Genomic DNA, 72,089 nt, shown 5'->3' on the forward strand with positions numbered 1-72,089 from the left:
GCAAGCCTCCTGCCCCAGAGCTGATGTCCAGTAGTCCTCCCTGCTTTTGGGGTAATTCAGCCCTGGCTGAAGGTGAAACCATGCCCATAATATGGTATAGCGGGGGGGAGGGCTGGTATTTTTTTAAAAGATCTTTGAGGTAAAGGGTTTGTCAATTTACAGTTATCTAATAGAATTGGTTGTGTGATTAGACCTTTTAACATCAAGCATCTTGATAAGTCTTGACATTCCTTTGAAATGCTTTAAATCCATTATAAAAGATTGCTTCTCTTTTTTATAGCATTTATCTACAATAAAAACTAGAAAATGGACCCCTGTAATTGAGTGCAAGAAATTATTAAAAAAAAAAGACAAAAACTAGTCCTACTACATGATATGTATCATGTGTATTTACTAGATGAAACTATTCCCTCTCCTTTGTAGTCTCATCACATCCACTGGTAGTTTTCAGAAAAGGAATTTAAAAGCAAAGCTATATGTCACAGTTTTGGTTAATATGAGGGTTCTGAAACCGTAACTGCAGCAGTTGGGGCCCAATTTTATTTATTTGCCCCTCAACAATTTTAATGAATTCATGTGTAAATTTAGAAATTCAGTATCTTATATTAAAATTTATCAGAATGTTACTTTCCCTCAACTGTGAAAATCAACTCACTTCAATGGAAAATACAAGTATAAGATTCTTGTTTTCCTTGTAGATGGCCAAATCAGAACCTCGGGAAAGAAACTATGATAACATGGTAAAGATGGTGGAGGACCTGAACAGGGACTTGGAAAAACTTCTGGAGGAAATGGAAAAACTATCAGGTATTGCTTTTTGCTGAGAATGATCGGATTTGTCTACTGGAGGGTGAAGACACTGGAGCTTTATTAGGTATATTTATTACCGTAAACATCCCTGTGTGATAGAAATGTAAATGGAAAAAATTGCAGTCAGCTAATATCTTAATGTTCTCAAGTGAGTGTACAAATAATCTAGAAGTTTTAAGTGTCTCAGAATTGAAAATTAACAGGATGCTCAGTTCAGAGTGATGGCTGAGAACAGAAATAATATTAAGGCATTTAATTTACAGTGATTAAAATGTAGTATATAAAACGAGATTTACTTTGGAAAAATGGTGGGATGCATTTTCAGGTCAGTGCTTGACATAATTAATTATTCAATTAGAATAAAGACTCCCCTGCAAATTTACCCTTAGTCCTTTATGTATAGAGAGCTGCACCAATTCTCTCAGAAATTGTGTGCAATTACCAAGAATAGACTGAAATTAATAAATAAACTATGTGTAATTAACTACAATTTATGAGTGCATTTGAGAAAACTACTCAATTTATGTAAGATTTTATGTCAATTTGTAGTAGAACAAAAGAGGAAAATATGAAATAATTGCTAAAATTACTTGCCCTGCTTTGTCAGATAACTCATTTTTTCAGACTCAATCTCATGATTTAGTTTGTTCTTTAAACCATCCATCACCTTGCTGTGGCCTTCTGGTTTTCCTTTCCTTACCTAACACTAGTATCCTGACTGTTACAGGTCTTGAAAGAGAATTCTTTTATTTGGTTCATTTATTTAAAAACAGTCTGTTGCACCTTTCTTTTTGATTGCCTGTTTTGTTGTAAATTTTATGTAACAGTGTCTGTCTCCTGTTTCTATCAGTAATAAATATATTTCATTCTGAAGCATTTTGAGACATTTATAAAAAAAGTAATAATAAACATCCATTTTTTTAAATCTTGAATATTATTGTGGGCAGCGTCCACTAGTTAATGAACATAATGATAACCAGGCCTGCAATACAATATGTTCATCATTATTATCATATTATTGAACTGATTATCATTAATGTCCTTTTAACTTTTATTGAATCTGCCATTGCTTTTTTTATGGCAACATTGCTGGCTTGGTAATATCTGTTGTTTTCTTTGTAGTGCAGGCAACCTGGATGGCTTATGACATGGTAGTAACGCGTACAAACCCAGACCTGGCCAACTCCATGAGGCAACTGGAAAATGCCTTCCTGAATTGCAAAGAAGAGATGGAGAAGAAATGGCAAGAGGTGCTAAGGGAATCTAACAGTGAAGAGCAAAAAAATGAATAAATTGGTTTCAATCATGTTGGCAGAATTACAGCCCTTGGAAAATCATTCCAGTTTTTTTGTTTTCTGGTCCTGAAGGATTCACAAACACCATGGAAAATGGATTGACTTTCATCTTTTTGAGAACTGCATATGTGGCTGTATCTATGGTTTTATTTTGATGAGTAGACATATATATATATATATAGTTGAAACTGAAAGATAACAATGTGGCTATTTTCATTATGTTCATTAGTAGTCCTTGGAGCATTTGTGCATACACAACTTACATGTATTCTGTGTCATTGTTCCTGAAAGATCACATTCACTTTCTAGTATATATGTGTACATGAAATTCTTTGTCCCCTGTACAAATGTAAGATTTTTTTGGTGCAGTGGACCATTGCAGTTGTATTACACCAGCACATGTCCTTCAAGGAAAACTGAAGAACAACTGTTTTTCCAAGTGAGAAACAGCTGAAATTCTAGATTTGCACGTTGATCTGGGTTACTTTGATGGGGGATTGCCTACTAGATGCTCAGTTACAGAATTTGATTATTTAGATAACGTATCTATAGTTGTTTCATTTTGTTTCCTTGGATTTTAACCGTTTCTTTGGATTGTTTTTCCCAGAAAGATTGCTCCATCTCACTTTGAAGATAATGCGTCTAGACTGTTTGCAATCACAGACTATACAGTGGTGTACAATACAATCACCACAACAATACTATCACTACTGAAACCACAGCAATGTAGTCTGTGGTACTGCTGCAGAAACCAAGCTAACTATATTCTAAAACAATTTTCTCAGTACGTTCCTACTGTTCAGGGAGTACTACAAGAGGAAGAACAGAAGTGACTTTTGTCAAGATATGGATTAAGAGCACCACTTTGTGGCCTGCAGGTATGGCATAAATGAGTGTTCTATCTGAGATGGACGTCTACTAAGTTTTGAGGAAAGGGAACTCCCCTTTCATTAAAATCAGTCTCTTTAACAAGCTGATTTCTAGTAAGCATCATGTAGCAAGTGATGACATCCCAATCTTCTTTGAAGGGCATTTCATGATTTAAATCACATCTAAATGATCTGTCAAAAGTTTGCTCAATTGTTAGATTAAGTACTTTCTTGAGACTGGTTGATCTCAATTCACAGGAAAAAGTGTTTTTATTTTATGAAGTGAGAAACAAGTAACTAATTTCACCATTTTTGTTTGCAATACTACCAAGTGTTTCCAGAGACACAAAGGGTAAAGAACATTGATTTTGATCTCTACCTTTGACTTTCCTACTAGCAGGTAGGTCTTCATTCCTGCCAGAGTTAGGGCATAATGGTGGAGCAGCATGAGGAAACTTGCACTTTGATTATTCTCTGGAGGATTTTAATGGCATATTGTCACTTTGGTACCTTTTCACAACACTGCATTGTCTTCATTCTTTAATTCTGTATTAAAAACTAAATGCCTTTGAAGAAGCACTGTCTTCAGCAGCTGGTGTAGGGATGTACTAAATTGTGTGATTTTGTGTGACCTTTGACCATTAAGTGCTAAGTACTCAACATTGACTACAGATTTTCAAAGTAGCTCAGTTTCTATTTGGGGATTTAAATGAAGTGGCCAGTGTTAAAAAAAAGATTTTTTGCATCCAGCAGTCCTGTTGAGAATAGAGAATACTGCTTGAAAACAATACTTCTAAAAACATCTCTTAACTTATTAAGGACTCCTGTTGTGATATTCAGTGAAGTTCTATCTGTAGGCCTCCTCTGAACTTTCATTATGTTAAGTTGAATCCAATTTCCTGTGACTGGAAGGTTACATTGAATTAATCTTTCAGAATACAGTATTTATCCAGAGTGAAAGGCCACAAATTAGAGAATGTAATTGTAGGGAAAGGAGGTATCTGGTAACATTTTTTTTCAGTCCTCAAGTCTCAGTACTTTACAACTCTTCCTTTCCAAATTTTGGAAAACAAGTCTTTTTTTGGTATAACCACTGAGGCAGAAGGGTACCTTAAATTTCCTCCTCATCAAGCAGCAGATAAGCAGTAGGCTACTAACCACAGGCCACCAATTTATCTTCTAGGACAGGTACTGAAACCGACATTCTAGGTCCACCCTTTGTGAAGGAACAGAATGAGTTCAGAGAAGGAGTGTTGGGGATACCTGCAAAAATTTTTTGTCTGTGCCAGCCTTTTTCTTACTCCTGAAAGTTCTTACTCTAGCAACCACATGAAGAATGTTAACACTTAATTGTGATGAACAGCAGTGACAGAGGTTGGGAAGAAAGAACCAAAGTCTGCAGTTGGGACTACAGCATGTGCTTTGCCTGGATGCTCTGGCTGGCTGAGCAGACTGGGTCTGTCTTTCTCCCCAAGCTTTCCTTCTCAGCTATATAATGTCAACTGGAGAAGAATTAGGGATGCACCAGGGTAGGAGTAGTGTATATTCCTTGAAATACTGTATGGCAAGATGATTATACTTTTCTTTATATTTTATCTTTATACTTTTCTTTTTCTTTATTCTTTTCTTTTCTAAAAATAATCTGAGCTTATTTGGGGAGTGGGGTATTACATTGAGAATCAGCTTGTGGGGACCGTGTTTTGTTTCCATACATCTCACTATCTATTAAACTTCAGCCCAGCTAGGTGCTTTAGACTTACAACAGAAATCAGATAGCCCACATTAAAATACATCGACTTCCTGTCGCAGGGGTGTGTAAAAGTTTTTCAATAAAAATTATGTAGAGCAACAGCCCCATCTAGTGCTCACATAACCTAAAACTGTAATAACAGATGTCAACCCAGCAATCCTGATTGTTGATCACCCATCATGGCAGATTTTTATAATAAGCAGTTTATAATATTTTTATAATAAGCAGTTTAGTTTTATGTTCACTCTTAATGAACTCCAGTTTTGTGATTTGGGCCTGTTCTCCTGTTATCTGCAGATGCTTCCTGTACTGTATTTAAGGGAAAGCATGCTTCTGCACAACAGCTACAAAAGCAAGAGAAGTTGGCATTGGTGCACTGCCACTCTGAATGCCCAAATACAGCAGTAAGGGATTCTGTTTCTTTAGTTACTCATTCCTTAACCTCTTATGGTAAGACTTAAAAAGCAAGTCACACATCAATTGTTCGTTTTTCTTTATACAGAAAGCTGGACAGATACTAGAATCTGTATTCACTAGTTCATTTTGCATGGATAAATAGGTTAAATCTTTTATTTCCACAGTTGGACATTAGCTTTAATCAAAAAGTGTGTAAAGCTCAGCAATGAGTTCGTGGACTGGATCCTTAAACACCTAATAAGGATAGTAGATGCTCTGATGTTTAACATTGCAACTTTTACAGTCCTTGTAACAGCAAAATTCACAGATCTTAATTATACTTAAGCTGTCTGCAAGGTGAGAGTTGGATGCCTAAGAATGGAATCCCCAAGAGCCAGCAAACTGAGCCATAGATTGTCTGACCCAAAAAGCCTGCACTGGTGTAGCTCAAATCACATTCCTGTTCTGAACTTAAACAGCTTTCTTTTCTACAAAAGAGTTGTGCAAGGTATCCTGTGACTCTCCAAGTATTTGGGGATAGTACTTTGATTTAGTGACCCTCTAAAGCTCTCATGCTACATTTGAGATACAGTCCCAAGGTTATGAAATTGCTGGGCTCTCACATAGAGCTTGTTATATATGATAATAGCACTGCACTATGAAGAATATTTGAAGGAAGATTTATGAGATTTAGAGGTCATTAAAAACTGGTAACACAGAACTCTAAGTCATGGGCAAAATTATATAAGTGAAAGTAACACATGCTTTTAACACACAATTTGCTGGACCAACACAGTGTACAGTAAGCACAGAACACAGACCTTTTAACCTCTGGAAACAAAACATAAGGCTACTATAGGTACACTGCACAAACTGGTTTTTGACTCTTACCAGCTGACTTAGGTTACTTAACATGTTAAAACAGCAGTGAAGTTAGAAGTTTGACTAGCTTGGGTTACGGCTCAAACTGAGTGTCAGGTTACCTGACACACTAATACAAGCTGCTTATCTGAGCTAAGACTGTATTTGCTGTATCTCAAAACTTTTAACTTACACTTACAAGAATTTATTGAGAACAGATCTCTTTCTGTACTACAAACACATACTTTATGGCCACTCTCCTTTAGGAATACACTGTAAAAACTGATTAATTCTGAAGACCTAATCAATCCCATGAAAGTCACAATTTACAAGTCAAAAGTCCAGATTGATAGCCGAGTAATTTTTGAGGGATGATACATTTCAACAGTAGTCAGGAAATGTGAAGCTCTATGAAGTAGGCAAACTACTCCATAGTAGTAGTAAGCTACTCTGTAGGTCTTTCTCATAAGATTTTAAAACCTTAAGATACTAATGCTACTAGCTGATGAGATGAATAATCACTTTTAAAATCATCAGGATCAGTTTTCTGCACAGTGCATCATTCTCTGCCTCTAAGTCTTAAATAGAGTCACAGCTGCACTTCTTCACTATTTTAAATAGCATAAAATGAAGAGTTCGAGCTGCCACCTCTTTGACAGCTTCAAAAACCTTCCTATCTCCCTTGCTCTTTAGAGGGACACAAACATCCCACCCACTGCTTGGCTGGTCTTTATGCAGTGAGGCTTCCCTCCCCCGCCACCCCAAGTATGTATGAGCATCTCAAAGCAGATGATACTTTCTTACCACACACTCATAATGATGCTGAAGGCTAGAAACCAGCCCTCCATCAAGCCAAACTAGCAGAAAGGATAACAACTTCAATGGCTGTAGTAGTAGACTTTCTTAAAAAAAACAAAACAACCCCACACACCCACACCCTGCAACAAGTAACTGAAATTGAACTTAAAGAGTCTTTCATCTTCATCAGAAATTTCCCGGGATCTGCAAATTAAGGGTTTGAAGAGCACTATTCTAGGGCTATTAGGGTCATTACAACTCTTACTATCCAGATCACATGCAAGTTCATTCTAGTATTCCACTACAGAGTCTCAAGTATGTGCCCCCAATCTGCAAATAAGCATGAAATAATCATGCATATGGCTTGCCCTGCAGACTGTGAATTCAAATTCTGTGTAATAGACACTATTTCCAGAGGTTTTGGATCTACAGTCAAAGTCTGTGTCACTTCCAAGGCATTTGTTACATCTGTGTACAATCATCCCATGGAAATGGGTGCGAAAGGATACACATGAATCCAGTATTGAACAATGTAGGAATTTACAGGATAAATATTTCTCTGTATCTGTATCTTGTGATCACAAGATAATTAGAAGCATCAGTGCATACAGGTGAGGGCCTACAGAACTTTTTCCCCTTCTTTATCCTCCCAAAAGATCATAAATGCCAGCAAATGTTTTTGTGGCTGAGTAACAGTGAACTGCATTCACAAGCAGAAAGCCTAGATACAGTCAGGTAGGAAGAATATTACAGAAATACACTGTAAAATAATTACACAGCCACTATAAGTGCCTATAAAAGGAAAAGGATGCTTGAATAAGAGAATGAACATATCACAGAAACGAAGGATCTGAGTAGATATAAAAAACATACTAATTACTTTGAAAATTCAAAATCCTTTGAGAAAGGCTTATAAAAAAACAAAACTAAGCACTCATCCCAAGTATTGCTTGAGATAAGTAATAGCATTCTAGGTACACAAGCACCACAGTTGTTAAATAGCTGACTCAGTAATGAGCACCAATGTCTTTCCTTCAGCCAAAGTTCAGCTTGTAGAAGAGAGCAAGTAGCTTAATAAAGAACAACCGATCTTTGTGCCCAGCTCGAGTCATCTAAGGACTAGTTTTAGTAACTACTTTGGCCTTATAAAAGTTGGGCCTAAATTTTCATAAGTAGGAATTTAGGTGGAGGGAGGATTATCTCAACTGTGGGCTTCTGCTCTATGCAAAGATTCCTTTTCTATTATCACAAAGTTAGGACTGAGTTACTGGAAAAAAAACTAGACATTAGGAAACTATTTACATATCTCCTCCAATTTCTCCTTTCATGAAATGAAGATAACTAGTTAGGTGCTTTTGTTAAACACTGAATCAATTTGATCAATTGCATTTTTGCAGGGAATAACAAAATGACAGGGGAGGAAGAAAATGACCAACAATCAAGTAAGGAAGTGGTGGACTGAGTCTGGGGTGATGGAAACAGAAGAGACACCCTAATCAACAAAGCAGGGCTAAAGTGGAAATACCCTAAGCATATGCACATAAATAAGGAAGTGCCTATAGGACCACATTATGGGGAAAGCACTCATGTCCCTTCTATGAAGTCAGCACACCAGGGTGTCTCTCTGAAGTGCCTGTACACTAATGCATGCAGCATGGGAAGCAAACAGGAAGAATTAGAAGGTTGCGTGCAATTACAGGACTACAATTTCACTGGGATCATGGAGATGTGGTAGGACAGCTCACACAATTGACTATCACATTATCTCCACATCTTCCCAAATCTACACCAGATCTGCTAGGATGTAGAAACTTACTAGTTTCACAACAGTCCATACAAAAGTGCACTTTCAGAACTGCTGGGTAAGTGATCCAGTGCAGCAATAGCAGGTTATGTTACATGGGCTAGTGTCACAGTGAATTCAGAAGTATACATACCAGAGAGTCAGAAGTGTTCTTCTTGAAGAGAACCCTGTAGTTTTCATTTCACATCTTGAAATTTCCTAATTCATTTCCAAAGCAAGCAGGAACCCCCTGATATAGCCAGCTGTAGGCAGTGCAACTCATGCATCACTATGCTCCCTGCCCAGGAGCTAACAAAGACAACAGGGTGCAAGGGAATAGAAAAACACCATTCCTTACCTTCCCAGAAGCTGGAAGGAAATGCTTTGGAGCCCACCTGACACTCTGCCTCTCCTTCCCCCACTTAATATTTCTTGAGTAATGAGTGTGGTGTCCAGAGAACCCGATAAGATTTTTGATTATTAAGCTGTCTCCACAGTAGTGTGCAAGAACAGGGAAACCAGAAGATACAGGGACAGCAATTACCCTCCATGAATCTCCCTACTCTCATATTTAGTCCTATGTATTTAGTCATACAGTGCCACTCCATACCAAGATGGCTTATATGAAGGCTTATTCAGTAAAGGTTGGGTAAAGATGAGATAGCTAAAAACAGGAAGAAGTGTTTTAGGGAAACTAATAAATATAAAATCTAAGATCTGGATAACAGCAACTGCAAGAGAGGAATGTGAGAAACAGTGGACTAGAGAAAAAAGCATACAAGAGAGCTGAAGAAAAGCACCCACATTCAGCAGCTGGGGGGGAAGACCTCCAAGCTTGGGGGAAGACCATTAAAAAACAAGTACACATTAAGATGGTTAAAAGCTTGACACTCATCAGCACAAGACAGCACAGGTACAAAGATATTACTGGTTTCAAATAAGGAAAAGTGGAGGGGCTAGTAAAATCTACTCCCTGCATTTGGAACTGAAGCTTGAATAAAGTGACAATTAAGCCTGCTGTCTTTTTCAATGGTGAGGAACCCCAAAGCTTGGACTCTAATGTTTACATAACACAAAGCCTAGCAAAACAGGGAAAGCAACATCCCAATAACCCACTTGGAGTCTCCTGACTCCTGCTGCAAGATAACAGAAAAAACAACCATTAATGAATCACAGAAGCAGAGAGGGGTGTGGATTATTGCTGTTTTGCATAATTTCTCTATAGTGGATCTACTTCAAGACAAAGCAGTTTCTAATCTAGCCATATCCTTGTACAGGTAGTATCCAGCATGGCTTTAGGCAAAATATGCCAACACATATTAAGAAGGCAGGTTTAATTTTGATATATGTGCTGAAGCAGCAAAATACAATCATTCACAATTTTAAATGTAAACATGAACAAACATGTCAATAGGTAATTTGCTTTTTTTGTAGCTGAAATCACTTTTATTTGTGAGAAACATCACCCATGCTGCACAGTTTCAAATAGATCTTACCAAGGAAAGCGGAAATTTCTCCTCCCCATGTCCTGCAGTGAACAGGACTGGCACAGAAAAAACCTCATCACACCTGGGAGGTTTAGCACCAGCATCTAATAAAAAAGCATTTGATTTCAATTTCAGTTCTTTGGTTGTTTTTTTCCCCTTTTCATTTTGATACCAAAAGAAAAATTGAAAAATTCAATGCTAGTGAAACAGTGAAATTCTTAAAAAAACCCAAATCAAAAAACCCACAGTTGCTGTTGAAACTGGGCAGGTTGCTCTTTCTGAATCTCACTCTCTTTCTTCACGCATTTATCTTGCGGGCGTTTCCTGGATCTCTGCAGCTGGTAAGTTTTCTCTCTCTCAAGTTCCAATAGTTTGAATCTTTGCTTTCTCATCATTGTTGACAATTTATTGCTTGAATGTTTCTTTGGTGTTATGTTTTTAGTTGCATTTTAGGACACCTGTAGAAGAGCCAAATTACAACATGCAATTTACTTGGTTTCATTTCTACTGGGAAATAGAAATGTAAGAAACACTGGACTAGAAAACAAAGCTGTCTATTGGGTGGGATTTCAGATGAAGACCAAGTTGTGACTGTAACTTACAGGATAAGCCAAGTCATGCTTATTCATCTACAAGTTAAGAGTACAGCATCTTCCTATAGGAGTACAGTATCTTCCTGAAGTGAAACAGCACCAGCTCATCAACAGATGCCAGTATTATATACCAGTTAGGAGCACCCCCTTAAAACAAATCACACAGATGAAGCAGAATCTTTTACAGAAGTTTACTTTGTGATGAATACAAAGAGGCAGGAAAGAAAAAAGCAGAACAGAAGAAAGTTCCTTGGGTTGTCTATATAAGACTCAAAAGCTATTGCAACAACCTAATGCATAGGGGTATGTGGCCAGACAGATGCTCTGGGTCCTAGAAGCATACATAATCGTGTTTCAGTTGGAGAACGGGACCTATCTGACTTACCTGAGGGATGGTAAAGGTGCCTGGGGAGCCGGACATTACTCAGCACCACTCTGCTCGGTCACTGGAGGAGGATTTTCAGCAGGTGTTTCAGTCACCTTTGTCTGAGACACAATAAACCTACATTACAGACAAAGAACGACCTCCAGACCCTTTCTCTGTTCAGTAGTAGCATCAGTATAACCCAGGCTTTAAGATAATCAAGAAAGATGAAGTATCAGAAAATATTAACTGTAGGGAATACAAAGATAATCTGCTATGTAATACTTAATCTTTGTACACTTCTTAAAAAAACCATCTCCAATATGGAGGGGACCACCTCAAGCGGATATAGAATGAGTCTTTCCTCACTAAAGCCTGTGTTTGCAAATAGTTCACCGAAACCAGCTGGTTTAAGCAGATCAGAAAACAGATCTGGAGCTTTTAAATCTTTCTCTTAGCTTGGAGACTGATGGTCTGGGGAAGTGGGAAAATACAGCAGTCCCCATCTACTTCAGAAATTTTAGTTATAATCTGATCCTCAGTTAAGAACTATCCAGAAGTTGTTCCCATCCCACTGCTGGTTAGTGTTCCATTTAAGGTTCTCAAACAAGGTCACAGGGAACAGGCAATGAAGCCAACTACCTTCACCACAAACACCATCAGACTCTTTCAGCACACTAACAGTATACTTGGGTTTAAAAAAAAAAAAAAAAACCTGAACAGCAGAGGATCTTGAACATTCATCCAATCAACAACAGCCCCAAACTCGGTCTCCGCCAGGAGGGTGCTTACTTCTTTCCCATCCTGAGCTGGAGTATTGGGTGGACGAGGTCGACGCCGGTAGTTATACGGGCGTCGATACCCACGGTGAAGTGGCTGCTGACTCATAGCATTGGCCTCATGCTGGTTCTCTTTTTCAGCCTCTCCAGCCACCGGGGCAGGGCGAGGACGTGGGGGCCCTCTGAAAAGAGGGAGAAATATATCAGGTACATGGGAAGTTTGATGTTTAAGACACAGTAACTTTGGTCCAACAAAAGCCTCTCTAACCAGCAAGTTCCATCTTCAATAATTCTAACTGACAGCAAACCATCCCTTTGGAATTTAGCTGCCATACAGTCAGAAGGGAAAGACCTATTTCATTGGTCTAGACAAGCAGCCTGGGTCTCTCTCCACTGCTAGAACTATATCAGCATACTCTACTGCCAGTCCTACAATAAAGAGGCAGTTAGGTAATTTGAATTGCTGGCTAAAAGAGGAAAAGAGCCAGTAGAAGCTGCACAGGCCAACTCTGCCAAATTAGCCTTGGGCTAGCTGTACACCAGGTCCAGGCCTATTCATAATTGAGTGGTTTGATACCTGGGAACCCTTGTTCTACCTGTGAACCCATTCCTGGATCTCCCCTCCTCTCAGGTAACTGAAATGATGTTGCTCCCCTTGGCCATTAAAAAAAAAAAAAAGGGGGTAACATGCATCTCAGTCAGGAGAGTTGGACCTCATTAATACTAAGTCAATCTTTCTGAACTATGCAATAGCATTCCATCCCACTTCCAACATAAACACATTTTGTTTAGAAAGTGTCAAAACACAGCTGAAAGCGATGACAGTCATTGCCTATTATCTAGTTCCTATTAGCTGACTTAAGTAATTCACAGCTGTCTAGTCCCAAAAGCCAATTTAGGTTTCCCAAAGAAATTTAGCAGAAAAGCTCTACTGTCACTGGTTTTAGTGCATGTAAATGCATGCAATGCCTGTCTCTTAATTCACACAGAAACACATTAGACACTTAAATTGGATACACTAAGCTATGGTACCTCTTACAGGAAAAGACACCAAAAATGAGTGAATTCCTGTTAGGCATGGGCAAACTATCTAGTTTGCAGTTCACCTATGTGACAGGTGCAAAAACTGAGCTCTCTTGTTACACTTGGTGTGGTGCTATGCCTGACTAGCCAACTATATTGTTTCTCAAAAATTTGTGTATGGAAGCAGAACATCCACATAATGGAACATTGCATCTGGGCTGGAACCTGAGTTGGTGCCATGTGTTTTCATATTGCTGCACCCGAGCTAATGAAGACTTTCTGGAATTAAACTTATTCAGCTCAGGCCCCTGCAAGCATCAGTACTATCCCAGTTCCCACTATCCTAGTTACTAGAGCCAGCACAAACGTTTACAGATAGAAGAGATCAGAGTAGGAGCTGGAAAGCTTATGGTTCTAGATCCACCATCCAGAGGGATTTAACATTATTTGTAATGACCACATTTTCCATGCCCAATTAAGTACAGTCTTGTAATTCCTATAAAACTTAGCTTCTTGTTCCTTGCACTGGTATTTACCCCTTGCTGTTGGTTTTCAACGAATATGCATATGAAAAATGGGGGTTCTGTCCATTTCACAGTTCATTTCTCCAAATTCAAACTTGGAGCTTGACCTCATAAGTTAGCCGATAGGAAAACAGGACAAGAAGATGAAGAGCAAGTGAGGTGTAGTGAATGGCAGACTGTGCAATACAATTCATCTCCTTGAGAGGAGGTGCCATGATACTTTACAGAAAGTACCAGTGAATACAATCCAGTGTTTTATCTCACTTGTTATTCATTCTCCAAGATAAACAAGTCACAAGAAGCCAGGAATCTCAATGATCTTAACTGCCTTTCGGTGGAAAAGAAGTGAGGTAACATCTCAAAAGGTATGACAATCAGAGGCTGATTATTTCAGACTGATGTTTTGAACTGCAATGAGTTCTTAGGTCATGGAATTGTTCCCTCAGTGTAAGGGCAGAGGCTTGACTGGTCATGTCAGAACTAGGACTGAAAAAAAATAAAGTGATCCTACATTAGCCAGTTTGATGAATGATGAACACAGATGACTCTGCAAGTTACTGTGCACATCCCATTGGAAAGCACCAGTGTTCAAGTGAAACCCAACCGGTCTCTACTTAAGAACCTAAGAACAACCTACTGTGTCTTCAAGGGTCCATTTAGCTCAGTTTAGCTCTTCCCTAGGGAAGAGTAACAATAGCCAGATACAGTTTGCCTATTCAGTAATACCATAACAGTGTTCTCCTCCAGCTATTTGAACAGTCTCCCTCTGAACTCATGCAAGTTTAACATTCCCAACATCTGGCAGCAAAAGTTCCAGAAGTTTACTACCCATTGTAGGGATAACAGCCTCCTTTTGTTTTTCAGCCTGTCTCCCACTTTCTTCATTTGATGTCTCCTCTCCTGACTGCTCAGTAGCTTCCAATCTTCACACCTTTTCCCCTTCAGCCATTTGATGACTTACCTTATTTTTCTGGGAGCTCTCTAGCCTCTTTAGCATCCCCCTTCTCCAAAGTACTAGCAAGAGTAACTCCAATAGTTCTCATATTTTATTACTCCCCAAACAAAGCCATTAGAAGCCCTCATGGAACATAATACCGAGGTTTTAACTGTCAGCAACTCCCTCTGCTAGCATAGAATATTACAAAGTTACTATAATACTGCCCTATAATCTAATGGTCTATAAGAAATAGGACATGACTTCAGTTCTTCCTGAACAGTAAGTAGGATTTCTCATGCACCTACAAGTGGCACCAGTGCTTAGAACAAAGCCTGAGCTGCAAGATGCACATACCTCTACGTGCCTACATGTGACACATGGGACAGGGCTGGAGGCACACCTGCACACAAGTCACTTAGTTCAGCACTGAGGCACAAACTACTGGCTTCAGTCCACAGGGAGGGTTACAAAGCACACCTTGCCTCTGTAGATAGTGGGCCTACCTGTCCCAGATCAAGTGGGATTTGGATTCAATGCTTGTCCAAGAAAAATGTAAGAAGAGTTCAGCTGTGAAGACATGGAACCTGCAACTCATTTCAATACATTGCTTAATTTTTAAGAGTAACAGGATACAGAAAATTCTTTCTTAATGTATTCCTGGCTGCAAGTAACACACACATTAACTTCTACCATGGTTTCCTTACTCCTGTGGCTCTCCTTTCTCCTAAGAAATTAGGCTACTTCTTACTGTACTTACTATCTGAAAGTACATGAATGCCAGGGAATACAACTTCCTGCTATTAATGAAACCTCTACAGATCACATAAGCATCCAAATGCAATGATGAGCAAAGGAAATAGTACAAACCTGCGATAGCGTGGGCGATAAGTAGGATTCCTATGGACTTGTTGATGAAGCTGTCCTCCTTCTGTGACCCCATCCTTGAGCTCTCCTTCACCACCCTGCAACCAAGGAAAATGGAAGACTGAGACAAAGATAAAGCATAATTTCAGAGGCAGTACATTAACTATATAGCCCAAAACCTGGATACCATATTAAACAGAACAGTAAGTCAATACAAAAATGCAAGCATACCTGGTAAAAAAGGGAGCAGATACTCTGAAGGCTTTTGTTTTGGCGAAGAGGAGAGTAGGAAAGAACAAACCAACAATGCTGCTCTTGTTCCTCATAGTAAGAGGCAAAGAAGCTAACTGATGATCCTCCTCCCTTTCTCTGGCAAAGGGCAGAAGCTTTACAGGCAATTTCAGGATAACGGCATTGACAGTGAACTTTTCTTTAACAAGAGATTAACTAAAATAACCAGAAGATAAACATTTGGAAAGCCTGGAGTGCTGCAGGCTGTAACAAGAAATCTTGGGGAATGGAACAGAATTCCCTGTCAGATCTGGACAAGCCTCTTTATCAGATTAAAATCCCCTCCAAAAGCATTAAGATTTCAGATGTTCTTTATTGCTTTCCAAGTCTTCCAAAAGCACAGAGACATGACCCAAAGACACTTGCTGTATTACAGACTCTGTACCTATAAATAGCTATGCCAGCTATTCTTAGCAATATGACAGGGCCAGCTGCATAAGAGAAGGCAAGAGATCAGAACTCAATGTTAATAAAATAAAATATAAAACACAAATATATAACATATCAGATGTTATTTATAAAAACTGATCAATATAAATGGGAGTTTCTTTAAATATTTAGTGAGTAGATACCTATTATTACTACCTATCTTCTGACAGCTGTAGAGAATCACTTGAGGTCCAAAACCTAAAAGGAAAGTCAAACTTTTACAAGTTTACAACAGGATACTACTACTTATATTCTTTTTGGAATACCAATTTGTTCTGTATATACAGAACAAACAGCATCTTAAAATAACTTTACAGTTTAATACATTCCACCCCCATCACTCCTTTTTCTCTTTAGATAGAGGCAGCAAAACCTGCAGAATCTTTTTTGAGGGGTGGGGAGGTAGTAGAAACACAAAAGAGCAGCAAGAGCTGAAGAAGGGAGAAAAGGAAACAAGACTCCAACAAGCATCTCCCTCATAGCACAAAGAGTTGTCTTTCACCAAAATCACCATTTCTCTTTTCCATGAGATCTAAGCAAACACACATGCAATCAACATTCAATCCTAACACTTCAGTGCCATAAAAACGGGATCATAAATGCCTAGAAGATCTGGTTTGAGGGATGACATACCAGGAGTTAACAAAGCAACAACTTAAAGGTAGGGAAGGGCACACAGTATTTTCAAACAGAAAGCTCTCCTATAGCCCTTGGCAATCAGCATCACATTCACAGCTTAGTGTCAATACTGAATTTCTACATGTTTTTAAATGGTAAAGTCCACTGTGTCTACTCCTCCCAGCAGAAGTCTGCATTGATATCTCAGATAAAAAACATGAAGTTTCCTTCTCTTGTAGTGACAAAGAACGACTTTTCAACATGATTCAAATAGAACCCAGTTAAGCATTTTTATAGAACAAAGCAGAACAACAATGCAGAAATTATCTTTTTATTCGTCTCAAACTGAACGTTGACATATTGGTATTCTAACTAGGTTTGGGTTAAACAGTTGGTCGAAAGCTATACATGGTAAAGCAACTGAATTGCTTAGCCCAAAAATCTTAAGCAACTTCCTGCAGCTTCTATAATATCACAAAAATTCAACTAATACCTAAATCAGTTGACAGTGATAGGTAGATACTTATGTAAGGTATATTGGCTGAAGAAGTATGATTCCAGAATAAAACCACTATGCTGTCATAAATCACTGAAAAAGATAGTTTGACCAGAAAACAGAACCTGAACTTTGAGATGTTGTTTTACTGCACTGATATTGAATGTTAGACGCATTTTTATTAGGAAAGCTTCATGCATACTCTTAAAAGCACTACACCTCTAAAACACATGGGATCCTGCTTAAACTTCTTCCACAGAGACCTTCCAACTTCATATTAACACCTTGGTTATCCTAAAAGGCAACAAAAGAAACTGGCCAGCTGCACTTTATATTTTCCTCTGAAGACAATCACAACAGACAGGCAGGCTATAATTCCCCATGAAGATCTCCCAAATTTCTTTAAGCCAAAGATACAAAATTTCATTCCGCCTTCATCTCCCCTCACTCCAGTAAAAATATCTTTATTTAAACATTTACTGTAATGAACAGTGAGCTTTTTACCCATCTGCTTCCCATGGCATCCTAATTTATTCCTTAGTTCTTACATCTCTTCAGATGAGTCTCTAGTTTTCACATACTACTATTCATATCTACAGGTCTTTTTTGCAAGAAATAGTGTAGTTCTCAAAACAAATTTGCCTACTTTCTGATTCACTGGCATAGAGGCTCCTTCTGTCAGGAATGCACAGAGTATTTCATATGAGAGCATCACCAGTTCAAGAATATTCCATTATTCATCATTTGTTATAACATTCTGACTACAGCTCCATACCACATCTATCTTATCATAGACAGTTCAGTAAGAACCTCAGACTTTTCTTTGTGGATAAAATTAAGGTATTTCTGATATGAACAAGTACTTCCACTTTCCACAGAACTTTCCAGACAATTCACATGAAACTCCACTGAAGTTGGTTAAACATCTTAAATACTTCAAGGTTCTCTTCATTCTTGAGAAATTTATGCATGTTCAAAAACAGATCCAGTAAGTTATGCCTAGAGTATAGACATATTTGAGCTAGAATGGCAAACAAAGGATAGCATTTGCCTAAAACCATGCCAAGTAATCACACAGAAATCAACTGTTACTGGGTGAACTCCAATTGCTAAGTGTGGTCAATTAGAATCACAGAATGGTTGAGGTTGGAAGGGACCTCGGGAGATCATCTAGTCCAGCCCCCCTGCTCAAGCAGGGTCACCTAGAGCACACTGCACAGGATTGCGTCCAGGCGGGTTTTAAAAATCTCCAGAGAAGGAGACTCCACAACCTCTCTGGGAAACCTCCTCCAGTGCTCTGTCACCCTCACAATCAAGAAGTTTTTCCTCATGTTCAGATGGAACTGCCCGTGGTTCAGTTTGTGCCTGTTGCCTCGCGTCCTGTCGCTGGGCACCACTGAAAAGAGTCTGGTCCCATCCTCTTGACACCCTCCCTTAAGATACTTGTACACATTAATAAGATCTCCTCTCAGCCTTCTCTTCTCCAAGCTAAACAGGCCAGCTCTCTCAGCCTTTCCTCAGAGGAGAGCTGCTCCAGTGCCCTCATCATCTCTGTAGCCCTTCGCTGGACTTGCTCCAGTAGTGCCACATCCCTCTTGTACTGGGGAGCCCAGAACTGGACACACTACTCCAGATGTGGCCTCAGCAGGGCTGAGTAGAGGGGGAGAATCACCTCGCTCAAGTTCTTGAAACTGCAAGGTCACCACATCAAAGTCATCTCAAGTTACAGTGAGTCTTAGTTTATGAATGGCAATATAGCACTCACTTTTCTTCAGTAAATTGAGGATGGACAATGTAGCAGCTGAGCTCTGCAACTTAATACATCTTAAATGTAGCAGACTTGGATACACTAAAACCTATTCCTTCAGGTGTGCAGCTACCACTCACCTATAGCTGAGTGAACATCCTTGAGATTCTTAAGTTTGAGAAAGCTGTACCACTAGCAACCCAAACCTAAGGAGTTTCAGGAATGTCCTGCAAGTCAGTTAGCTAGAAATGCATCCTCAAATGATGAGACACAAGCTTTTACTACATCTATGACGGAGGTGACAGAAGTGATTTTGACCATTCAGAAAATATCACATACATACTGCTATAACTCTAGGATATTACAGCCTTCCTTCCCCCTTTATGCATGGGAAAGGGGGGGGGGGGAGAGGAAGCCTCATTAAAGAAAAAGGATATTAGAGAGAGGCATCTTTCTAGATGCAGTAGACATGCGGTTACAATGTGAAGAACATGTAACTGATGTGGGTGACAATCCCCAAAAGGGAGCGTTACTAGCTCGAGATGAGGATTCGCTCTACTCTCAACTGATCTGCCAAAGCAACTACACATGGGATGACAAGAATATTCAGACAAGCGTATTGAGTGGTTTCACTGACCTACAATAGGACAGCTTCAGGGACAGGCCCTGCACAACACCTCCCTTCTCTGTAGTTTGATGCAAAATGGAGAGAAAAGTTTTCAAATCTTTCAGGTGCAAAAATATGACATCTATGTTAGCACTGTTCTCATATTCCACCCTTTTCCAACAAATCCTCTGCAGTCTGCATGCCACAATCAGATGTGGACTCTTGCTAACTTAGCTACAGATACAATTTCTGACACACCACTTGTGGCTGTTATGTCTAAGAGCACCTTCAGCTCTTTTCTGCTGCTGATTACTTTAGATCTTAAAGCAACACATTTAGCTTAATCCTGCCCATCAAGGATATCAGTCCCTTTGACTTTTAGGTATCCTTTAAAGATCCTAATAACAGATCAAGCTTATCTGATTGTAGAGCATATTTTTGCTAAGTCCTGGTTTCTTATATTCCTAGCAATATGGCAGTATTTCATCTACTGGCATTGCCTTTAGTTGCCATGTCAGCTCCCAGTTAGCACCATGTTCTTGCAGGGTTAAGTTCCAGTACTCATTTTGTCCAGCTTGCCTAAGAAAAAGGATGCCACAACTAGCATGTGGCAGAACACTGTGGCTAACCAGATTCAAGAGAAGAATCATTAATACTTTGGTGCCCCAGGACAAAGATGAATGGCATCATTTTACATTCCTTCAAGATAAGGTGGTTCATCAGGGCCATAAACCTCAGTATAGATATCTAAGAACTGTATGAGTGCAGCAACAGCTCTTTTTGGACCTGTCATGACCGGAAGCACCAATGGCATTGGTGCTGAGGTTCATGAGAACTCCTCCTGTACTACAGTCAAGACATGAATAGAGCTGAGCCACAAAAGTAGAAGCAAAAGCCTCTCCCTGAAGATAGATGGGGGAGAAGGATGCAATTAGCTGATCAGCAGCACATTCTAGCACCCAATTCCCAGCACATAGCAGCTGTCTCAAGGATTTTAAGAGAATACAGAATCTCAGTGAAGTATAACAGGGGAAGGTACAATGAGGTATCAGCCACTAAATCCTTGTTCCTCATCTTTATTCCCCTGAACATTTCTTACCCATTAAGAGACATCCACATCTGAGTAATCCATCATAGACTCTCTCTAGACACAAACTAAAGAGCATGACTCATCTGGCCCGTTTTAAACATCAGCTCTCAGAGGGGTTGAACTGCATGCCAAAAATGCTTATTTCTGTCCACTGACAGACAAAGAAATCTACAGCACCTAGCACATACGTAGATGATAAAAGTTGGTCAGATGCACACAGGGTAGGCTGCAAGAGTTCTAATTCATGACATTCTACTAAAGACTCATGTACAATCAGTAATATATTTGCATAGTGGCTTTCAGAAGAGCAGAGGTATGCTGCTTTTCTAGATAGCTGCTGAATACCACTGCTGATAGCCTAAAGCAGAACAAGTGGCACTTGGATCCCTCCCACTCTTCTTTCACAAGCTGTTTTCTTCAATGAAAGGCAGCAGACCAGAAGTATCTGAAAGAACTCTTTAGTCTTTGTGTTTGTCCAGATTCGAAAGAATTACAACTGTACTCAAACAACAATGCTGTCACCCTGGATGGATTTTAACCATCAGTATCTACTGAAAGTGCAACAGGGTGGGTCACAAGCCAATAGAATCCTTGTGTGCACTGAGGAAAATTTCTTCACATAGGTTATCACTAGTCAACTAGGTGAGATGCTTAATTGGACACTCACACATAAGGAAGATTACACAGGTTGCAGATGTGAAGGCCAACAACAATCTTTGATGCAGTGACCATGAGATGGGAGAGTTTAAGATCCTAACAGAAGTGAAAAATGCACTTAGAGTGGAGTTTGGCTTGTTCAGGGAACTGACAGGTGGGAGGGTAAGAGGGTCTGACAGAGCTGGTCAGTCTTCAAGGATAGCTAGCTCAGAAGACAAGAATATGCAAGAGACTGAGCAGGCACAGCACACAGCCAGCTTTGGCTGCACAGGGAACTCCTAACTAAGCTGAAACATGAAAAGTTAATATCACTTAAGCAAAGTCTACACCTGTAAGTTTATGGGACCAGAGAGAATGCATTCAAGAGTGCTGAATGAGCTGGCCAATGTCACTGTGCGGCCATTACCATCTTTGAAAGGTCATGGCTATCAGGGAAGCTCTTGATTACTGGGAAGAGACAAGTGTCACACCCATCTTCAAGAAAGGCGAGGGAGGATCCAGTCAGCCTAAGCTCAGTCCCTTCAGAACTCAGGGGCCTATAACTCAAGAAGTCACACGGTACACGTCCTCATGGAAGCCATTTCCAAGTGCCTTAAGGCAACTGGAAACAGCTAGCATGGATTTACCAAGTGCAAATTATGCCTGGTCACCCTCATTGCCTTCTGTGAAGACTGGCTCTGCAAAACAGGGAGGGAGCAGGTGATGGCATTTACCTCAACTTTAGCAAGTCTCCCATAGCATCCTTATACTTAAATTCAGATACAGACTGGATGAGTGGACTACAGAGCAAATAGAAAATTAGCTGGACCAGACTCAAAGGGTCAACAATTCAAAGTTTATCTGGTGGCCTGTTAAAAGTGACATCCTAAGGGAATGGTACTGTACAATCTTCAACAACCTTGATGATGGGACAGAATTCACACTCAACAAGTTTACAGATGACAACAAATCAGAGGGAGCAGTCAATGAATTGGTGGATAGGTCTCACATTCAGAAGGACTTCAACAAACTGAAGGAATGGGCTAACAAACTTTATGAGCAATCAGGAGAAATGAACACCCAGATGAACACCTTTTTGTTAAATATCTTTTACAAGTTTTGAAGGCTGCAGTTCTCCCAGAATCAAGCAGTATGTTTTAGGTCATCAAAAAAAGATGACTTCAGAAGATGATCAGGTACCAGTTACACAACAATTACAATCTGGTACCCATATCAGATCAAGCTGGGGACTCTCAGACATTAGGAGCAAGCCAAAGGCTAACAGTACAATATCAGAATTTGTCCAATATCAGAAATCTTCCAAGTATTTGGATCCAAGTGTGATATAGTACCACAGAGAGCCAGGTTCTTCTAGCTGCATGAGTTTACATTAGCCAACAAAAAGAATATGTCCCAGTGTGAGTACCCTGAGACTGAATGTTCCCTGTGTCCAAGACGAGTCTCACATTATCACTCTTCAGGCAGAAGGAAACAGCTGCTTTCCACAGTCAGTAGTACAAGTGTGTATAAGCCTTGCTATGTCTGCTAATTTTGAACCTGAAGCAGCTCCAAGTCAACGCCAATAATATCAGCTAAAGTTTTCACTAGCAATAAAGACAGCTAAGGGAAATTTTAATTTCATTAGAACAAAGAAACAGTGCCAACACTGGAATATAGCTGATGACCTAACAGATAAGACCAGAAACATCAACAAGGCTGAAGCTGCAAAGTCTATCACTGTAAAAGCAAGACACATTCAGTAATGAGGCATCAGATACCAGCACCAGCTTCTAGCAGTCTAAGGGCTTCAGAAAGAACACCTCATGTATTTGAGGCTCTGTGATGTTCCAGAGGATTAAAGAAAACATCTTGCAATAGCTAGTATAAATGGCTAGACTTTAAGGACAGATTTGGCAACACTTCTGTTCGCCTCCTTGCTGCTAATTCTGTAGAAAAAAGATAAGAAGAGGGGTATGTTGCTTGTGCAGAGACTGACCACAGGGCTCTCATATTGGATCATTCACACGTTCCTGCAAGTGATGATCAGACTCGCCTATAAACAAAAAGATACTGCCAAGCCTGTGGTGTGCTGCATTGGTCCCTGGAGCCTAAGCATGATGTGGATAGTAACTGCTAGAACTACAACCATGCACCTTATACATACTCCTTTTCATGTAAAAGCTTGTAGGGAAGCTGTTTAGGAAAGCTTGCAGATGTTGTGAACAGTAGTGTGCGACCAGCTTAAGAAGAGTGCATTATCTTTATGATATACTACCATGGAGGAGGCCTACAAAGGGATGACACTTACATGGAGGTTGCAACTGTTTGGTCAAAATGCTACATGCTTAAATGCAAAAACATTGAACAGCTAACAAATCAGGTTTTTCAAGAAACCCTTCCAAACGATGGCCATGTTACTTAAAGTAATATAGATATTACCCTTTGCTTCAGGTGAAGGTGAACACCTAGGTGTCTCAATCCTTTGAGCTTAATCTTCTCAATTAGCAGATATATTAACATCCAAGAAGATGCTTTAGTACCTTTCTAGAAAGATATGCCAAGAAAAGACCTACAGGACACCCAGTAACAGAAATGTCAGTACCAACCTTAATGATGCACTGAAGGAAGGCAGTGTATTGCTGCAGAACACCACTCACACCTTAGTTAAGCGTAGGCAGCTTACCACATTCCAGTGCTGAATCTTCCTCACTGGAAGGAAGATGGCTGAGGAGGTAGGATGGCCATCACTATAAAGCAATTAAACTTACACTACGAGGTGGTCCACGGCGTCGGCCATAATAGCCACGTCGATAGCGGCGCCGGTCTGCAGCATAGCGGCTGCCTTCTACAGGGACTCCATCTGGACCAGTGACATTAGCTGCTTCTGCACCCTAAAAGGCCCCAAAAAAAGTCAGAAAACTGGGGGGGGGTGGGAAGGGAGGTGAGAAGAGAAAGATAAGGTATAGGTAGAAGGGGAAGGAAGACAAGGAAATACAAAGGAAGTTTGCATAACATAAGGTCCAAGCTCCAGAGATTTCTTCCTCAAGTTGCAAAAGCATGTCTTATTTTCAATCCCATAACCCAAGAGACTCATCACTAGCCACTCTTGAGTTCACACAAAAAATAAGGATAGCAGAAGTGACAGATTAAAGACAAAAGATCCAAAAAGCAAAACTCTCAGAAAGAGAGTTGGAGAAAATGGAAGTTCTGCAAACTTGTAGATTCTTACAATCCTTAAGTGACCAGGCTCCAAGACAAAAAATTCGGGGCAACATATGCATCATTTCAAGCTTGCAAGCTGCCCAATAATCATTAACTGCTCTCTCAAGTAAGAATTACAGATTCTAGAAGCAATAATGTATAGTTAAGAGTTTTGAGATCTACCTAGAAACATTTCTTAATGAAGACTTTAGAGAAAAGCTGTATGAGTGCCACCTGCTGCAGGGATTACTTTAGCACAGTAGACAAAACTACTAGGTATGCACGGAATGCTCTGTTACTCCCCACTAGAGTGATGTTAACTCTGTTGGACTATGCTTCTATACCTCCATAATCTCTTACCTTCTCTCCCTCAACCACATCAAACTCTACAGTTTCTCCGTCACCAACGCTGCGCAGATATTTCCGTGGGTTGTTCTTCTTTATTGCAGTCTTTAAAGAAAGATGATACAGGAAGAAAAACATTAGTTTTCAGCTTATTCATTCACAGCCCTCTAGATGAGGGAAGGACAGTGTTTTTCTGCTATGTTATCAACTTTACACAACAAACCAGTCACCACACCAAGATATGGCAAATATACAAGTGTCTCCCATTCCCTAGCCCTTCCTTACTCAGCCAGCATTCATTCCTTTCTCAATACTTATGAGGTTACAAATCAGCTGCTGTCCCAGGTTCCCCTCTCACACCTACTAAATACCTGGATCATTTCACATGTTTATATGAATAGAGTTCACACTGATTGTTTGACCTCCTGCAAGCAATACCAAAGCAGCTCCAGCTGCAAGCATGACCTGTGCCTTCACAATCATTAAAGACCTGTAAACCATCTACAGAGAGTTTAAGACCAGGAACATTTTTAATGAAGATAGCATTAACTATAAGGTATCATAGCAACTAGAGAAGAAAAACTGCTATAGCTTCAGTGTAACAGAAAGAAGCATTTTAATCTAAGCACTGTAAGGCAGACCCCAGAGTTAGGTGACTCCCTAAGGAAGGCAGAGGAATAGTACCAGAAGAGAGAGTCTCAATCTTTAGTCACCTCTTCCAGAAAGAACCCCCCCAAAATAGTTTTAACACCACAGATTAGAATCAAAACCAGCTGAAAAAACCCTCTCAGACTTACCAGAACACTCAAACTTCCAGACTGGTTTTCAACCTGTGAACTACAGATCCCTTTCACTGTTGCATACTTCTGGGATTCCACAAAAGGCAGTTAGCAAAACAAGGCTATTATCAGTTTATTATGCAAGGGCTCAAACTAAAAAGGCTGAAAAAAGTAATCCATTATGCAAGTCAATCTGAGAGCCAGCTTCTTCCTGAAGCACTATTTGGTTATTAAACACCAATCTGCTTTCAGAGCCTCCTGATATGGGTGTATTTAGTTAGTACACAGGACATGGATGCATAGGATCCAGGAGATGATGCATGCACTAAATACAATGCCTAAACCCATCTTAAGAAATTACAGTTGTGAAATCTGTTGGCAGTTCCAGAAAAACAGGCAGAATGAAAGTCAGCTGAGTTGTTGCCAATACAGGGCAGTTATATTCATTCACTGAGGCAACAATAGTCCAAAAGTATTTCCCATCAAAGTACTGAAGGAAGAGTTCTAAGCAGTTTAAAGATGAACTTGACCAGTTTAGGGAAGGTATTCTCATGTTGCTGAATATGGGCCCTTTTGTGTTCCAGGCTGTAATCCAACATGTTCTTTCATCCCTCTATCTACCCATGTTATTCCCTGTATCCAGCAATGCCCCCAAATAATTCAAGGAAAAAATGCAAAAGTTGTGCATAGTACTGCTATTGAAGCGAAAACAATCCAAGAATTTTTTGATATAGGAAGAGAATGAGCTGCTCAAGTGAATTCCTTTGGGAAATACTTCAGCAAGCAAAGACTCCCACCTTCAGCCAAGGCTTTGCTTTCTTTACTTAGTTTGTTTTCTGTTGATTTATTAGTAACTGACCCATCTCTAAAATCAGCTACAGGAACAGCTTTTCCACAAATGCTATTTACTAATATTAAAATCATTACCCTCAATGTAGTTTACAAATTTAATTTCACTACCACTTGTATTGAGACAACTGACAAACTCTGAAGGCTTGTGCTCTGCATACAGCAGAGATGTTGACAAGCTTTCTTCCAGAATCTTTCTTCTTCCTGGTAAGGGCAGAGGTGTGTGTGTGGGGGGGGGGGGGGCGGGGGGGGGATGGGGAACCTACTAGATTTCCTTTCAGCAAAAGGTATACTGAAAATCAATCAAGTTCCTCAAACATCCTCCAAGCTGAATAACAGATGATATATTGAACAGGGCTTAACACGCAGTGTTTGAGATTTATGGACAAAGACTTCAAATTTCAGATTTGCAGTTGAATGACCTGTCAATAGGCTAGAGAGCCCACCACACAATAGGCTGGGGTTTGTTTTATAAAGCAACTAGGAATGATTTTGAGTAAATCCTAGAATTCTGAGCAGGAACTGTAAGAGTTTTACTTCTTCAGTAGCAGGTAAACTGCTGTAATAAGCCTCTAATAAGCCTATGCTCTTGGCTTGATGAAAAGACTCTATATCTAGAGGGAAGAGAGCACTATGCTCCCCATTACTGTTCACCAGCACACAGCAACCTCCAGCTTCTTTGATTCAGCAGACAGGTATTGTGTGTTAACACAGATGGTACTGAAGAATGAAGACACAGCCTTTCCTTTCCCCAGGCAACACCGATGAAGAGAGAGCAGAGCTCAGATGAGCAGAGTACTGACCAAACTCTTCCCATACCCTCATGACACCACTCATTACATGCAGTGCTGTCACAGCAGTGGCAGAGATCCATTACACCAGTTACTGATGCACCTCTAGCAGGCTGCGTCATAAACACTGTGCACAATGAATGTGACCCAGAAAAACCTGTGCAGCAGCAGAGATTAATTTCTCCTCACTGCTTGCTGACTCAAATTATGCCTAATTTAGGCTTCTCTAGCTACCTACATACTTTTAAAGGTGTTAAATTGCAAGACACCCATGCACACACATGAACACCCCCAATTCTGTCAGGATTAACTAACAGTGCCCTAGACAGCATCTTGCATGAACCAACTCAAGGACAAGCGAGATTAAGTCAAAAGAACTCACCCTTCCCCAAACCATTGTTGGGGATTTCCCCCCCCCCAGCAAGACAGAGGGTTAACTCAAAGCAGCCATGCATGCCCTAAAGAGAAAAGCATTTTAATCTGCCCTCCGTTTATATACAGCACCACCCAATAGCCACACACAGAGCATTAACCCCCATTCCCATCACGGGATCTGGCTGTTCCCCTCCCGCTGGGAAAGGGCGCCTCTATTCAACTAGGTCAGCCTCGCTCTGAAAGGATTAGACAGATAATCCGGCCCCTCCCCCACGGTCCCAGAGCAGGGGGAGGGGCGGGGCCCGCGAGCCGGAGCGCGTCACTAACAGCACAGAGCAAGGCAGCGCACAGCAGGATGTCTGCTTACGCCATTCATTTGCTGCTTGCGCCGCCGCTCCCCGCCTGGCTCACTAAGCAGGCCTCAACCACTGGCCGGGAGCAGGGCCCCGAGCTCCGCTGCCCCCCCCCCCCCCCCCCGGCGCCCCGAGGGCGCAGAGCCCCAGCCAGGCCACCCGGACACCCAGGCCACTCCTGCCAGGCAGCCCCCAGCCCCTGTAACAAGGATATCTCCCACTGCCTGTGTTCAGTCAGAACTGTGTCAAGGCTGATCCACCCTTCAAGCAGCTTCCCATCATCTTTTATGTTACCCCTCTTCTCACATGTAGAAGATTAGCTTGAGATGGAATAGTTTAGTAACACCAACTGCAACTGATCTAGATTAGACCCAAAAATATCTCCTTTGCTATGCAGAACCCATGAACAAGTTTGATCAGATGCCAGTTTGCTTGTGAGGCAGTATTTGAGACATCAGGACAGTGTTTTGCCCAGTACTCACTCCTATGGAATTTCAGCTGCAAGAAGATGAGAAATCAGTCACCATATCCTGTCCCCCTCCCCACAGTTTACATGTGGGTAGTTATCAGCACAGGTGAATGCAATCCAAGTACAAAATAGCATAGATCAAACAGTGAAAGCCTACAGGAAACTAGTATTGAGTCTTCACAGCCAGCCTTCCCAAGTAGAAAAGTGCTGATCCATGTCACTTCTGTACACCAGCAGAACAGTCATTTTCCAACATATCTTCTCAGGGGTCTCTCAGGGACACCTTGTTTTTCCTTCAAGGTAATTTTACAGTGCTGCCTATCCAGAAGGTATTTCAGCTACTAGACCCCCTCGCATCTCCCTCCAGATCACTCCCATCAGGTGAGTGATTCAGCCCCTCTATCAGGGTCCACACAGCACATGGTCATTAAGAAAGGAAAAGGCAACTATTAGGTATTCGCATATACTTCACATTGAGGGCTCTTGCTCTCAATGCACTAAATAAGCCTGGAGTGTGCACACTTCCTGACATCTTCAGTCACTAGGGGCACTAGTTCCTTCACAGCTTCATCCATTTTAGGAGTAATGGGTCTAGATACCTTTACACAAGGAAACAGTTGTCACATGCAATCTAGTCATGAAGCCACTGGAACTAAACTAGCTCTTCAAGTTTATCAGCACGTTTAAAACAGTGACATGCACTTCTCATCTCCCTGCAAGCCTCCTGCTTACATCTGATGGAAATACTGTCACTTATACCACAGAGAAAGCTCACGCTTGAGAGGTCTGCAGGGCCCTCATGTGATCCTTACATATGGGACAAACTGCAAAGGCAGCATTTCATTTTCTGGTGAAGTAAGTCTCCCATGTGCCACATCCAGATCTAAGCTGACCAAGTTTATGTCAGCATGCAGACATCATCTCTCTTCCTTTCAGCTATCTATATCACAAGTCTCAGGTCAGAGAGGCTCAGAACAGCCTACTGGCAGTTCAAGAAAAGTTAACTAATGACAAGCTGCTTGGCAATTTCTCTGTACTTGGCCACACTTGGCACATAGCCTTTCTCTCCTTCTTCCTAACAGCAGCTGTCTCATGCAGCAACAGCTGATGGCAACGCAGTCTGGTAAAGAGCCAGACTAGATCACTACTCTCCAATACCAGGAAGGGCAGACAGAGCAGACCTGCAAATGAAGACAGTAGCAAGAAATAGAAGACAGAGGAGGAGTGCAAGGAAATGCATGCATGGATTGCAAGGGGCAGGGGGGTGCAAGGAGAAGCAACAAATACCAAGGAATTTACAAAATAGAAGTCATCCCCCCCCCCAAAAAAGCCTGTGTTCAAATCAGAGTAAACAGACAAAAATGCATGAAGGGCTGTAATACTTAACTCCTTCAATTTTAACTTTGTAGAGGAAAAAAAATACCCTCAAATTCCTCCCTGAAAGGTTTCCAATACTATTTCTTGTCACAATAGGATTTATGAGTACATGATCATTCAAGATATTCAGGGTAAATATTCTAAGCATAAGTCATGATAAGTTGGGGTGGTTGTTCCAGGAAGTAAGTTACACTAAAAATTTATCATGAACCATATGTAATGCACTTTGTAAGTACAGTTACTGCTGTCTTACCTGATGAACAAACACATCTTCTTTGGTATCGTTTCTGTGAAAAGCAAGTGAGAAGTCATAAGAGTTTAGACTAACAGACTTAAATAGAAATCCCTGACTTCACAAGTAAACCCTCCCTTCCCCCAGCCTGTAGTACATCCCCTGGGTGCCATACATTCTGTATAAGTCTGTGCTGTCAAGACCCTGCAGTGAATTTCCAGGGTCACATGCTTGATGGTAGAAAGGACTCCCCACTCTTCAGAATGGGAGTCCCTGCAATCTGTGGGCAAACATTCAAGATGCAGTTTTGACACAAGACAGTAATAATGGGACTGCTTGCCTTTCACCACCTCCATACACACCTTACCTCTCCCAGCCTCCAAACCTCCACAGGGCCTGCAACCTGAGCTTCCAGCATGTTATCCTAGAGGTCAAGTAAGACTATCAATAGGCCTGGCCACAGCTGTTAACAGAGCTCTTCTTTCAGTGAAACCCAAAGTAACACTGCACAAGAGGTCCTAGGAATGCCCATTGGGACAGGGACCCAGACACGAACAACCAATTCCATTGTCTAGATTATGTGAGCCACTTCAGGCTTCTGCAGGCAAGGCATGAGGATGGGTCAGAAAGCTTGATTCTACATCCCCATAGAGCAGAATCAGCCTAGACACTCACCTGTTCAATCAATTCTTCCTCTACAGAAATAGGTTGGTCAAAAAGTTCATGAAGACAGTATACAATCCAAGATTGATTGCACTGGACTAACATAGCAGTAGATTTCAGTTTGATGAGACAACTAATAGAAGTTATTACATTGTAGCACTTGAAGCGCTAGTCTTGAGCTAAATATGAAAGACTCAAAATATTTCTTCCCAATTCAAGCTGTTCTTCTAACCTCACACAGCACTGACAGCAGTCTCCAAATACTGTAATTAATACTATACCAGAACTGACTTCAGCTTCCATGAGACAGGGCTCTATCCCATTCTACAGTGTTCAAGTTACTCAAATTAACTGCTCTATGACAGTTCAAAGACTTGCAGGGGAAAAAAAGTGTTAATTATCTCCACTGCAAGACAGATGTTCACCATGCAGGAACTTCATTTTTCATAAACACTCGTGTCCTTTAGAAAACCCTCAACCCCATACATATTCTAGCCTTAGAAGTCAAAGTTTTCTCCAACAACTTGGGTGCACAAGACCTAAATTCTCAAGGTTGGCATCTGACAAATAACCACTTACCACTAAAAGTTACATGGATTATCAGTGCCATTCAGATGTTTGTGTGTGTCTCTCTCTCTGTGCAAAACAAACAACTGGAAGTTCTGTGAAGCCAGGTCCAGAAAATCTTCAGTGATTAGTGGAGAATTTCAATGTGCATTTAGGGTGGGTATTTTGACTAATCAGTTATCACAAACTTTTATCGAAGTGTCCCCCTTATCCTCCAACCTTACTCCCAGCTTTAAAAAGCCAGGTAGATACGAAGTTTCATAAAACTTGTTTCTCATGTTTACTCATACTACATCTCTAGTAATAGCAGACTAGATTTGCTATGTGTTTGAGCCTTTCTGTTTTCTTCCTCCCCCTCTGCCCTTTTGTTTGGGGGGGGGGGAGGGGAGGGGGAGAAGGGGTGCAAGGAAGAGAAGGGGGAAGGAGTCTCAAGACATTTGAAATTTCTGAATGTCTGGTAAAGCCTAGCAGTCACTTGTATGAACTTTTTAGGTCTTAGATCTCTGAGAACTGGTAATATATGGCATATTATCTGTACCATAAGTCTTAGTGCAGTATAAATATGACCATCAATTTAAACATACCTGTTGATAAAGCCATATCCATTTCTGACATTGAACCACTTGACAGTGCCAAGAACTTTAGTGGCTGGAAAGAAAAAATTAAAGTTACCCTAAAACATAAGGAAGTACAAGAGTTTTACAAAAACACTTTTATACCTGCACATGAAGTCACAGACAGACCAATTCTGTTCCCTTCACACTCAAGGTGTACTTTCATCTGCATTTCAGTTTATACCAATGTAGCAGCAAGAAGCAGTACCTTAACTTTCTGTTCCTCAGCTAAGAAGTTACCATGCAGCATCTAGAATAAACTCCAGCTGTTTTCAAAATTGGCTATTCATCCCTTTGCTATTCTGTTTCTTATTCCAGAAATGAGCAATTGAGCTGAACACCCTCCCCACTGCCATTCATCAGTTCTAATTTGGAAGCCAGACATTAAAGAGCTGAAAAAGACTATTTAGAAGTCTCCTCTTTCACTCAGGCAGTCATCCCTCCTTTCTTCCTAGGCTGAAGAGAATCACATAAACATCATACAGTTCAAGTGGAGAGGCAGAAGATCCTTATTTTGGATACAAACTTCCTTGCATTACTGTCATCCTCACTAACCAAACAAGAGCCCAACAAGTGTTACTCTGTTTCTATTCCTACTATTAGATCTCTTTCATGATTTATCAGCTATGTCAGTGACCAGCTTTATTTTCCAAGGCTTCTAGGATCAAGACAAGCTCCTGCTTCTCACATAATACCCAACCAACATCTTGCATACAAGCCATACTGCCGTGTCTTACAGGATGTGGTGAAACCTGTTCCTCCAACATGTAGTTGGTGTGGGAGGAACCCAACAGCGATGGAAGTAGCTTGACCTCTCCTTCCCTCTCAGCAACTGGGTGGAGACCACTAAACTATATTTGCCAAATCTGTAGGAAAGGGAGAATTTTGGGCTCTATATTTTAATACATGCATCTATTACACAGCATAATCACAACCATTTGCGCAATCCATATAGTATTAGCTGAAAAGGGTCTAGCCAGCCACAGCAGACCACTTAAAAAAAAAAAAAAGGGGACAGGGGTTGGGGGGGGGGCACACAACACAAGGCCCAATTGGGGGGCAGGGGGAAAATCCAGGGAGTCTCCAGTTCAGAGCTCCCTAAGCCACAGTCTGCTAGAGGCAAGAAGCATACAGATAATGCTTTGCAGTATATCTGCTCTACACCTGGATTCTTCCCCTGGCTTTGGTCCCATGCAGTCTTGTCATTCTTTTACTTCAGTCAGAAGTATAAGAACACTCAATACACAGCCCAAGCAGCAGCTTTCTTTGCTGGTTGTATTTTTGCCATGAATTATTGAAAGTAGTAACAGGCCACTTCTCATTACACTTTTAGAAGATTTTGGCCTTCTTGAACAGGATTCTCTAGCAGGAAATGTTTACACTGTTGAACTACTTTAAGACTAGAATAGATACTAGAGAAAAGGGCTCTACATAATACAACATCCACTCCCACTCCACTCCCTGTTTAGTACTGCAGAGACTAAAAACCCCAAGTTCCACTGCCTAGCATTGATTCAGTAGCAATCACCATCTTCAGCACCAACATTTATTTGTTCGTTTAGGTTTAGCTTTACGGAAAAGACACTAGGTACAAACAGATGCTCAGTGCTATCATTAAGGCACTGACTACAGACAAGAGTTCACCATATTGGTCAAGTCAACAGGGAAAGGAAGGGGAAGATGGAAGGAGCGGGGGGGGGGGGGGGGGGGGAGGGGGAGTACCAGTGACCAGACAGGTTTTAGCCTGATTTTCTAAGCAGGGCTAATACCACCAATTCTCCCACCACCATCCCTTCCGCCTCCCTTTCAAAATAGCTATTGAAGCCATTGGCCTATTTCAGTTAGATTATGAGAGGATGAGAAGCCTAGGAAGTCTTAGAAAAAAAAAAAACTCCTATAGGAGTCAAAAAACTGGTGAAAGAAAAGGTGATCAAAACTCACCATACAAGGCCAATTGGCTGCTGATAAATGGAAGTCTGTATACACAGATTCAGAACTAGCTAGAGCAATACTGCTCCTTACCTACAGGCTGTCAGAGATCATGGGGAAGTTTCCAGTATAGTTTTTAAGATAGGACATTGGGGAAATCATTCCATATTTGCACTGGTCTTGTACTCTCCCTTAAGTATTACTGTGAGAGAAAGCATGTCTGACAATAGTGTTATACTAAACATCCACATGACTATAGTGCAGCCATTGTTCAGTCTGAACTGTCATAGTGGGGAGATCAGGCAGGGCAGGAGGACAAGCCCAGAGGAAGCCAAAACCAGTTTTAATGAGAATTCAAAGGCAGCAAAGTGATGACCTCTATCCTATTAGGAAGGGGCAGAGGCCACATATTTCCACAAGACACAATGGAAGTGATCAGCAATTCCCACCCATGCAAAAGTAGCCTTAGTTTCATCAGTTTCAGAAGGGAAAACCAAAGCTCTTTGGTTTCTCTGACTAAACACAAAAGAAAGCTGACTAGACTTTATTCTTGCTCCTAGAGGACAGATACTCAGCAAGTTCTGATGCTTGCTTAGCTCTAATGGCACCTTTATAAAAGCAGACTTAATTACACAATTATAAGACCATTAACAGGGATATTTGAGATGGACTCGAATGCAAGTTTGTTTTCAACTAGCATTATCAATAATCACTTTCTCACATTCTCTGCCAAAAAGCTGGCCTAACAATAAGGCCAGTTTGCAGAGCTAATTTGGACTAGAATAGGAAAGGCACCTGTGCTTTCAATTTTTTATTTTAAATAAAAAGCAATAGTAAAAGTCTAAGTCAGCCTGACAGGTGAGCTGAATAAAGACCATTAACATGAATGAAGCAAACCACAGTAAGGAAAAAAACACACCCCCAGCCAGGTGTACCAACAGCTGCAGATGTGCCTTGACTGATTACTGCAATTACTTGACAAACTAGACAACAGAATAGGGGGAAAAACAGACAAATAATAGTTTCTAACTTCTGTTTTGCTAGAACTTTTCCTACCTCAGCTCCAGAGAAATCCTTACCTGCTCCTGTATCTGCTGTAGTCAGACCTCAAGTCTTTCTCTTCAGAAGTTAAAATGCTGTCTTTCCTTAGTGAAGTTCAGGGCTTTGCACTAGCAGTCAGCCTCACCTTTGTAATAACCTCTTAAAAGTATGCAGTTATAAGTAGCAGATCCCTATTTCCACTACAATAATTTCACTGTAGACTGAAGTCTTGTCCTTTTCAACTGGTTGGTCCTGTTTAATCATGACAAGAAAAACTAGATATCCACCTGGCTCGAGTATAGAGGTAGCAACTCAGCATTCAATTTACATCTTCACTATTGATAAAGCAGAAACTTAAAGAAAACAAAAACCCACACCACACACACCCCAACCCACTAGAATCATTCTAAGAACAGTTAGCAGCCTTTATAGATAGGGAAGTTGAACAGAGATCTTAAATCTTTAAGAGATCTGGATTCTTGGTTGCACATGCTGTTTACCAGCAGCTGCTACTAAGGTGGGACCACCTGAGCTTCACCAGCCGCCAGAGGCGCGGCGCTCACGTCGCGCCTGCCGCGGCCGGGGTCCCGCGCGGACGCGAGCTGGGAGCAGGTACCAGAGCTGCGACCGCTGTTAGCAAGCGACCCAACATGGCTGCTGCGGACTCGCACTCCGCACTGCCCGCGGGGCGGCTCCAGCGGCGCGGCCCGACCCCCACCGCTGACCGGCGCCCGCGGATCCCAGAGTGGTGCAGAGGCTACCGCGCCCCCGGGCCGCTTCGCCGGGGGCTGGCGAGAGCCGCCCGCCGCGCCGGGCCGCCCGGGGCACCGCCGAGCACCGGAGCCCCCCGTAGCCAGCGCCCTGCCCCGTCCAGCTCCACGCAGGCGTCCCAGCAGGGCGCCGCTCCGCGGGGGCTCCTGACTCACGGCCCCTGGGGGGCCAGGCCGCGGGCGGCGCCGCCGCCCGCTACAGGAGGGCAGTGCGCCCCCGGCCGCGCCCCGCCGGCTCCGAGGGCGGCGTTGCCGCCACGTGCTGCCACCGCGCCCGCCGCGGAGGCCCGGTCCCGGGGAAAGTTGGGCGTGGGGCCCGCCCGACGCTCACCGAGCACTTTCTTCTCCGTCTCCGCGGCGGTGGTGGCAGCGGCGCCGGGGGCCGGCTCCACACTCGCTCCGCCCGGCGCGGTGCCGCTGACAGGGCTCTTAGGCTTCGTGTCCGCGACGGCGGGCGGCGGCGCGGAGACAGGGGCTGCAGCCGGGGCGGCAGCAGCGGTGGTCGTCGGGGTGGGCGGTGCGGCGGATGGCGCTCGGCTGGCGGTGCTGGTCTCGACCGCCTCGCTCATGGTGCCGGGCAGGTCGGTGCGCGGCGCTCACTGATGTTTCTCGGGCCCCGCGCTGGGTCTTACTGCCCCCAAAATGGCCCCGCCGAAGTTTTAACGCAGTCAGCGGGGACCAGGGCCGGGACTCGCGCCGCCTCATTAGCATTTAAAGGGGCCGCGCCGGCTACCGGGCCCGCCCTGCGGCGGGACAGCGGGGCTCCACGGGAGGGGGGCGTGCGCGGAGCAACCTCCGCCCACCGTGTCCCAGGGCGTGCGCGGGGGCGGGTGGCCGCGCGCGTGGAAGTGTGTGCGGTAGCCTGCGCACCGGCGTTCGTGCGGGTGCGCCTCGGTGCGTTTGTGTGTGCGTGATTGTGTGGAGAAATACGTGCCCGTGTGCGTGTGTCTCTAGGAGTGTGTGTACGTACGTGTGGGCGCGGGCACTTCCGCGTCTGCGTGTGCCGGCACATCCGCGCGCGCACACACCGACACATGCCTACGCGAGGGAGGTCCGCGTGTTCGTTGATAGAGCTGCGAGCGACTATATATGTCTGTGCTAGGTGTGCGTCGGTGCGTGCACCTGCGTGGAAAGCACGTACGAGTGTGCTCGTGCTTCGGGGGAGTGCACACATGTCTGAGGTGTGGGTGTTTCTCCGTACATGCGAGCGCCCTGCCGCCCCGGGTGTGCGCGGCCTCGCGAGGCCCCTGGCTTGCTGCCTCGTTGCGGAGTGCACCGGGCCCGGCCTGCCCCTCCGCGGCCACCGCGGAGCCGAGTGAGGCGCGGGCAAGTGGGGCCGCGGGGCGCGGCCGTGGGGCGCGGCAGGGAGGGGCGCACCCCTCCCGGTGCCACAATAAGCCCTGAGCTTGCCTGGGCTGCCTTTTTTGGTGAATCTTCTACTTTTTTGGGTGAATTTTCCCAAGCGGGGAGGAGCAGTTTTGCCCCATGTGTGCAGTGTGAGGCTAGTGAGGGCCTTCCTGCACCCTTGCACCGTGCTGCTCCTTGCTGTACAATGCTCACAGTAGAAGCCGTGCTCATTTTCAAGTGTTGATAAGCTTGTTGCACAAATGAGTCCTACACTGATAACATTACATATAACACAAATATTCTTTTTTCCTTAAATGTATCTTGTCACCTTCTCTCCGGGCTCATCATTACCTGTCTTGTCTTAGCTGTTACTCCTATTTCTCATAGCTCTTTCCCTGTTAACTGTTTCCCTGTCACTACTTTTTCTCCCTTAGTGTTCTCCACCTTGCACCCCCGTTGACATCTGCCAACTTTTACTGTTGCTATCCATTGCTGCCTCCTTTCCTTGCCACTGTCCTTTCGTCTCTCCTGCCTTCCTTGCTACCTCTTAATTTTTTCTGTCCTTTTCCCAGTTTTTGTACAGCTTTCCTGGTATCCTTTCAGCAATGTTTCTACTTCGTTTTTTTGCAGTTGGCACCCTAGCACCCCATCCTAATTCCACACCCCCACCACATCACTTTTTAAATTGCCTCTTACCTATTCAAACCTCCTTCTTTGTCTCTGTCCTTCCTTATGAGATGGAAGCTGGAACTGAAGCTTTGCGCGCTGGAAGCCTGTTGCCTGCTGTCTAGCCTCAGTTTGTGAGGTCTAACCCATCTCAGATGAGGATTAGTAAAGCCTTCACTTTCTCAAGGTTTTTCTCTGCATACCTGAACACTCAAAGAGTGTGGGGCCTTGTTTGTTTTCCACTTTCTATCTCCTCCTGATGTCCGCTTCTTGCCAGCTCATCAATAGCTCTTACAAGATTGCAGTATCTTTTAAGGGCGTCCCTTGCTGAAGATCACTCGTACTAACACCAACATCTACTTCAAAGGAGTCTCAGGTTAAGTGTTCACAGGTAGGGCATGCCTTAAGTGTAGATATAAACTGCACGGTTTCACCTTCTGACACTCTGAAAACCTTGAACTCAATTTGGCAGATGTCAGAGCCAAAGAACTTTTACAATGCTATAACACAGACCCTCCCACAACTGCAAACAGGGTAAGACTCACCTACTGCAGAGGCTGATAATAAACTAGTGAGCTGTTTTGAAAGAACGCTTTCGAAGCCTTCAGAGGTATTTCCGTTCACACAGACATCAGTACTCCCACTTCAATTACTCACTCCTGTTTTAAAATCCTGGATGAAAATTTTTATTGTGGTTTTCCTCACTGTGCCCCATAGGGTACAATACACATAGGAAACAAAGAGATCATTTTTGTCCCATAATTTTTTTAATCCTCCACTCAGTTATTTTATTATTATTACCATATTATTTATATACAGTTATTATTTTACAATTATGTTATTTTATGACCTCTTACAATTTTCAGTGTATATTAGAACTTTTATGAGGTTGCTCATTTTGAATCAATTTTGAGAGGAAGATTTACTATGCTAAATCAAATACTTCATCAAAATTCAGGCACTGGCATGTACACTTAGAAGACATTAATGTTGTGTTCAACGGAGTTGTTAATGTGTTTTTCCTCCTCAAGTTAATTCTGAGGTTTTATTGGAAAGCCCATTCAATGAAAACTACAGTTTATAAGCTGTGGGGAATGTGCTGTACTTTATTTCATTCTTTTGTAGAAATTTGGCAATATTTTCCTCGATATTTTTTCAGTTATTTTAATAATGAAAAATATAAGAATTATAAGGTGATCATTTCCAATCTCATTTTCCTTCCATTGTTGGTAATTAATAACGCATTTTTTTCTTCAATATTCCATCTCTTTTCAAAAATTATATTGGAAGAAATTAATCTGCTAGCTTGGGTAATAAAAGTTATACCTCTTATTTGTGGAGACTGATTTCTGTATCCCTACATTTTCAAACACTTTCTGTCAACTAAGTTGTAAATAACTATTTTGTAAAGTTTAGAGGAGTAGAGAGTGAACACAGTTTGCAGAAAATGCATTATTTTTACAAAGAGGTATCTTAGCCATTTCTAAAAATTATTTTCAGGCCTCTCTTTCTTAATTAATAGGTGCAGAGTACATCAACAACTTTCTTCTAACATTGCAGCTAGTGCAAATACCAGTCTAACATGTAGATTTTAAGTTGCTTATAACCTGGCCAAACTGTGATAACTTGGGCTAAAATTTGTACTTTTTGTTGGAAAAGTTGAGCAGAAGATACTCAGATATGTTCTGAAAATGAGATGAGGGAAAAATATTTTGTTTTCCCACATTTGAATTTGTTTTAGGACTTAGCCTTATAAATTACAGTGAGTCTGTGCCTTTGAACAGAAAGCTGAAATGTAGCAGTGATAGGGGTGTGTGTTTTATAGTTCCTACTTGGGGGGAGGGAACAGAAATCCCCCCCCCGCCAAACTCTGCAAAATCAAATTCCACTAAGTAATGAGGCTGTGAAAAAATGTCTTTAGCACATGCTCAGTAGAGACTTGCAGGAGTTCAACTGAAAAATTATTGGCAGGTGCCCCAGGGAGGTGGCACTGAGCGTGATGCAGCTCTTGCTGTGTGTGCTGTGCATGCATCACTCCTGCACATATAGCAGCACACTTGGCCGGGAGCGCTGAGCAGGGCTTTCTTGCTCTGGCACCTCCTCCAGGTCATGGTGGCCCTGTCACCAGCATCTGTGGTGAGGAGACTCTCCCATCTGTACTCTCCCATGTACCTCCTGAGCTGCTGTCAGTAAATAGCTGTGCAGCCCACCAGCGGTGTGAAGTTTTGTGCTGTGCAGGCTTTGCTCTGACTCCCCAAGCAGATGTCTGAGCTGAAGCCCTGAAGAATCAGACCCTGCTTCTGACTCCAATTAGTCAGCGTGGCCATGTGTGGCAAAGTGCTGTTCCTCAGCTTGAGATTTATTGATATTAATGTTTTCCTTTTGGAAGTGAACTGAAACCCATTTTACAAAAGACAATAAGGCTGCAAAGTCAAACAAGGAAAAGTTAAGAAATACTAGAATTTAGGTCGCTTGTAAGCTTGATGTTTCATGCCCTGATGTGTGGGGATAATTGCACGTTTCTTAATTAGTTGATCACATATTCCTCTTCCTACAGGATCCTGCTTTTTTCAGTGAATGAGCTGTTTTTCAGTAGTTCCTTTCATCCGCCTCACTCAATGTGCAGCTCAGGCTATTATTTAATACCTATTATATAATGGTTAGACTAGATGCAGAATTATTCATTCCCTTCTTTGAGGTCCTGTGGGGCTTTTATCATTATGTATCCGTGGTTCACCAGCATTAGTGAATGTATTCTATCCAGCATCATATGCCAACAGCTGGGGTTATCATCTCCATTCTGGGGGTGGGGAACCAAGGCAAAAAGAGATTAATCCTACTGCTTTCCAGTACCTGCTAATTCTGGGCAGCTGTCTTCAGCACACATGTGTTTCTTTTTCAGAGAATTTGCTGTTTTTTACAAGTTGGGTGGCACATGAGACATCTGCATGAGGCTGGGACGTGCAGCACAGGAACATGGCAGATTTATACCTGTCAGATGAAGGCCAGGCAAGATACCCTAAAGCACCTTAAGTGTCATTACACACCTATAATTAAGCAACTGGAGCACATCCATCGTATATATAAAGCAGAGCTGCAGTCAGCTTTAGTTGTATCTGGGATCACAGAATCACAGAATGGTTGAGGTTGGAAGGGACCTTGGGAGATCGTCTAAGTCCAACCCCCCTGCTCAGGCAGGGTCACCTAAAGCATGTTGCACAGGATTGCATCCAGGCGGGTTTTGAATATCTCCAGAGAAGGAGACTCCACAACCTCTCTGGGCAACCTCTTCCAGTGTTCTGTCACCCTCACAGTGAAGAAGTTTTTCCTCATATTCAGATGGAACTGCCTGTGTTTCAGTTTGTGCCTGTTGCCTTTTGAATCAGGGATCATTCAGTCTGAGGGTGGGTAGAAAGACCTTGACCTGTGTGTGGTGAGAAAGGGCTATTTTAGACCCCTGACTTTTAATGCAGCTCCTGCTAATCCTGCATGGAAGGTGTCCCCTGATGCCTACTGTTAGGAGCCTAGCCTTCTTGGCAGTGTGGGGTTTGAACGACACCTTTTCTCTTGCTGTTTCCCACCAGTAAGCATAGGTCTTCACTTGTTGTGTGCGGTGAATTACACTCCTTAGATGACTAATTCCTCCCATGCTCTGTGTGGGCAGCCTAGGCACCCAGCTCAATCTCCTGGAACCCACAGGCACCTCAAAATTAGATCAGGCAGCTCCTAAGAAATTAAATGCTATGTGTGATATGCAAATAACCTAGTTATTCAGTGGGTTCTTTTTTACAATCCTCGGTTATAATCCTCTGGAGGCCTGTGAAAATGTGAAAATCTATGCTTTCATTTCTTAATACCCAAGTTGCTTACTCCATGCTGGTGGTGGTGAAGAGCTTGAAAAGCACTATTTAAGGCTTATATACCAGAAACAGGTGAGAAGAGCTAAAATTCATAATTATTTTAAACATTTCACGATTTTAAACTAACCCCTGTGAATTTCGAGTGCTGGGAATTGGCAATATTATGCCATAAGAATTCTAGATTAGATAGGTGGGGTCTATTTGATTTGTGGATATGGATAACATTTTCTACTTATAAAGTAGCTCTTCAGGTGCCTTTGGCTCTACTGAGAAATCTGAGGAGAAAACAGGAGTTCTGAAGATTTTACATAGAGTACGATGTGCAAGCTAACTGCATGCAACTGTCTGTATAGGACTCACTGATCCAATAGCCTAGTATGAACAACAGATTGAGCTAATAGAAGGCTTTGTAGTTAGAAAACGTCAGTTTCACTGAAACTGAAACATTTTGCAGCTATAAATTCTGTAATGTATTTCTTGGAAAAAGTTTAGATAACATCTTTCAATAAGGTGGAAAGGTTCTGTTTCAAACAAATGTGGAAAGTAACATTTCAATATATCATTTCTAAATGATCTTTTTGTACTGAAATTATTTTAGGTAATACAGAAGTAATGTTGAAATTAAAAAAATTACAATAAACCTGATATATTTCTGGGGCTATATTTTATAAAATGCAGAAATTTAGCAATACTGATTTTTGTTCCAATTTGGGAAAGGAAAGTCATTCACAGCTGCAGAATTTCCTATAAAATGGAAAACTCTGGTCTTCCCAGGCCCAGCTGGACAAGTAAGAGACTTAATGGATTTCAACCCTGAATTTAAACCATAAATTCTTCAAAATAGAAATAATCCTTTGCTCTGCTTTTGCATGCAACCTGACATAATTGGAACCTGATCTTCACTGCAGCCTCTGCCTCTGTTGCTACTGTCATAAAATGGATAATACAATGATCTGACATGGGCAGGTCATTTAAACTCTCCACTTTCCTTATTGAAAAATAAAAATTACAACGTTTATTTAAAAAGCAAGCTTAAAAAGTGAGAAAATCATAAAGTACAAAATGCAGGATTTTAAAAAGGATCTAAAAATTATGGGATTGGTTGGTTTTACATACATTTATATTACATTTTATACTGTCTACAGCTTTTTCTGAAGTAACATCCTTAATCTAGGGTTGAAGGCAACTTGCTGACATTTTGCAAAATCCAGCTGTTCCATAAGCACAGAACCCATTATTTCCCTCCTCCTTTCCAAACCTTTATCTTGGCTTCCTTCCTCCATTCCTGTTCCCTGGATGCTGCCTTGTATCACTGATCCAGCCAAAGTTTCTTGCAGTGTCTTATGGGTTAATGTGACATTAGATGAATGCAAAATAGGACATGTTATTCTAATAGAGTAAAAGTATATCTGGAAGAACCCTATGAAGATAAGGGATCTGCTCACTAGAGCACTGAACTGTGTAGTGACATTCACGCCACCTTGGTTCTGTCTTTGTTTATTTACTATTTAAAGAAGACTGGATTAAAGCCAGCTGTCAGCCCTGTGTGAAAATGCAAAGGAAAAAGATGTCTGTGTTTGCAAAGGACTTTGCATGTTATAATTTGTGTTACTGTGACAAGTATAGACCATTGTACCTAAATTTCAACCCAGAAAACCATTCCTCAGCCACATACATATGCCACAAACCACACATTCACATATTCTACTGCACACACAACACACAGACCACACGCAGAGAGAACCACACCCAACACATCCTTTCTTAGGTCACATGACAGATGAACATGAATTTGCCTGCATTACAAAACAAAAACTCAGACTGGTAGAACTCCTCGTCACCCTTCCTGCTTGGTCACAGAAGACAAGAGTGAATCACCAGAGATCTGTGGGAAGTCTTGAATGAACTAAGAGGGGGAGCTGTGGATCAAATCTCAGGTAGAAGCTTAGCATAAGAAGCTCAGCTCAGTACAGCAGTGAGGAGGGTTGAGGTGAGAAAGTAGCTGAGAGTTACAGAGCTCACTACAGTTCTTATAGGTCCCCAAAACAATCTTATTCTGTCTTTCAGCATTCTCTTGGAAATGGTCTTTCCCATGCATTTCATGAGTTTTTGTGAAGTCATGAGCATTGACTGCCTTTGTAACCTTTTCCAAAGCGATATTCTTCATATCACTATGGAAATACAACGGTAGTCAGGATCTGGGGAGTATGACTAGCTAAGTGTAAGGAATATTAAACTCATCCCTGACAAAGACTAAATAACACGCTCTGTACCCATGGATATTCTCAACCCATGCACTTTGTAGAAGGTGCATTATATGTAAGTACTATGCCAAGATTAAAAATGTAATGGCATACACCGAGGGCACTGGATTCTTCTTTACCCTCTCATGGTGACCAAAGACCACTGACTTAATAATTTCTTCTCCACCTCCGAGTATGCCATCAGCAATTTTCTTTCTCATCCTCAGGGAATTTTGCAGAGGAAATATGTGTCGAAGTATGAGTTGGACACTGTGAATCTATTATAAAGTCTAGGGCCTGCTGTTCTGAAATATCCCTTCTCCAGTGTCTCTTAGCCTGAGTCCAAATAACTGTAGTGTCTCATATTATTGCACTAGGCTGTTGGAGAAATGGGTTGAGAAATATACTGGGCCCAGTCGATTCAGGGTTTTATGGCAACTCCTTAAAGGTATTTCAAAAGTTATAAGCGGCAAGCGAAGAGGTGAATTGTCTGAGGCAGTGCAAAAGTATAATGATTAGGAGAAAAAGCACTGGAATGAAGAAAAATTATCATGTTAAGACAGGTATCTGCAGGCAGGTGGCAACTCTGTGCCTGGCAGAAGAAGACATGGTGATAGCTAAGTCATTCACTACTTTGTTCATAGATATATGGGTCAGACTCCACAGGGGGGAGGGGTGGCAAAAATTGCATTTAGTTTAGGTTAACTATAGCACTGCTGCACAAAAGTAAATCAAATTCCCAAAGAATAGATTGTAGAGAGGAATCCTGCTCTGCCAAATAAGAAGAGCAGTGTCTAAGGTGTGATTTGAGATTGTGCCTTTTCCCTAGGCATTTATAGAACCCCACAGAATGCACGTGCCCCAGGGATGCCTCCTGTCTAAGTTGCAATATGAGCTAAGTCCTGTTGCACTTGCAACAATTTCCAGCTGCTGACAGCCCAAAATAGCAAAACAGCTTTTTGGGGATGTTGTGTTGCACCGACGTGGAAGAGCATGGATTTAAAACTTGTTCTGACACAGAAAGCTCTTCTACATTCAAACAGGCTTATCTTAGAGTTGAATGTAAGAGGAGAGAGGAAGAAATCCATCAATGGCCAACCATAATGAAAATCCATCCAATCTCACTTCTTTAGCAAAAATCAAAGCATTGACCTTTTCTGAATGATTTCTTCCTGACCTAGTGCCTGTCTGATCATTTACAGGACACTATTTGAAGAGTTACAACATTACCTGCAGCAGTAGAGCACGGCCAGTTTCCTGAAGTGGTGAAATCAACCGATACCTGAATGGTGTTATTGTCATATGTAAATGACATACATAAAAAGGGGCACACTGCAGGACTCTGATGTCCAAGGGAACAGCTGCTTTTCTTCACCTGAGAGAGCTTCCAGATACTTCTTGTAGTCATTTTGCTAGTTCTGATCTTGGAGTCATTTTGCTAGTTCTGGCTGCTGGTAAGTGCACGAAACTATAACGCTCTTGAGGTTGATTCTCAAAGTGAATTTCAGCCCCTGTGATTACTACTGGACTGTCAGCTCTAGAAAACAATCTTCCATTTGTAAGGGAATGGTCAGCCATGGTGTCAGTGCATCCAATCCAGCATACCTCTGCTGTATACCAGTAAGTCTGCCCAGCAGAGTGAGGAGGAAGTCCAGCTTTTGTAAGTCTGTGGCATTTTCACCAGAGGGGTGTGAGATTCAAAGATTTGGGAACAGAATAAATTTTTAACTATGGATTATTTCTCTGAACTGAAAACTAAAATGTTTTTGATCATTTGAATATCTTTTTGGTTTTATTCTCTATGGAACAACCTTTCCTGCCCTTTATGTGAGAGCAGCTGGAATGCATGGAGCTCTGCCAAAGACTGGACAATGAGCCAAGTGAAAGCTTATGGGTAAGGATTAAGGGGGAGACTAACATGGGTGACACTGTTGTGGGTGTTTGCTAGAGGCTACATGATCAGGAAGAAGTAGATGAGGCCTTCTACAGAGAGCTGGAAGTAGCCTCATATTTGCAGGCCCTGGTCCTCATGGGGGTCTTCAACCACCCTGATACCTGCTGCAGGGACAGCACAACGGGCCACAAGCAATCCAGGAGGTTCCTGGAGATCATCAATGACAACTTCCTGGTACAGGTGATAGAGGAGCCAGTGAGGAGAGGTGCTCTGCTGGACCTCATACTTATAAACAAGGAAGGACTGGTTGGGGATGTGAAGGCCAGGGGCATCCTTGGCTGCACTGATGATGTGATGGTGGAGTTCAGGATCCTGAGAGGAGGGAGCAGGGCAAAAAGCAGGGTCACGGCCCTGGACTTCAGAGGAGCAGACTTGGGCCTCTTCAAGGATCTGCTTGGAAGAATCCTGTAGCATAGGGCCCTAGAGTGAAGAGTAGTCCAATAAGGCTGGTTAATATTCAAGGATTACCTCCTCCAAGCTCAAGAACAGTCCAACCCAATGAACAGGAACTCGAGCAAAGGTGGCAGGAGGCCTGCATGAATGAACAAAGAGCTCTTGGCAAAACTCAAAAGTGAAAAGGAGGTATAGAGAAGGTGGAAACAGGGACAGGTAACCTAGGAAGAATATCGGGACATTGTCCAAGAATGCAGGGATGGAGTTAGGAAAGCCAAAGCCCATCTGGAGTTTAATCTGGCGAGGGATGTCAAGGACAACAAGAATGGCTTCTATAAGCATGGATTCTATGAGCAGCAAGAGGAAGACTAGGGGAAATGTGGGCCCACTGCCAAATGGGGCAGGGACCCTGGTGACAAAGGATACAGAAAAGGCTGAGGTACTGAATGCCTTCTGCACCTCAGTCTTGATGGTAAGACCGACCCTCAGGAATCCCAGGCCCTGGAGACCAAGGGGAAAGTCTGGAGAAAGAAATACTTTCCCTTGGTGGAGGAGGATTGGGTTAGGGATCCCTTAAGCAAACTGGACATCCACAAGTCCATGGGCCCTGATGGGATGCACCCATGAGTGCTGAGGGAGCTGGCTGATGTCATTGCAAGGCCACTCTCAATCATCTTGGAAAGATCATGGGTATCAGGAGAGATGCCTGAGGACTGGAAGAAGACTAATGTCACTCCAATCTTGAAAAGGGGCAAGAAGGAGGACCCAGGGAACTATAGGCCAATCAGCCTCATCTCGATCCCTGGAAAGATGATGGAGCAGCTAATCCTGGATACTCTTTCCAGACAGGCAAAGGACAAGGTGATCAGGAGTAGTCAGCATGGATTTGCGAAGGGGAAATCATGCTTAACCAACCTGATAGCCTTCTATGATGCAATGATGGGCTTGGGAGATGAAAGCAGTGGATGTTGTCTACCTTGACTTCAGGAAGGCTTTTGACAAAGTCTCCTGTAACGTCCTCATTGACAAACTGAGGAAGTATGGGCTGGCAGAGCAGACAGGGAAGTGGATTGAAAACTGGCTGAATGGCAGAGCCTAGAAGGTTGTGATCAGTGGCAGGACGTAGCTGGAGGCCAGTAACTAGCAGTTTATCCAAGGGTCAGTACTGGGTCCAATCCTGTTCAACAAAGAAAAGACTTTTTTTACGGTGAGGCTGACAGAGCACTGGAACAGGTTGCCCAGAAAAGCTGTGGAGTCTCCATCCTTGGAGATATTCAAAAGCTGTCTGGACAGGGTCTTGGGCAGTGTTCTAGGTGACCCTGCTTGAGCAGGGGGGCTGGACTAGATGATCTCACGAGGTCCCTTCCAACCTCAACCATTCTGTGATTCCTCCAGAAGACATCCCCAGTATCCATTGAAGGAAATGCCTTGTTTGACCCAAAGACATTTTTGTAAGTCTTCTATAAAGTTCTGTTTTGAATTAAACTTTAGGAGGTTTGTTGGGTTTTTTCTTCAAACAAAAGCCTTGCTTCAAAATGAAAAATGAAAATTCTTTGTTCTCAAAATGCTGAAACGCAATACCTGGCTCCTCTGATTTTTTTCTTCTTTCTTTAGCCAAGAATTTTCCCCAAATTCAGTCTCAGCTTTCAATTACCTACACATTTCATTTCCCAGTTAATTCATTCCAAAAATGCTGCACTTCCTTTATCAGTGCATTGCTATTTAGGAGAAGTGTATTCTACACTACAGAAAGGGCTAGGTGTTGCACTAGGAAAACTGCTGACAGAAGCAATTCAGATCTCCTATCCCAGCCTCTCACTCCTGTGATTTGTGATTCTAAAGTAAGGGTGAATGGCCAGCTGTCCTCATGAGTATGAAAGACATTCCCTTTCACTCCATCCTACCACTGCATTTGGAGTCTAAGCCATAAGATGTGAGCCAGTAATGGAATTTACTTTCCTCTGAAACATGAGATATTGACCATTATCTGAGGTATTAAAAAAAAAAAGTCAGATTCTATTAAAGCAAATCCCATTACCCTATTCTACACTACTATCCTTTTTCTTCACTCCTTCCCAGGAATTACTGAAATCACACAGGAATCTTCTGCTAGAAGAATCATCACATTTAGAAAGACAGGTACAATTCCTTTATCTTCTGTTCTCTTTTGAGCTGGAATTTTATGTTAGAATTTTTTTTTCTACCAGCCCGATTATTCCCTGTTCTCTCACATTTTACTCCTGCTGCATCAGTGAGCTCTAAGAGAGAAGAAGAAATCATGGTTTGTCCACTCCCTTATCCCTTTTCACTACCTAAAGCTAATGCCTCCCGAACAACCTTTCAGCTGTTCTTCCTGACATAGTCCCTGGATGTGGACTTCCAAGCAAGCTAGCAGTTCTTTACTGTTTCCAACTGGATCTTTGTGTTGAGAGCTTGGTGACAGGGTTTGTGGCGAGGCCGCCAAAAGGGAGGCAAGAGACTTGATAGTGTGATGAAGGAAAGGGAACTCAGCACTTAGCAAGAGTATTTGCAATTTGTGCAAGGAAATTTGAGATGTTGGAAAACTGCATTGCTTTTCTTATTTTTGAGGAATTTTTAGAAGTTTATTTTTGCCAAAAAATTGTTCATGTTTTGAAAAAAGGAAATTTTCACAATAATTTCTAGTTGCCAAAAAGCCTTTTTTTTTGCCACCAGTGATTATGCTATATCTGTGCTGAAAAGCTAGCAGTGAAGCAAAATGATTTAAAAGGGAAAGGATGACAGACCTTTCAATCCCAGCAGAAATAATGATTTTATCAAAACTTGTAGTTCTTAAATAAGTAGAATAAAATGGACACATTATTCAAGGCCAACCATGATTCTGTTTAGTCGTGGCCAGTAGATGGCAGTAAAAAATGGGGAGTAAGGAAGATTAAACCTTTAATTCAGAAACTCCAGGCGTTTTTTTCTCCCTTCTATTCAAACACTTTACTGTAACCTGGTCCCATAGTCTGTTTTCAGTCAGTCTAGAAAGGCTACATTCCATGATTGCTTTCAGAGCTATTTTTCTTATGTCTTGTGTCTTTTTCCTTAGGTTCTTTGGATGCTCAGGAAACATCAACATAGCTGCATGGTAATTTTCTGTTTTCACAATTCAGCCTTACAAATAAGATTCCCTAAAGAAGAGTTCCAAGCACAATTTCAGTTCCCCCTCATCAAAGAACCAGTAACTGTTAGATATGATACAGCAAGACTAAACCACAGTTTACGTAGAAAGTGAAGAATATAGCCAGCTGAAATATAGATAGGCAGTTGAAGTAACGTTTGGTCAGCATTTGGATTAGCAAACTGAATATGGCAAAGAAAAATAATCCCAGGATTCTGAACTAGTATAGTGGTCAAAGCCTAGGCTATGCATTTTATACAAAGCAAAACCTTGCGCAGCAGAAAACTCTGTAGGCCTGCATTGTGTGAGCTGAATGAAATGCTCTACACTGTAGGCTACACTAGTTATGTCATTTTTGCAATAACTGAGCACTTCCCAGCTGGGCATTAAGGGACATGACTATCATCTGTCACATTTAGGGAAATGAAACATAATGAAACAACAAATCTGGAGGGAGTCCTGGGACACTGACATTTTATCATGGCTTTTCAAGCATCCCCCTCACATTCTGTCTTTAATGAATTTATCAAGCTCCACCTTATAACTAGTTCATTCTCCTCCTCCTCCCCCCCATAAATGCCCTCTAATTATCACATATAGTTATCCATAGTTCTATGCTGGACTATAATCCAGCTATAGTATGTAACATAATTCTATAAACTGTAGTGAATATGAACACAATTATTATAAAATATATAAAAAACAGAATTAATACAACCATATAATTATAATATATTAAAATGTAAATATAAATAATAAAAAAGCCAATTCAATTGAATGCAAGTTGACATTTTTCACAGAAAATGACTTCTGACCAGTAGAAATTAATTCATTTTTCTTCAAAAATCTGAAACTTTGTCAGCAGGGAAAACTTTTTGAAAAAACTTTTTCAACAAAAATAGGAGCATTAATCCACTGAAAAGATTTTTCAGGGGAAAAGTGTTTAATCACAATGTGATACTTAGAGGAAATAGCATCTTTAGCTGAGTTACCAGCAACAACAGAGACTCCTGGAAGTTAGATTCTAGGCCTGTCCCTGCTGAGTGGGAGATCCCTCATGTTACAGCTCTAAGAGGGTTTAAATTAACCCCAACCTTATAGACATTGTCTGAGGCTGAACTTCCAGTTCAGTTCCAGTTCCAGTTTGTCTGAATTTCTTCTTGAAATGTTCTGTTGTTCCTTTTCCTCTCCTTTTCACAATCATCACCATTTTGGACTCATAGAAAAATTTATGTGGGAAGAAGGTCATCTATGTCCAACCCCCTGCTTAAAGCAGGGGTAACTTCAAAGCTTGATCAGGTTGCTCAGATTTTCTTGTAGCACTGAGGAATCTAACACAACCATGTAACTAGGACAACTGAAGAGCTCTCTGAATGCCATGGAAATTCTTTGTCATGGCATCTCTTTAAGCCAGAGCTGAAGGCATTCACTGACACACCACTATGAACACAGAGTTGCTTAGCTCCTGTTATATCTAGACTCTGCGAAGAACTAGTATGAAGTGCACGTGTGATTCCCATTCCTGTTTTGTATTAAGTATGACAGTTTGCATGCTTATATAAAATATAAGTTACAGTGTATAAAACAGTCATGCACTGCAATACCCAGACAGTGACTTGTCTATTGCTTAACGCTGTGACAGGTGTTATCAAGTTCTGTCCACTCTCTGGTGAGGAGATGACTTTACCTTGCCAGGTTCTAGGGACGTCTGCATTCTGAAATTAAATGTGAGGGTTAGTAGTCCTTTGGAGGAGTGTTAAAACTGACTTCCAGATTAAGTTACGAATCACAGGAAGCCTTTGTGGGGTTGGACTACAAGGAAACTTGCCAATATAAACCCCAATCCTCTGCAAAGAAAGCAGTACCTGGGACAAGGATTGTGCTTGAAGGGTAAATCCTAGCCTTAAGGTTGTATAAGAGGCTTGACAGCTATGTGAAACAGATGAGAAACCTTCTGGCGCTAATGTACATTTATATGTAAACTTGCTCAGTTTTTGTACACACAGAGCCAATTCAAGTCTTCCGAGCACTGCAAGCAAAGTTGATTTTGCTGTCCCATGATCAAGTGCAAGAGCCAGACTGTTCCTGACTTAGGAAGTGGAATGGAGAGGAGAAGGGGCAGAGCTAGAATGGACAGACAGGGGCATTGCAGAGCTTTCTGTTCCTGCTGTTGCCTGGGGAGAATGGCATCTTCTGCTTCCTACTGGCACAATCCTCCCGGTAGCAGCTTTCCAGCCCTCCCTCAGGTAGCAACAGCAAGCCTAGTCTTCCACTGCTCTAGGAAGCGCTATGACTATTGCTGGTCCTGGCAACCTGCTTCCCTAAGCATTTATATACATTGTCTACACCTAGAGCTGTTCCTGTGCACACAGTAAATGTGCTGTCAACATCTGAATGTAGTAAATGCTTTATTTCTTTATTTTTAATTTAGCATTTGCTTGCTGTAAAGGATTTCAGAGTCCTGGCAAACAGCAAGGAAATCCCATTCCTACAGGTGAGGCAATCTTTACACAAGGGTACAGGACCACTTCCCCAACATCTAGCCTCCCCAGTACAAGATTCATGGGTAGCAAGGCTGCTCTTTCACTGACCTCCAGCAGCTAGGGTGAGAGATGGTGAAACAGGATTTTGGGAGCCTTCAATGACCAGCATTAGCCATATGCTCCTTGGGTCTCCTTCAGAGAGCACAAATCCCAAGGACCTCTGGGAAGGTTGTTCCCTCCTGAGGGGTCCAATTGTCTATATGGATTTCTTATGCCACAATGTTTTCAACAAGATTTTGACTTAGAAAAAGTGTTTTCTAGATGTTGTCTTTGAAAAGAAGATCCAGTGGCTACATTAAGAACTGTATTGTTGATCTCTGAAAAAACGATGTGAATGGGTCCAGTTGCTGAAATAGAGGCATATCTTTCATCTGGGATGCCTTAGGATTTCTGAGACAACCCAAGGGATTGGCAGACATGACACAGGACCTATAGGAGGCCTTTGCCCTTCTAGGGAGGCAGCTGGAGGCTAGAAGGGGCATCTAGGACATATAAGATGGCTCTAGATGTTCACATTTGGGTATCCCACCCTTAAACTCACTATGCAAAATGTTTTTTCCATTCCTTCAGGAGAAGGTCTTCAGGAATCAGTTTGCTTATTTCAGAAATTGGAACAGTTTTGCAGCAATTCAAGCTCCAGAGGCCTTTATGCTGGGCTCTATTGCTGCTTTCAGCCCCTGTCTGGCTTCAAGTAGGCAATACATTGCAGCCAGCCACCTGACCATTGTCACACTCTCTGGCCACCACTGGCTAGTCAAGTTAAAATGGCCTCCTATAAGACTGAGGGTGACCTGTGAACCTGGTCCATATTTCAGGTATATACAGGAACCCCCCTAATTGTCTTGGGTTACTCAGACCCTTTGCTGCAGCCATGACCCAGACACTTGTATCTGAGCTGAAGCAGGTAGGCTCTCAGTCACACAGACAGGTAAGGAACTAGAGATGAAAGGAAGTGGCTGCAAACAGGGAAAGGGAGGGGGAGAGTAGGAATTTCAGAAGAATTTCCCTGCATGTGAGTGCCATGCAATGATCTGTTTGGTAGCTACCAAACCCTGCTATGTCCTAGAGCTAATTTTTATCTGATGCCACTTCTATGCTGACTCATTCCATACTTAGCTTCTGACACACTCTTATGAACCCACAGGTAAAATATCCACCCATGCTCATGCTCTAACTCCAGCCCCAGTCTTCTCCTTCCTATAGAGCAGCAACGCTTTAGACCCTGAAAGCATCATAACAAACTTTCTTTTTCACAAGACCCAATGACCTGCATGTGCCCTATCACCACAGTACAGTGATATGATCCACTAGCTCCTCAAATAATTACATTCTCAAATCTTCTTAAAAGCAGTCAATGTGAGTAATATCATTATTTGGAACAGATGGACTTCTGCAGCACAGCCAATATGGTCCTAAACCAGAGCTCAGCAACAACAGGTCACAGCAGTAACTTCAATCTCGTATTTCTGAAAGTCTCCCCTGGTTATACCTTAATGTTAGGAACAGCAATTGGGTGAGAGGAAGTAGAAAATATCTCAGAGCCTGGAAGTGATGTGGCAAAATGATCTCATGGTCAGCGCAATCATACCTGAACAATCTTCCCTTTACCAGATGCCTCAGTTCAGAGTTTGATCCCTACAGGGCCTCATTCATTCTCATTTAAAATGCCACCAGTGGTGGACTTCCTGCTGCAATTTGTACAATTTATACAATTGCACAGCCTGATATTCCTAAGTGTCAGAACTGATCAGAGTTAGTTGAATGGAATCATATTCCCTGAGGTATCATTTTGCTTGTTACTTTATGCTTGGTTTCCTTAGGTGACAGCCTCCTTTCTATCACTAAGGGCACTACTACAGAATCACTTCCACTGATAAATTCTTTTCACTCTGATTTCTTTCTAAGTACCTGCTATCACTATTATACAGCTTATTTTCCTTGTCTCCAGAAATATCCTCTTCCTGCAACTACGGCCTCTAGGCATAGAAATTTGAAACAGGAAATAGTTGACTAGTTTACTCTTTTCTCATCTTCTGCATGATAGGCCATCTTCTTCAGTGGTCCTAGAACAACCCAGGCAGCCAACAACAGGGATCCCTCCACTTCCTATCTGTGCCCTTTACTGAATCCCATTTCATACACTCTGTAGCAGCTACAATCTCTTTATGCTGAGCCATACTGCTACTAACCTTCTGGTTCATTGACATGTATATGCTAGGAATTGAATAACACAAGATTTTTCTGCTCTCAAGTAAAAGGAGAAACAGGCAGAAGCAGTTAGGCTTTTCTGCAGCAGGCAGGTGAGGTAAGAGGTGAAATGAAGCAGTTGGGAGTCTGCAGTATGTTAAGGGAAGCACTCAAGAAAAAGAATGACTTCCATCACATGTCATGCCACTGACACACTCTGTCAGCTACTATGTCCTTCCACATCTTAGATTAGGCTTCTCAGCTACTCAAACACTACAATCTAGTCCATACAAGTCCTGTGAGTCTCAGGAAAAATCTCACATGCATACATGCTTCAGGACCATTTCAGAAACTCCTTGCATGGGAATACTTCAGAGTCACAGGATCACAGAATCACAGAATGGTTGAGGTTGGAAGGGACCTTGGGAGATCGTCTAAGTCCAACCCCCCTGCTCAAGCAGGGTCACCTAGAGCACATTGTACAGGATTGCGTCCAGGCGGGTTTTGAATATCTCCAGAAAAGGAGACTCCACAACCTCTCTGGGCAACCTCTTCCAGTGCTCTGTCACCCTCACAGTGAAGAAGTTTTTCCTCATATTCAGATGGAACTGCCTATGTTTCAGTTTGTGCCTGCTGCCTCTTGTCCTGTCACTGGACACCACTGAAAAGAGTCTGGCTCCATCCTCTTGACACCCTCCCTTCAGATATTTGTACACATTAATAAGATCCCCCCTCAGTCTTCTCTTCTCCAGGCTAAACAGGCCCAGCGCTCTCAGCCTTTCCTCATATGAGAGATGCTCCAGTCCCCTAATCGTCTTCGTAGCCCTCTGCTGTAGTAGTGCCATGTCTCTCCTGTGCTGGAGAGCCCAGAACTGGACACACTACTCCAGATGTGGCCTCACCAGGGCTGAGCAGAGGGGAATCACAGAATTGCAGAACGATTGAGGTTGGAAGGGACCTCGGGAGATCACCTCCCTTGACCTGCTGAGAACACTCTTCCTAAGGCAGCCCAGGATACCATTGGCCTTCTTGGCCACAAGGGCACATTGCTGGCTCGTGCTTAACTTGGTGTCCAGCAGCACTCCCAGGTCCTTCTCTGCAGAGCTGCTTTCCAGCAGCTCAGCCCCCAGCCTGTACTGGTGCATGGGGTTATTCCTCCCTAGGTGTAGGACCCTGCACTTGCCTTTGTTGAACTTCATGAGGTTCCTCTCCGCTCCAGTGGGATTGGAACTTGACTCCTATAGGACTTGAGAACAACCTAATAGAGTTAATTATGGGTTCACCAAAAGCCTATTCTCAGATATATCAACATTTTTTCTTATGACTCATGTTTGTTGTGTTTAGAGGTCATCATTTGAGTGCATCACTGTGCCAACTGAAGCGTCAAATTCAATTGGTAAGTCCTTTTCACTTTTTTTTTCCTGATCTACTCTTGTTCAGCTGATTTCCCTCATCTCCATCAACTTCTGCTTCCTAGAATCCATGATAAATGCAGAAGCTAGAGTCTGACTAGAGTCAGGATCAGAACAAGTAGCAAATATCCTGCTTACCCTCCTTTTCACTTCACATACAACAGTCTTGTTCCTCATACAAAAGTCCCACTGGCTTAAATAGGAACAGAACTACCCTCTAAAATAATGATTCTCAGACAGAATATTGCCAAGTATCAATTCCACCTGGTGTTCCAAATTGAAAAGTGAGCTGATCACATGAGAAGTGGTCTCACTGGGTAAGATTCTCCACCATTCTGCCTGTGTGTGTGAGAATAAAGGCGCTCTCTGAACTAAATTACTACAAGTAGAATTTTTCTACGACATATACAACTGCCTGCTGTGGGCTGAAGTGTGTGAAACCTTACTTTTGATGCAGTTACACACTGCAAAAGGAACTATATGAGAATGCTCTAGAGATCAGTTTATAATCTTAGGCTTCGTGGGGGATCAATAAGATGCTCTTTTAAAACTGTAGTTAGAAAAAAAAAAAACCTATTAAAAGCCCTGCATTTAAAAAACATTTTCCAAGTTGTGTGTTTACATGATGTTGTGAATGAACTTGTATAATGTTGGCAACAAGATGCCAGCTTTACAGTCCCTAGAAACTCTCTTTTGCCCCAAATAATCATAGAATCACTTGCTACTCAGACTCTTCTCCCAGGGGCTAAGGGGAATTCTTACTCTTTGACCTATTTTTGACCAAGACTTCAGAGAAACTCTCTTCCCCATTTCTTCCTTCCTAAAGTCAGCAAGGCTAAGCATCCCATTTAAGTAGACTTTTAGGAATAATAAACAATCCTGCACAAAGTTGAAAACCTCTCCAAGCAAAGAAAGTAGAAAAAAAAAAAGGTAAACTTCGGCAAGTAGGTTACAAAACCACTGTTAAAATCTGAATTGAGGAAAAGCTTCCCCATGGCATAGAAACTATCTACTGATTCTTTTTCAAGTTTATGAGAATCAAAAGTCCTACCTGAGGGTCTGTAGGACCAACAGATGATCCATCTATTGGACCATTCTAAAGAAGGGACATTAAAATAAATAAAAAACTTTTGGCCCTTATTGTGGAGAAGGTTAAGGAGGTTCTTACATCAGAACTTTTTTAAAATGAGGGATGCAATAGTAAATCTGTCTCAAATTGAAGTATTAATTGATAAGATTTTAATATGATGTAAAGAGAAGAGTTAACAGGGACTTTAACAAAGGGGCCCTACCAGTGTGCTAGAGTTTTTTTGAATACAGACAAAGGTGATCTGACTTGTATTGCATTTTTGGATTTTTTTAAATGCTTATGAAGAAATCCCCCAAAGTCTCCCAAAGAACAGAAAATTGCAAAAAAGTCCTCATATGTATTATTATCTAGTCAAGAAGAGGAAATAAAAAATAGGAATAAACAGTTCAGTTTTCACAAAGGACAAAGGCGACCATTTATGTCCTAAAGGGAACTTTGCTATAGCCTGTTGTGTTCTATGTACTTATGAATGATCTTGGGGGGGGAAACAGGTAGAGAAGAGTGACAGAATCTGCTGATACTGAACTTTTAGGGCCATAAAAACACAAAAACAGACTGTGCAGAGTTGAAAAATACTAAGTGACTAGAAAAGAAAATATCAGATTACATTCACTATTGAAAAATGCAGAGAATGCACATCAAGAAAAACAATCTTGACTTCACACATACACACTGATACGCTGTGAACTAGCTGTGGCAAACTGTTCCATTAAGCAATTCTGACACAAACTTTTTCATCAGGTGGCAGGACCAAAACAAACAAGAGGAGACATTTTTTCCATGTTAAATTGTCAAACTTGTGATTACAGGATATTGTATAAGCCCCAAATTTACATTAACACAAAATTAGACAAATTCTTGAAACTGCTCAGAGGACTTGTAGACACTAATATACAAACCTTGATTTGGGAAGTCCCTAATTAACAGACTACTGAGAGCTCAAAATTAGGACCAGAGGCAGTATCACTGCATAATTGCTCTGGTTTTGGCCATTGAGTGAGAGAGTACACCAGAGGTAACTTACTATTTGCCCTTGTATACAGCTTGCTGTATAGCAGAAGTACATTATCACTGATATGGACCAGTTGAACCACAGCACAGATCTAAATGAGGAAGGTCATCACCAACTTGGACTAGAAAAGAGCCCAGTCCAAAAGAGACCTTTTCTAACATTTAATTACATTCTAACAAAGTTGTTGAAAGTGAATTTGTGAAGTAGTTTTCCTTATCAATTTTACAGAGGGACAGTTAGAGCATGTGAAAGCCTGCGTTTTAGAAATGCTTAAATCACAGATTCAGGAGGCATTTTTGGGTGATTAGCACACTTGAAAACAAAGCCAATAAACCCGTCACAAAATCTGACAGCCTTTACTCACAGCCACCAGACCACACTGCAGTGTAGCAGCATCTTGGCATCTTAAAAGATTTTACTATCATCTTCCATACTCTGTATGCCTACCCATTCAAATTCTGTCACTATTCCTAAAGAGGATGAAACACTTAATGGCACCAAACATATACCTACCTGTGCAGCCTACAGCCTCAAAAATGTCATCTTTTGTGCCTAATCTCTCTTGGTCCCTATTGCTACCTGGAACCACAATCCAACTCCTCCTCACATAGATCCTCTCTTGCTTTCAGCCTGAGATGGCAGCTAGTAACTGGCAGCAAAGGACAGAAGGCCATGCTAGAAACCCACATCAGACAGGGCACTGAAGAAGACAGGTATTAAGAGTCACAACACATTTAATCTGTGTATCAGGAGCTGATGCAATCACAGTTTTGGTGGTATACAAGAGGCCAGTTGTGCTGCATCAGCTGGAACTATAGCTCTGTACCCTCATGTCTTTGATTTGCCAAGCAGGCCAGGAAAAGAATGCAGCACAGAGACTCAAAAAATTAACCAGTTTTCTAAAGAATTTCAAAAGAGCTTTCAATTACTTCCTTTTGGTTTTGCTAGTTTATTTCAAGATCTGGGCTTTGGATGGTCCATTTTGTTGCTCTTCAAGAATCAGCAGAAATATTTCCAGCTCACATCACAATGTTACCACACCTAGCAAAGTGTCAGCAGAGCATCTTTTCCTGCTTGCAGGGAACTTGAGTTCTAACCCCATTTGAGCAGCTTGGGATCTATATCTCTTGGTCACCTTACTAAACAACAAAGCACTACAGCAGGGCAGGAAAAACACAGGTGCTGATTTATTGCAACTCAGATTTTAAAAATATAAAAAACAAACAAGTTTCAAAGCAAGTTTTACAAAAGCATTCCTATCCTACAAAACAGATTCTGTAATTCTACAAATCAAATATTCTTGTAATGGAACTGAGGTTATCAGCTGATGGCCAGGGATCTTCACTCTGTACATCATATTCTATATGGGAAGAGAAGTAAAGTGTTAGAATTGGATATTGAATTATGCTCCCAACTGTCCCAGCATGAGGTAACACTCAACACTGGGACTATTAAGGGACTGATCCATTTGTTGGGAGATCCTATAGAGCTAATTCCCTTTTCCTTATCACCCCTTTAACAGAGATTCTTTAAATACATAACATATATGCATATATATCTGCAATATATATACAGGCATACCTCAGAGATATTGTGGGTTCGGTTCCAGACTACTGCAATAAAGAGAGTATCGCAATAAAGCAAGTCACACAAATTTTTTGGATTCCCAGTGCATGTAAAAGTTATGTTTACACTATACTGTAGTCTCTTAAGTGTGCAATAGCATTATGTTTAAAAAAAGAAAAAGTACTTACCTTAATTAAAAATACTTTATTGCTAAAAAGTGCTAACCATCATCTGAGCCTTCAGCGAGTCATAATCTTTTTGCTGATGGAGGGTCTTGCTTCGATGTGGATGGCTGCTGACTGATCAGAGTGGTGGTTGCTGAAGGTTAGGGTGGCTGTGGCAATTTCTTACAATAAGACAGCAGTGAAGTTTGCCGCATCGATTGACTCTTCCTTTCACAAAGGATTTCTCTGTAGCATGTGATGCTGTTTGATAGCATTTTACCCACAACAGATCTTCTTTCAAAATTGGAGTCAGTCCTCTCAAACCCTGCCGCTGCTTTAAGTTTATGTAGTATTCTAAATCCTTTGTTGTCATTTCAACAGTGTTCACAGCATCCTCACCAGGAGTAGATTCCATCTCAAGAAACCACTTTCTTTGCTCATCCATAAGAAGCAACTCCTCATGCATTAAAGTTTTATCATGAGATTGCAGCAATTCAGTCACATCTTCAGGCTCCACTTCCAATTCTAGTTCTCTTGCTATTTCCACCACATCTGCAGTTACTTCCTCCACTGAAGTCTTGAACCCCTCAAAGTCATCCATGAGAGTTGGAATCAACTTCTCCCAAACTCCTGTTAATGTTGATATTTTGACCTCCTCCCATGAATCAGAAATGTTCTTAATGGCATCTAGAATGGTGAATCCTCACCATTTACTCACTATCTATGGCAGCTATAGCCTTACGAGATGTATTTCTTAAATAATAAGACCTGAAAGTTGAAATGACTCCTTGATCCATGGGCTGCAGAATGGATGTTGCGCTAGCAGGCATGAAAGCAACATTAATCTTGTTGTACATCTCCATCAGAGCTCTTGGGTGACCAGGTGCCTTGTCAATGAGCAGTAATATTTTGAAAGGCATCTTTTCTTCTGAGCAGTAGGTCTCAACAGTGGGCTTAAAATATTCAGTAAACCATGTTGTAAACAGATGTGCTGTCATCCAGGCTTTGTTGTTGCATTTACAGAGCACAGGCAGAGTAGATTTAGCGTAGTTCTTAAGAGCCCTAGGATTTTCGGAATGGTAAATGAGCATTGGCTTCAACTTAAAGTCACCAGCTGCATTAGCCCCTAACAAGAGAGTCAGCCTGTCCCTTGAAGCCAGGCATTGACTTCTCCTCTCTAGCTGTGAAAGACCTAGATGGCATCTTCTTCCAATAGAAGGCTGTTTCGTCTACACTGAAAATCTGTTGTTTAGTGTAGCCACCTTCATCAATTATCTTAGCTAGATCTTCTGGATAACTTGCTGCAGCTTCTACATCAGCACTTGCTGCTTCACCTTGCACTTTTATGTTATGGAGACGGCTTCTTTCCTTAAACCTCATGAACCAACCTCTGCTAACTTCAAACTTTTCTTTCTGCAGCTTCCTCACCTCTCTCAGCCTTCATAGAATTGAAGAGAGTTCAGGCCTTGCTCTGGATTAGGCTTTGGCTTAAGGGAATGTTGTGGCTGGTTTGATCTTCTATCCAGACCACTAAAACTTTCTCCATATCAGCAATAAGGCTGTTTCGCTTTCTTATCGTTGGTGTGTTCACTGGAGTAGCACTTTGAATTTCCTTCAAGAACTTTTCCTTTGCATTCACAACTTGGCTAACTGTTTGGCGCAAGAGGCCTAGCTTTCAGCCTATCTCGGCTTTTGACATGTCTTCCTCACTAAGCTTCATCATTTCTAGCTTTTGATTTAAAGTGAGAGACGTGCGACTCTTTCTTTCACTTGAACACTTGGAGGTCATTGTAGGGTTATTAATTGGCCTAATTTCAATATTGTTGTGTCTCAGGGAATAGGGAGGCCTGAGGAGAGGAAGAGAAATGGGGGAACAGCCGGTCGGTGGAGCAGTCAGAATACACACACCATTTATCGATTAAGTTTGCTGTCTTATATTGGCACGGTTTGTGGTGTCCCAAAACAATTACAATAGTAACATCAAAGATCACTGATCACAGATCACCATAACAGATATAATAGTAATGAAAAAATTTGAAATATTGCAAGAATTACCAAAATGTGACACAGAGACACGAAGTGAGTACATGCTGCTGGAAAAATGGCGCCAATGATAGACTTGCTTGGCAGAGGGTTGCCACAAACCTTCAATTTGTAAAAAATGCAGTATCTGCAAAGCACAATAGAGCGAATCGCAATAAAGCAAATTGCAATAAAGCAAAGTATGCCTGTAGATAAAACGCAGATAGTTATCTCAGTTTGGATGCGTACATTTATCTGTTGGTTTTGACAAGTCTTATCTTAATTTTATGGAAAGGCAGAAATACCAAAATGCCCTTTTGATCAGGTCAGAATCCCAGAATTTAGAGCACCTGAATATCAGAGTGAAACCTAGGTGTCAAAGAAAAGACATCAGTGTATCATGTGTCAGTGCAGGGAATGGAAGAATCACATCTGTCTAATGAGAAAAAAATATTAGGGAACTGAGCAAAAAGTATTCACTTACAAGGCTGATGTTTTCCTCCTACATTTTCCTTGACATAGATGATCCCTCTGTAACAAGCAGAATAGTCACATTACTGGACACCACTGCTGCTGCACTCCCCCTACCCCTGCCAGTGAAGATAACTATATAGTCAAAAGCAGGACATAGTGAGGCCTGGGGAAGCTGGTACAGATCAGAATAGCCCTCAGAGAACACTAAGGGGCAGTGTAAAAACAGGATGATTTGAAAGAGTCTAGACTGCTTCTTCATCTAAAAGTGTTTATTACCAAAAAAAGCAGCCATGCAACAAGCCATATTAGGTAATTCTAATTTACCCCAAGACACCTCAACTTATGCCTTTTCTTCCATTCAAAAAAGTCACTCTTAGAAGCAGACATAATCCTACATTTTAAAAAGATTTAGATACAGGCCCAGATCTAGACATATCTACAGTTCATGTCTGATCAGATATGGGAGACTGAGCCCAGTTCATTATGGAGCCAGGACCCAGATATGAACTTCCCCAGTTTCCCCCCTTCCTTATGCTCACGCAAGTACACAAACTTCTAGAGATGGGAGGAGGTTGGCTTAGGCATGTTTTTAATCAGACCACAGAGCACTGTGTCCAGATCATGAAGATCTGGGTTCTCCCAGAATCAACAGAGAATTGATCAAGATCCTGAAGAGTATGTAGTTTATGTAAGCTCAACTTCTGTATAAAAAAGAAGAGCAAGACTTTTGCTGTAGAGGAAGGGAGAAAAAAAAGAACAGGAAATAAAAACACTCACGTGGGCCCCAGTCACAGATTTTTCATTCAAATTGAGGCTGTGCTCAACTGCTGGCATACGAAAAAGATTAACAAACAAACAATCCCAAGCCAGTAAAGTCAGCTGTTTGTAACAAATCACGCTACACTTTGCTTGGTCTTTTTCCTTCACAATTGGATATGAGGTACCCAAAAGGTTATCCAGAAACCAAGCAGTGCTGTTCCTGGCACACAGCACGGAGCAGCTGGGGCTAGCATACAGGACCTGATGCCAGTCCAGCCGTGCTGTGTTTGCTGGGAAAAAGTCAGATACAGCCCTGTAACGGCAAAATTAGGAATCTTGGAATTGCTGTGCACTGCCCAAATCCCTTGTAAAAGTATAATTCGTCTACGGAGATAATCTACATCTGTTGTTGATGCTTTATGGATGAATTTCCTTGTCCTGAATCTAGACCAGAATCCTAGTATAGCAAGGAGGTCTTCCATATGTGATATTAAGACAAATGCTTATTATTCAATTATCAGAATTACCCTCATTATGAGCCACGGGACTATTTTATTAAGCACTGAACAATATCACAGCAAAAATACCCATCTTTGCCATGTTTTCCTCAGTCATGAGTTACAGGCCTCATGCAAACCTTTATTAACTTACTGAGGCAAAGCCTACTGTTTTCTACCCTCCCAGTTTAAAGACATTTCTGTAAATTAAACAAACAAACAAAAAACCAAAAACCCCACACAATCACAAGCCCCCTCTCCAGCATTTGATATTTATTTTTCTTTAGTGAAATTTAGAAGATGCCTGAAAAATAAATTGTTAGCATGTAATAAAGACACAAACATTGTCACTTACAAGCTAAATAAAAATAATTCAAGACGACAGTTCTTACGTGTTCTGTTCAACATATATTGCTCTGTGGAGATGATGCTGGGCTCACCTACAGATTTAAAAAAAAAATAAAATAAAATCAGCACTCTGTGGAAATTTTTGGTTAACATTATTTTCAAAGCCCGTTATACAATGCCACAGCAGGGTAAACTAAGGTTGGCTGAGCTAAGCAAAGGCAGCAGAAGTAGTAAGCTAGCTGAATTTCCCGCACTCCCTCTCAGCAATAGCCGTAACAGCAAATATGCAATGTTTGCCAGTTTATCACATGTCAAGTATGGGAAAAAACAAGTGTGCTAATCTTCCTTTCCCAGAGTGAGTACCCACAGATATTTTTGCCTTTGCTTATGTTTCATATATGTAACTCAGATCTGATGCAGACTTGAAGAATCTACGGCAATGAGATAACTAATAGAATATTGGCAATGCAACAGAGAAAAATGAAAACTGTGCCAAATGAGAAGGATGTTTGGATACTTTTAAACAGGGCTTTGGGTTCTGTTAACATTTATTTCATGGTATATTTACATCTGGAGAAAGGAAATGGATAAAAACTTAACTATTCCTCCCATTTCCACCATAATGTAGTGTAACTACTTCATCTCTGAGAGCTCTAAGAAATTCTCCTACTAAACTAGAAGACCAGACTTGAATGTTTTAAATATTTTTAAGATGAAAAAATGACAGGAAACAATAAAACCATCCTTCCTTGTGCCTCTTATTTTACTTCACAAAGGAATAGGCTGGGAAGCCAATATCCAGGTAGTGACTATAAAATTTTCCTTCTTCTTCTCTCTACAGGCCATAACACACTGTAGGAATCCAAAGACAGATGTGAGATGGGTAATTGTAAGACTATTGGATGAAGGTATGTGCATACAGAAAGATAAAATAATGGAAAGGGAACTCACTGGACATATCAGTCAAGTATTCTTCCTCTGTGAGAGAGCTGTATTCAACTATTAAAAAATATGAACATACTTTAAAAGCCAAAGCTTTGTAAGCCTTTAGAAGAAACCTCAGCCCATTATAATCACACCAAGGTTCATGTTTCACTCTGTGGAAGAAACACTTAAATTGGATTTAGAAGGAAGAAGAGGATGGAAGCTGTATTCCAACCCACAAACCTCTCCACCTACATCATCCAAACCCCTCTTAAAGATCTATACTACCAAGAAAACAGTATTAAATATTTTACTTGCTACCAAGTAGATTAAAAAGTTTTATTTCTAATGAGAGCTAAACCCCTCATATTTCTCAACATTTTTGACCCAGTGCACAAATGTTGTGTAATGAGACAGAGAAGCTGCATTCTAGCTGGACTCCTCTGGGCACATATCCCACTAGAAAGCACACACTTCCCACCACACACAACCATCTGTGCTATGTAGCAATTCCCACAAATCGAGTGCAGCTATTCAGCATACTGACCAACTGTGAACAACATTTGGGGGCTCAGGACATGAAAAAGTTGTGTATCTGTGCTACAAAGCATGAATGCAAGAGTCAAGGCAGGAGAGTAAGAGTCAAGGACCAGATGAGCTAAACTTAAGCATGCTACATGAAATCAGATAAACACAAATTCTTAGAAGTAGAAGAGCAACTACTGAAGCACCAAGGTCACAGAGAAACTGAATTCAGAGCTAATTTTGTCTGTGTGGCAATTTGCCCGTTTAATAAGTCTGACTTGTTTATTTCATATGGAATGCTGTGTCTTGTTGGAATGCTTTTTTAATCAAATGTAGAAAAAGAAAGACTATCATCGGCAGAAGATGTGGCAATAAGCGTGCCAGAGTGAGAGGCACTAACAGAGGTGTGAGGGGAAACTAGACCTGGAATAGCAGACTGAGTATAGGTCAAGACTAGAAGGATATTAGCAATATTATTAAGGAAGATTTAATAGGAATAAGGCCTTCAAAAGTAAGAAGAGAGGACTCTGGTGATAAAGAAATGCATATAAAGAACATTAATCTGTGACTTGGGTTGAAATTGGTTTTCCCCACAGTTTTCTGATGTGAAAACAGGGCTTAGATTCCCAAAGGCCTGAAACGCCATTGAAGTCAAATATACACACCGTTAACAATCTGGGTCTTAGTCTCTCTGTGGCCCCTACAGCCTCTCCTACGATGGAAGCTACAGTCTTTCAGGGAGATATTGTAAGGATATAACTCAGTAATTGAGTTACACAATTATTAAGTACTTTAAAAGTAACAGACAGTACAAGACTAACTTACTGTATTCACTCCTTCTGCCTCTGCTTCCACTGATGCTCATTCCACCTGTAGGAATAAACTCAAGAGAGTATATTTAGACCAGCCACACTCCACTAGCTGCTCTCCAATCCCTACAACCATTAAGGCACAGGTGGCCAGCTAGTGTGTCTATGTGCCCCTGTAATAAGGTTAAAACACCTGGGCTACTAGAAAAATACCATACTTAGGCCTCTGAGGTAAAAGCTCCAAATACTTTTCATATAAGGAACAGATCACAGAAGTAGTATATGGGCATCACTCTGGTGCTGTTTTTGGTTTCATGCACAGATGTGTTACAATTAACAGTTGGTCATATCTTAAAATGTTCCCAGAAACCATCCATTTCATTAATTTAGTATAGATTTATTGAAAAATGCATTGTCAGTTACCATAAAGTCATCTTTTTAAAAAGTCATGCCATTAAAAGGAACAAAACAATGCTAAGACATACTCTGCTGCATTGTTCCCTGCCACTGATGGCCTCATCATTGTTATTTCAGCAGCAATACCAACTTATGGAAGCTGTTACCCCTCCAGTAAGCTTTGGCTCCTTCTTTTTCTATACCAGAAAATGCTGACCTTTCAGTTGTAGTGAGCTACCTATTTGAGAGGATATGCTGTGAACGCAGGAAAGAGAAGAAATCCAAATAGAAAAAAATTCAAAAAAGAAAGCTGGGATTGCAGCTGATGCTTTCATAATCAATCAAGAGCTTTGGTAGCCAGTCAGACCGTGGCTAATAGATAGCCCCTCTCAGGAAACAAGGTCGCCCACTGAGCTTACCTCCAGTTGGGTCAGAGGTGAGTTCAACCAGACAAAAAGAAAACATTTCATATATATATTACTAGAAAGAATTGTTGATTAGTGCTATTCTTTTAAGTAGAATACTTCTTTGTTATAAATGCTTAAAACACATCTGCTAAGGAGGCATTCCAGTGTAACACGCCTGGAGTAACCTGCAACCACATCAACAGCAAGAATGGAAGAACTGCTGCAGGGTATAATTAAAATGTGTTAGCACAGCAATAAAGAATACAAAAAACTCTAAAACCACTTTGAGTGGTATTGAAATATATTAACAAAGCTGTGGGCAGAGCACAGGGCTGGGGCTAGCCGGGTGGCTTCAGGGCAGAAGTGGGGAGCACTGACAGCGCTGTGTGGAAACAAATTTCAAATACAGATTATATCTTGTTTTAGCATCAGTAGACTTAGTGATGCATGTATTCTTCACTTCTTAATACTACACTTTAAAACTGAACTAATATACTTTTTAAGGCATTTTACTTTACTCCTTAAATAGACCATTAGCAAAGAGAAGAACAGGCTTACACCTCTTGGAAAACAAAAACAAAAACACAGTTTTCCAGTTATTTGTCTGACTTTTAGAGAGTTATCAGGTAGAGATACCAAGTATCAAGGTCATAAAGGGTTCTGAAGAAAAGAAGGACAACACTAACTCACCTGTCCTGTCGTCCTTATGGTGAAGTCTTCATTATCAAAGGCAGTAATGTTCAGGAAAGCTAAACAAAACAGGCAAATTAGTGGCCTTCTTACTAGTCTTCTGTGCTTGCTGGTGTTAATCAAAGATTAAAGTACATGAAAGAAAGCATCTCAGACTCCATAAAAGGACTTCTTCCTATTGGTCTCAAGATTTATTTATTTATTTTTATTGCTTGCATCAAAACTAAGATCCAGAAGCCTGTGTGATCTTTCTCTAACACACATGAATACTATTTTTAGGAATAATAGGAAAATTCATTGTCTGAATTCAGCTGAAAATTTCTTGGCAATACATGAAGCAAAATAGGATTCAGCCCACTTTCCCTAGATGCTATTGTATCAAGTACTACCAAAGTATTTTTGCTAGTAAAATAAATGTGAATGTTTAAATTATACTGAATAGTTTATTCAGTTAATTTGCTCATGAATCTCTAGAAAGCAATTTAAATATATGAACTAATAGAAACCACCCACCGAAAATTTTCATACACCCTTCTTGGTCTACTGATTGACCAAGTGTACTTTCTTTCTGATATTAGGTACTAGAAATTTTAAGTGTTAGTGAACATTCATTATAATATAGGTTATATGATTTCTTTTATTGATTCAGCATAACTCCTGCTTGCAGACACATTGTTAAAAATAACACAATCATGATTTAAACTTTCCTTCCTACAAATATTTTCTCATACCTCCTTATATGTTATCTTTTCCATTAAATTTTTCTAATGTGTTCAGTGACAATGAACACAATAGATATGGAGACACAGCTAAACGAAGCTCCTTTTTCTTCTCCTGTGTAAATTTAGAGGTTGAGAAAATGTTTGGTAAAAATTGCTCATTTCCAATAAATTAAGACAGCAGAAGATGACCAGAACAATCTAATCTAGAAAAGAACATATTTTCTGACAGTACATAAGATGCAGAGTACAGTTGTAAATCTGCTATAGGGAAATGGGTAAATTTCTCAGCAAAAGTAGTAGAATCAGTATTACTACAGAAATGCTTATTAATTTTTAATGAATATTTTCAGAGGTTGGGAATTGAGCTATTTCATTTTTTAGAGAAGAATTTGGATAGCTCAGATATGGACTCACCCCTTTTTTCTGTAGTTGTTTCTTTCACAGAAGAGCTGACATCTATGGAAAACAAAACCAGCTTTGACTGAAAGCCTGGAATACGTGTTGGAAAACTAAAACAAATCTCTTTCATTCAAACCCTTACTTTTAAACAGTGGAAATCCATTTCTCATAAGCGCAAGAAGATTTTAAAGTTCTTTTTCCTAACAGGGAAAGGGGAAGATTCATCATTTCATAGCTGATCTTTTCCTTAAATATCACTAACACTGGGATATTTTGGAGATATTAGCATGCTTCCACAGGATTCCAAGGTTCTAGGGAATTAAACAGTGTTATAATTCAAGTGGAAAATCACCAGTTATCTTTACTGCTGCTTTCTCGGTATAAGATCTGGTAAAATCTAATGAAACAAAGAAAGAGAGAAAGGTTCAAAAAACAGTGGAAACATTTTAGAAAACTGACTAAATTGATCTTAATTACATCTATCAGATGTTTCATACAGTCATAAAGTGTAGCTAGTATTAAACGAGATGAAAGGAAAATAGGAAGTGTTGTCTATGAACGTATTTCTAAAGAGTTAGTTTCTAATAAAAAAGCATTCCTCAAGAAAGGGAATTGCATTACTCAAGTCTCGGTCTACACTAAGTAACAGAATACACCGTGTGAATCAATCCTGAAAAGTCCAGAATAGTATTAAACCACATGCAATCAAATCTCTTATATACCCAATTTCTAAAATGTTGTTACTTCTCTTGGGCATTTTTAAAGACTTAACTAAACTGGATAATAATCTGACCTAATTTAAAGCCCAAAACAAAGTAAAACAAGACTCAGCACATATCTAGGATATTACTTGCACTATGCAAGAAGTGATAAAATCTAGACAGTTGTCTGGAATACTCCTGAGATGTGGCAAAGGCAACACCTGTAGACATTTTCTATGTCAAGTAAAAGTCAGTGAAGCCCAAGCAAAATTTAGAAAGGAAAAAAATAAAGAAATTCCTTGGATGGACTTAAACATAATGAGCAGTGGTTGCTGCAGAATCAAGAATTCTGTACTTCAATGCTCATCCTCCGTAGCAAAATTCTGTTAGAAGTCATTCATTAATGCTTACATAGTACTTGAAAACATTAAGCCATTGCTTTAGAAAAAATCATTGTTGGCTTCAGACATGCTGTATTTGGGGGCTCAGACCAAACTAATCAAAAAAGACAATTTTTCACTTGCCCCAATTACATACAATCTGTAATGTACTTGGTATATTTCTGTAGGAAAAGTTCAATATATATATAAAAAAGTAAAACTGTATTTTATGATTTGATGTCTGACTACACAGAGATATTTCCTTTTCATTCAGCAGGCCAGTTCCTTCCCTGCATTCATAGTTTTATCTGCTGACTTCAGTAATTAATATTTATTTGTTTCAACTTCTATTGGCTTTACAAAGAAGGTAGCCATTGTTTACAGCCCTGGTCTGGAACTTGGGAGAAGTGAGTGCCAATGCCTGTTCTGAAATTCCTGTTTGATTCTTGGTAAGATACACAACCTTTGTGTGTTTCAGTACCCATCTGCAAAAATAAGCGTTGATAAATGTATTACAAGTTGTATTACAGTGATGGAAGACATAGAAGTAGCTTGGATTAAAAGAAAGCAAGGCTCAGAAAGGGAGCTGCATCCTTTTTTTTAATTATTTTTTTTAAACATTGCTCTTTTGTTATGAATTAATTCTGAAGTTTCTGTCAATAATACCTATTAAAACTCATAGCAATGGATGCAACTTAGATGTAACAGTAGGAACAGGGCTTGGTAGAGCCTTTAGCTCAGCAGTTGAAAGGCTAGCCTGACTTGCACACCACAGGAAGAGATTAGGGGGGCTGATATACTCTAGGAAGCCTTTTATTTATTAGTTGACCCCATTTTTTAGGTTGATTTTCATGGTAGAAAGTTCAATCTACTTAAAAAGGGTTTTAAGACAGCATCATATGATGAGCAGAACAAATAAAAGCTCCAAGACCAGGTGGAGTACCAAGGAAAACCACATTCACCAATAACTTTGATTACATCCACAAAGATGTTAAGTTTTCATTTCTTCTAATGGAGACTCCTTATATATAAGTGTGAAGGGGAAGTGTAATCACATGGTTGTGCCCTGGTTTTATGGCACATGAGTGCATGCAGTACTAGCTGGCAACAGAGCGAAAAAGAAGGCAAAAGCCTTCAAAAGGTCCTTTGGTGGGTTTGCATTTGGCAATGCCATATCTGGCAATGCTGTATCTAACCCATCCTTCTGAAGCTATCATGGATCTTCTGGGGGCTCTGGGTCTGTGTGTCCGCTCCTGTAGTTTGTTGTGGATTACTGAGCAAAGAAACTCACCAGCAGCTTCTGCTTCTGTTGTTGTGTCCTCTTGGTAAGAAGTTGTGATATCTAGAGACAATAGAAATAATTAAATCTCTCCAGTGTCTCAGAGGCCACGAAATACTTTCCAGCAGTTTTAACCTCCACAGCAAACAGCCTGTATGAGTAACCCAGCATGCTACTGACTTGAAAAACCTTCAACTGTGGGTCCTTCAGAGCCATTTTGACCTCTAGAGGCCTGAGGCATACACAGTGATGACATTAGCAGAATTTTCCATGATTGATCCCCAACAGCATCTTGGATCTCTGCACTGCACTTCTGTCTCATGTTCCTCGCTCAGTCCTGCTTACAGCACATGGTACCAGAGCTGTAGTAGAGGAAACTTCTGCCGTACATTTTTTCATCTAAGAAAGGAAACAGGATTCAGCTACCACAATATTTACCTAAAGTGGAGGAGCATTCTGATTTTGCCAGCACAGCTGCATTTGTTTGGGGCACAGGGAATTCACACATTCAGCTGAATTCACTAGTCCATCAAGCTACAAAAACAAGCACTGCTGAGAGAAGAGGGCTTGCGCTGGCTAAATTTCCTGATTTCCAGGGACAGCACAGTTTCACAGCCAGCCCATGCCAGTCAACAAACGCTACGCCTCCAACTGCAGGCTACACCTGCAGATCTGCGAGGGCTAAGCTGCAGTGGAAGAGGCCGCTAACTAGACACAAGGAAACCTGCTTTCTTCCAGCATGTGCCCAAGTAACTCATGTCGCCCGTCGCGGTTTGCCAAAACACCGACCGTGCCGCTTCGACCCGCTCTAACCCCCCCGCTGCGCCGAGAGGGGCGACCGTTAGGCGCCGCGAGCACCGCCCACAGCCCCTCCACCGCCGGCCCGCGGCACCAGCGGCCGCCGAGCATGGCGCAGCCACGGAGGCGGTGCTCGTGGCAGGCCCACTGCTGAAGGCCGCCGGCTCCCCCTCCGCCTCCACGGAGTTCCGGGGTGGCGCAGTGCGACCGCGGCCTCCCAGAGGCGGCCGCGCGGCGCCTGGCGGGCATCAGTGGGGAAGCCAATGAAAAACCACCGCCGGCCTGTGGGTGCAGCCGCCCGCCTCGCCCGCGGCCCCCGCGCATAAGCAGCCCTTGGCCCCGCGGCGCTCTCTGCCCTCCGTGCCGGCCGCGGAGGGCTGTGGGTACCTGGTGCTCCGGTGAGGAAAGCCAGCAGCGGGGCCAGCGAGGCCAGGAGTAGCAGGGCTGCCTTCGGCATGGCTGGTGTCGCGCCCGCCCGCCGCGGGAGCCCCGGGAAGGCAGCAGAGCGCGGGCTAGGGCCGCCGTCGCTACTTAAGGAGCTGCAGGGCCCCGCAGGGGCATTCCCGCGCGTCGGCGGGGAGCTTGATGAGCTGGGGGCCTTAAAAGGGTGACCCCTGCGGGCTAGGCACAGCACGCCGCAGCCATCCAGACACATTCCCGCATTTTATGGTGGTGGCAGGAGGGGGAATTCCTGACACTCCACGTGCTCTGGCTCGCAGAGGCGCAGCCCGAGGACAGAGCGGGGCGCTCTGCCACCCCGTCTCCTTCCCGGCCCTTCTGAAACGGCCGTGCCGGGGCTCCCTGCAGGGGGCGAAAGGGGGGGGGGCCCTGCCCCCGCTGCCCCGTGGGGTGACTGATACTGTTTCAGGTAATGGAGAAGGGGTGCTCTCGGCTAATACATAGCCTCAGTGTTTCCAACTTCTGCTACGGGCCTGGAAAGGGCCAGCAGCCTGGAAAGCATAGGCAATTTTTTTG

The 72,089-nt window shown here is 41.7% G+C and overlaps 2 protein-coding genes across 4 annotated transcripts in view; one reads left to right on the top strand and one right to left on the bottom strand.

Moving 5' to 3' along the window:
• The window catches only part of SYCE3 (synaptonemal complex central element protein 3), a 6,027-nt gene extending 2,477 nt beyond the window's left edge, over positions 1-3,550 (top strand). The window contains exons 1-3 of one of the 3 annotated variants that reach the window (XM_013948762.2): positions 1-72; positions 699-807; positions 1,933-3,550. The exon at positions 1-72 is cut by the window's left edge and continues 242 nt beyond it. In XM_013948762.2, the coding sequence (XP_013804216.1) occupies positions 699-807; positions 1,933-2,102 (279 nt within the window). In that variant the 5' untranslated portion in view covers positions 1-72 and the 3' untranslated portion in view covers positions 2,103-3,550. The remainder of the gene's footprint in view (positions 73-698; positions 808-1,932) is intronic. The other 2 variants (XM_013948763.2, XM_013948761.2) reach the window with 2 other exon arrangements.
• A 6,329-nt stretch (positions 3,551-9,879) lies between these two features.
• YBX3 (Y-box binding protein 3) lies at positions 9,880-36,054 on the bottom strand. Its single transcript, XM_067304163.1, has 9 exons — positions 35,734-36,054; positions 31,633-31,696; positions 29,840-29,873; positions 24,609-24,698; positions 23,816-23,938; positions 15,137-15,231; positions 11,799-11,967; positions 11,028-11,128; positions 9,880-10,507 (listed from the first exon to the last, which is right to left on the bottom strand). The coding sequence occupies exons 1-8, from the start codon at positions 35,969-35,971 to the stop codon at positions 11,063-11,065; spliced, it is 879 nt and encodes a 292-aa protein (XP_067160264.1). The 5' UTR covers positions 35,972-36,054; the 3' UTR covers positions 9,880-10,507; positions 11,028-11,062.
• Positions 36,055-72,089: the final 36,035 nt, after the last annotated feature.

This window comes from Apteryx mantelli, chromosome 1 (genome assembly GCF_036417845.1).
Source record: "Apteryx mantelli isolate bAptMan1 chromosome 1, bAptMan1.hap1, whole genome shotgun sequence".
Classification (NCBI taxonomy): domain Eukaryota; kingdom Metazoa; phylum Chordata; class Aves; order Apterygiformes; family Apterygidae; genus Apteryx; species Apteryx mantelli.

Excerpts from the sequence above, each read along its gene's own strand:
- YBX3 (XM_067304163.1), bottom strand. The coding sequence starts at position 35,971 with ATGAGCGAGGCGGTCGAGACCAGCACCGCCAGCCGAGCGCCATCCGCC. Across the intron at positions 31,697-35,733 it reads GACGGAGAAGAAAGTGCTCG|CCACTAAAGTTCTTGGCACT; the intron begins GTGAGCGTCGGG and ends TTTTCTTTCCAG. Across the intron at positions 24,699-29,839 it reads AAGATGTGTTTGTTCATCAG|ACTGCAATAAAGAAGAACAA; the intron begins GTAAGACAGCAG and ends CTTTCTTTAAAG.